A 69,736-nucleotide genomic window follows, 5' to 3' on the forward strand; every position below is an offset into this window, starting at 1 on the left:
CAAGGCCCGGGACAGCTCCAGAGGCTTGTGTTCCCCGGAAGCTGGTGGGCAGCACGGGGAGGGGCAACTGGACAGGGTGCCAAACAGCCAGGCCAGGCCCCGGAAACCTCTGTCCTTCCACTGGGAGCCTTTGGGAAAACCAGGAGACTCGGCCTGCACACTTCTTACAGCGCGGCTGCTCTGCAGAGGTGGGGATAATCCAGTTTGGGTTGATTCTCGGTCACACATCCTTTGAGGGTGTTTTTAAAGAGGAAGTAGGAAAGAGCAGACAATCCCGGGGTGGGGGTGGGGGCGCATCCTCTGAGGTTGCTGAACGTGGCAGGGCTTGTCCGAGCAGGCCGCCACCTGCTGGCTTTCCTGTCTCTGGAAGGTTCCCCCGGCCCTGAGTCCCTGGCTCTGTGACTTCAGAACTGATTCTTGCATAGCTGTTAGCCGGCTTGTGCCAATGTCCTCAAGGAATACAAGCATTGGTGGGGGAAGGAGGTACTGTTGCAGAGTGGGGGAGAGAGAGAGGGAGGGAGGGAGGGAGGGAGGAAGAAGCTTTGCGCTGGTTGGGTAGGGCTGGACACCCGAGAGTCAGCAGGAGGGGAACGTGGGGGTGTGGGGAGTGCAGGGAGGCTGTGGCCTGGCCCTGGTGGTGGCAGCCACACCGCTGGGCGTCGCTCGGGAACACCTGGGCTGCCAAAGAACTGCCCTGTTAGGTGTCCACCAGCCCAGTGGGTTCTCTGGGTTACATCAAGAGGGCTGGAGTCCTTGGGACAGGTCCGAAGTCAGCCTTGGCGAGAGGCTCAGTGCAGCTGCTGCCACGCCTGGCGGCCAGGGCTGTCCTTGGGCGCTCTGAGCTGAGCAGCATCAGTGAGAGGCCACAGCCCCCAGGTCACGTGCAGTGCCGCCGGGTGTTTGCTGGCTGCTGTTGTCGGGGAGGGCCCCTCCCCAAGATGGCCAAGTCAAGGCCACGGGAGCATGTGATGGGGTAGGGGTGCAGCCCCCGCTGGCCGGCCCAGAACCCTCACCTTGGTCCTTTGCCTTCCTCCACCGCTGAGCTACAAAGGCCGGACCCCAGAGGGAGTGCCCAGCCCCAGAACCTGAGGATTCAGACACCTTCCCAGCCTAGCCTGGGAGCCTGGGGCGGGGACACTTGAAGTAGCACCTTGACAGTAGGGACTCCATTTTGGAGCACTTGAGACTCCATTCTGGGAAAGCACACCCCCCCCCCCCCCACTGTGAGACTCTGGTCTGAAACTATGATCTAAAACAGTAGAACAATAACAGTCCACTACATCACACTTGGCAGAGCATAGAAACCCCCTAGCATAATTGTTCAAGCTTGAAAGTAGAAAGGTTGCACCTGCATTAATGATAAAAATGTAATTTGTCTATGTCCTACATATAATTAAAACCAATACCTGGATTAATATCGGGATTATAAGATTGTAACTGGTATTGTCAAGATTATAATTGATACTAGTTTCGCATAGGTTTTAGGTCGGCTTGACCCCGGTAACCATGTATTCCCCCCTGTTCCTAGCAACCATGAATTCCCCTCCTGATTTTGCGGTTTTTGCTTTTATAAACCCTGTTGCTTTGGGCTTCAGAGTCGAGAGTTCTTTAGGGCATGAGCCCACTCTCCACCGCCGGCAAATAAAGGACCATCAAATTTTATCAATGTGTGGAGCTCCTTTGTTTGCACTCGCTCAGGTACAACATTTTGGAGGCCCCAGCGAGATTCGGAGACCACCCCGGGGAAGATCTCGCTCCGATCCTTCCAGGCTGGTGCTCTGGCCATAGAGGAGGCGCCCCTGATGATGTTCCAGGGCCCCGTGTCCTGATCCACCGACCAGGAGGCTCGGCTCGACTTCCTTACCGACTACTTTTTCAGTGTGTGGCGCTCCTCTGTCAGCACTCACTCGGGCACAACATCAGCAGAGAGGGGTGGGCAGGCTGGGGGCGGGAGGTGTACCACAGGCTTGCCACCCGCGGAGCAGAGGCAGACAGCCTGTGCCAGCTCCCGGCCTCCCGGACCGCTCACTGCTTTATTTCCCTCTGATGGCCTCTTCGGGCCCTTTCTGGCGATTTACTCTCTGCTCTGGGCCGGCTGTGTGAGAAACGGTTGGGTCCTGGCCACTGACCCAGCGGTGGGGGGGCTTCCGCGGCCACCTGTTGGCAGAGCGGAAGGGTAACACGGATGGACGCCATTTCCTCCTGGGACCCGGCCCGTGACTCGCGTGCTGTTGGGGGCGGTGTCAGGCTCTGTGGTGAGGGGCTGGCTTCCTCGGGGTGCAGATGGCCCAGACCCGGCACATGTTAGAGGAAGACCACCGAGACCCCTTCCCTGGTTAACATTCCATGGTTCTACAACTGGGTCTAGCGATGCAGGCGGGGGAGCAGGGCTCCTGGCAGGAACCTTCTGGTCCCAGTTTTTCTGCCCGGCACAGCGTCGGCCGGCCCCTTCCTCCGACGGGTGTCACCTTCCTCATTCGGAAAGCCAAGGGGGCCAAAGCGATCTCCTCACTGCTCATCTGCACCGGAGAGGGCTCCAGACACCCCGGCACTCGGTTGCAAAGTGACAGGCGCCCTGCTGTCGAGTGTCACCCCAGCAGGCCTGTTTTCACCGCGATGCTGGCTTTTCAAGTGCAGGCGATGGGACAGGGAAGGTTTGAGTAACGCTTATGAGCCTTTGATATCGTTTTCTTCCCTGGGTTTTTCACGTCCTGATTAAGGGGAAAGCAAAACAGCTGGCAGAGTTGTGCTCCCATTGTTATTCAAATAGGAGAGGAATTGTGTTCAGTGAGATTCTCCGTGTAAACTGTCAATCACCGGCCATCCTCCTGGCTGGGTTGGAGGGGCGTTGACGTTGATGGGGCCCCTTCGCGGGGAGGGCAGGAGGGCGGGGACGCCTGGGCCATGGGGCTGGGAGACACAGGGCTGGCATCAGTCAGGGAGCCGCCGGGGTGAAGGCAGAGGGAAAGGTGTGTGTGGGGGGTATGACCAGGCGGGGGTGGGGGTGGGGGTGGGGGGTGTTGGGTGAGGCTGGGCCTCAGTGTCCCATCTGTAACATAAGAGGCTTGGACAGACAGCCTGTGACCTTCACCCTGTTGTCTCGTGGGCTGACCACCAGGGAGGGAGGAGGAGGGGTGGGAGAGAACGGGGGCGGGGGGTTTCCTGGCTGGCGACACAGCTGTGGAGACTGGGGACAGTCGGCACTCAGCCTTGTCAGCAACCCCATCAGAGCTGAAACACACCTCACTGGGGCAGTTAAGAGCAGGGTGACCATCAGCTCCCTCCTGACCGCAGCCCTGGGAGGCAGGGGGACGACAACCTACCCAGGAGACCTGCTCAGGTAGCTTCAGGTGGCCACTTCATCACAGGTCCCCCAGATCATGTCACAGGACTAGAGTCCTGTGACTCCAGCCCCCTGCAGAAAAACACCAAGGTGTGTGTGTGTGTGCATGTGTGTGTGCGCGCGCATGTGTGTGTGTGCGTGTAACATGAGGGGATGGTGAGAAACAGTACTCTCCCCACTTTCTTCTTTTCTCTTTGTTCTTCTTTGACGGGCATATTGCCAGAGGTTGCAATGGTAGAAAGAAGGAGGGGAGAGCCATGGACAGGGAGTTAGGAGGACACATTTTACAATTTAGCAAGATAAAACTACAGGTCCCTCTTTTTGGTAAAAATCCCAAAGTGCTCCACATTGAAATTTCTTTTTTTTTTTTAATATATTTTTTTTTTCGACAGGCAGAGTGGATAGTGAGAGAGAGAGACAGAGAGAAAGGTCTTCCTTTTTGCCGCTGGTTCACCCTCCAATGGCCGCTGCGGCCGGCGCATCGCGCTGATCCGAAGCCAGGAGCCAGGTGCTTCTCCTGGTCTCCCATGGGGTGCAGGGCCCAAGCACTTGGGCCATCCTCCACTGCCTTCCTGGACCATAGCAGAGAGCTAGCCTGGAAGAGGGGCAACCGGGATAGAATCCGGCGCCCCAACTGGGACTAGAACCCAGTGTGCCAGCACTGCAAGGCGGAGGATTAGCCTGTTAAGCCATGGCGCCAGCCTTGAAATTTCTTCCATTAGGAAGTAATGTTCTTCTTCTTCTTCTTTTTAAAGATGTATTGATTTAATTGAAAGGCAGAGTTAGAGAGTAAGGGACACAGATCTTCCTTCTGCTGGTTCAATCCACCACAATGGCTGGGGCTGGGCCAGGCCGAAGCCAGGAGCCCAGAACTCCATCTTGGCCTCCCACATGGGTGCAGGGGCCGTCTTCAGCTGCTTTCCCAGGTGCACAAGCAGGGAGCTGGATTGGAAGCAGAGCAGCTGGGACTGGGAACTGGTGCTCATTTTGGATGCCGATGCCACTGTTGGAGCTTAGCCCGCTGTGCCACAACTCCGCCCTAGAAATAAGAAATAATGTTCTTCATGGCCAGCCCGAGGCAAGGCTCTGAATCCCCCAGGTGCAATCGTCCTGCTGGAGTGGCTCCCGCGTGTGCACAGCCCAGGTGGCGTTTCTAGACAGGGGCACATCTGGGGCGGCGGCAGGCCCTGTCTCGGGAGAGGACTGCCTTGGCGAAGCCTTGCTCCAGGAACCAGTCCTCAACCAGCCCCACCTCAGGAGGGGCCCACAGCTGGGGTCAGCTCCCTTCCCCAGGCAGCTGTCAGTCTCTGCTAAGACTCTGCTCTGCCATTGGGCGTCTGCGCCTTTTGGCAGCCTGCCTTAGCCTCCCCCGTTCTCATCCGAGACCTGCCGACCAAGGCTGATCCTATCTTTCATCTGTACAGCACCCAGCCACTCCCAAAGGACCTCCACAGATCTTATTTGGCAAGGCTAATTCCGAGTAAGATCAAATAGCCCACTCAGCCTGCAAAATCCACTTCCTGATGATTCTTGAAGGAAGGTTCAAACCTGAGCGATCGATTCCCCAAACCAGCAGAGGGTCTGAGGAAAATCCCTTTAAAACGACTGGAGAATGGCTTTGCAAATATGCCATTTAAGGACAATTGTTTTAAGTAAAATTCAGACACCAAGCCAAATGCTATGGAAATTGAAACTAAGACAGAGGCCTAGAGGCTGTGGCATAGCAGGTTAAGCCGCTGTGGGCACCAGTTTGTGTCCCGGCTGCTCCACTTCCAATCCAGCTCCCTGCTAATGGCCTAGGAAAGCAGTGGCTTCAGCCTGGCCATCGTGACTACTTAGGAAGTGAACCAGTGGGTGGAACACCTGTCTCCCTTTCTCTGTAACTCTTTCAAAGAGAGAGAGGGAGGGAGAGGGAGAGGGAGAGGGAGAGAGAGAGAGAGAGAGAGAGAGAGAGAGAGAGAGAGAGATATGCCCAGTGTAGCCAGGAAGGTCAAGTTCACATGACAAGTCAAAGCAGAGAGAGGTGAAGCCAGCCACACCCCATCCATCATGAGCCAGCTATGCACCTGCCCACACCTGCTCCTTCCTGGACCTCAGCCCCGTGCAAAGCCCTCCCTGCTCCTGGCTGTCTCTGTTGGGAAATGCCTAGGCCTGACCCACTGGCATCCCTGGGCCTTTCTGTACGTGTCGCCACCTACGCTCCTGGAACCCACAATTCCTTCACGCAGCAAGCCCCGAAGGGTCAGCCATGTTGACTCTGGGAGGGATCTGGGTTCTCCTGGAGGCTGGCTGTTGACAAGGATGCTCACCGCTGTCTTGCGCTTTTAACTACGGAGAAATAAAGGAATAAAGGATCAAAGCAGAAGCCCTCAAAACTGATAAGATGCAGAGTGCCGGAAGCTTCCACGAGGCCTGGTGCCTGCTTTACAATGAGCTCTGATTCGTTGCTGGAAGCATCACGGGAGAGTCGCCCCTGTTCTCAGAGCCAAGGGGGCACCAGGCAGAACACAGCCGCCCTGCTCTCCCTCTCTGGGGGCTGGGAGAGGCTCTGGGAGCCGGGGAGGGGGGAACCAAGTGCTCCCTGAGCTGGGCCGCCCCCTGCTCTTGAGCTCACAGCCCCGCTCTCCCCACGCTGCTGTAGCCCCATTCCCACTCACCAGGTGCTTCCAAGGCCGTTCCTGGCTGAGCCCGTGAAGTAATGGAACCAGGGATCTGAAGAATCTGGGAGAAAGTGAGCTTCCCCCTCCCACACCAGCTCCCTGCTTGCACGCGGCTTCCGGCGCACACGGAGCGCTGTTCTGTCCTGGCACCGTGACCACCGCGCTGCCACTGCCCAGTGGTGCTTCCTTGTGGTCCCGTTTGGGTTAGGGGAGGAGGGACTCAAAACCTCTGGGCAGGGCTTCTAATTACAAGGTCCGCGATGAAAACATAGGTTTTGCGTCCACCACGCCACGCCTGCTACTCACTCCAGAGCCCTGTCCCTTCCGCCCAGCCCAATCAGCCGGGCCTTCCACCACCACTCGCCGGCCCGTCCATCCCCGAGCCCTCGGGTCGCGGAGCAGGGAGGCTGCACAACGAGACAGTGAGACAGGATATTTGAACCCCTCCCTCCTTGGTCCCCGCCCCAAGCCTTGGAGTCCGGGGACAGAGGGGTGGGGCGGAGGCGCGGGGGCGGGGCGCCGCCCGGCCCCACCCCCGGGAGCTCGCGAGCGCGCGCGGCCGTTGGGGCCCCCACGGGGCGTCGTGGGTCCGGGCCGCGTGGAGACCGGAAATTAACCGCCCTTCCCAACGGCTCCCTGCGCCTGGCCTCGCGCGTCTTGTCCCTAGCCGGCAGAGCCAGCTGTCCCTCCCTGAGCGCACACATGGGACTGGGTTACCAGAAGGGAGAGGGAGCAGGAGCTGGGGTGCTTTCTGGAGGCCGCAGGGGGAGAGGAGCCGGGTCTGCGGGGTCCGGGCAGCCATTGCAAGGGCTTCTCCTTAACCGGAGGACCTGGGGTGGGGGCTGCTCCCAGGTGTGCAGGGCCTGGGCACTTGGAACGGAAAGCAAGGCATTATGCCGCCACCAAGCAGTTCGTATTGTGAGATGCTGCGGGGGTGGGGCTAAAGCTGCATTAAACTTTTAGTATATTTGAAAGAGACAGTTCTTCTTTCTGCTGGTTCACTCCCCGAAGGCCAGCAGCAGCTTGGTCTGGGCCAGGCGGCCGCTGGGAGCTTCCTTGAAGTTTTCCAGGTTGGTGGTGGAGACCCAAGTCTGGAACCATCACCTGCTAACCCCCCCCCCCCCACGGGGGGGGGTTTGCTCGTTAGCAGGAAGCTGGATCAGTGCCTTTGGGATTCGAGCTTCCCAAGCAGCGTCTTAACCACTGCATCAAACACCCACCCCTAGCTTGTATTTTTAGGTCTGCGCTGTCATCCGACGCTTGGTTCCCATGAAGTCAGCTTGCAGGCGCCCTGAAGAAATGCTGGCATGGAGGGTGTGTGGTAGACAGAGTGTGCACAGCAGAAATCTGTGGCGGCTCAGCACAGAGGGGCCTGCGGGCTGAGAAGTAGGGAAAACGGATGTGGGCTTGGGTCAGCTCCGCCGGGGGCCGGGGGCCGTTACCTAGGACTGCAGGGGGCTTCGTAGGATGACAGGGCAAGGGGGGGACGCTCCGAGAAGACGCCTGGCACCAGGGCTTCCACCAGCTTTTTGCTGTCAGTCTCTCGACCAGGCAAGGCTTTTGTTAGCCAGGCATGGGGGGCTCGGGGCCGGGAGTGGGGCAGCAGGAACGTTTGGGGCTTCGTAGGCTCCCTAGGAAGATACTCAGAGCAGTGTCTGCCATTCACGGTTTAATCCGGAGGGTAATCTTGAGTCTGATCCTGAGTTCTAAAGGTTCTGGGTACCCAGAGGCCTTGGTTTTGCCATCAAAGCTTCTGGAAACACGCGCTTCTGATGCTCCGGCTAGAACCCGAGGGAGAGGAAGGGGGAGCGAGACGATGTCGGAGCAGCAGTGTACAGCCCTCTCGTTCTCTGGCATTCTGGGACGATCAGGGGGATCAGGCCAAGATTCAGATTAGCCTGTAGTTCAAGACTTTACACATACACCGTGTGTGCTTGCGCACGAGGTCGCCAGGGCTGAGGGACCCAGAATGCCTCCTCTCCGGGCCTCCTGCAGCCCCTGGTGTTGGTGCGGCACGGGGTACGGCACTGCACGTACTCACCAGCTCGGGAGGAAGGCCCATGCCATAGGCACATGTATAAGATCCATATCAGCAGGGGGTGGGGTGGAGCTTCGGAGCCAAGGGAAGCCTGGGGATGCCTCCACGGAGATCGAGATCGAACCAACCGAGCTTCAGCTCCCCGCTGCGTGCGCTCTCGGATTAGTTGGACGGAGTTTCTAGGAAGGGGCGAGCCAGCGGGAAGTGACTTTCCCCCTAAACCACAGATTTCTGGGTGGGCACTGGGTTGTAATCCCTCACACCCCCCAAAAGGTACTGTCGTTTACTTCCTAAAAACATGGGTTGTGTTTCTTTTTTTTTTTTTTAATCTCCCTACATATTCATGCCTTGCCTGATCAGCATGGGCCAAGTTCCTACAGGAAAGGGACTGGGGAAGCCCTGGGCCTGCCTGGCTGGCCCAAAGAGACCTGAGCGGTAGAGAAACAGGATTGAGGTGGGGCCGCTGTGTGCGCAGTCTGGAGGCTCCCGGGAACGCGGGGAGTCTCTGCACTGGAAAGGAGGGATGGCTGTTGCCCCTTTGTTGGGGGACTTGAGCTTCTGAGCTCTGGGGCGCTCTGGAGTTGGCCACCGCCCTACAGCCATGTCCTTCCTGCTCTCGTCTGGGTCTTCCTCCACCCCTTGTGGCAGAACCTTTGGTTCCATACGCAGCCCGGGGAGCACAGCCGCCAGCGTCCAGCCAGGGGCCGAGGCAGCCTGGTTTCCCTGGACCGTGGGGACTCCCACGTGCCGTGCGTGAGGGCTTTAGAAGCTGTGAAGGCGGGTCGGGTGGGGTGCAGGCGTCCAGTGCGTGCCTGGACAGTCCCTCGGGTTGGAGAGGTGAGGACGCAGGAGGCTTTCCCCAGCCCCCCACCCACGGCACAGCCCAGGCTCCAATCTGACTGGCTTCATGCTTTGCTCACTGCCAGAGGTCCTAGAATGGAAGCTGTCTCAGGAAAAGAGCAGGATTGGGCCTCCAGCAAAGCACTGGGATATCAGAGAATCCTGGACAGCGGTGCCCTGCCGGTCCCGGTGCTGAGATGGGAGCAGGCACTCTGAGCTCACATGGTGCTCCATAGGTGGCCCGCAATGACTCTCAAAGGCCAGGCCAGGGCCCAGGGAGACTGGGTCACATCTGAGGTCATAGCCATAGTTTCCTCCGCCCCCTCCCCCAGGCACCTCCCCACTCTGTCTAGAAAGAGGACGCTAAGGGGAGGCATAGTAGTAGCTGATGTCTTTTTCTAGGCGCACCCACGTAAACTGGGGCTTGGAGGGTCACCTGCTGACGTGTAGGAGCCCTTGTTTGTGCGACTCTTCTGAATTGGAGCCACCTGCTCCTGCACAGACCCTGTGTGGCCTCGCCCATGAATCCGTTACCGCAACGTTCCTCCTCCCCTTGGTACTTCTCTAATGCGGATCGGTATCCGTCCGGAGATGAGCCTTTGCCACAGACACAGCCCACGTCGTCCGCAGCTCATCCTGGGATGGTGGCACCCCCGGGGGTCCAAACCAAGGCAGACTTGCTCTCAGCTGCCCCGTCCCCCTTGCCTGAAGATGAGCCCTGGGGAGGAGCACGCGCCCAGAAGCTGCCTGGTGCACTGGAGGCCGTGGCCCCGCCCAGGGGTGTGGGAGGGAGATGAGGACTGAGGCAGAGAGGCAGCCACGCCCCGTACTGTCTCTTGCCCCACATCTGTCCTTTGCACCGTCTCCACGCCTTGCTGGGTCCGCTGAGTTCAGAGAGCGACTGTGGGGAGAGGAAGCTGGCCCGTGGCGGATGGGGGAATCCAGACGGCCGAGGCTCCGCCCCTGCCCGGGGCAGTGCTGGGGTCCAGAGTGGCAGGGGCCCCGGGGCTGCCAGGAGCAGGGAAGAGGCCCTTCCTGGGCAGACCTCACCTTCCCCTTCTTCACCCTGATCGCACAGAAAAGCAGGAGGGCGCAAGCCTGGCCTATGCATTCTTGTGGGGAGCGAGCGAGGCCTTTTGCCCATTTGGATCTCCCGCTACCTTAACCCCCAACTCCTCAGCGGTCCCTGGTCCTTGGCAGGTGTGCTCTGGGGTATAGTGACAGGTGTTCCCCATGTTCTCCTGAGAGCCACTGGGGGCAGGCAGGGGCAGGTGGCTCGTTCAGCATGTCGGGGTGACGTCTCAGTCCAGGAATATCTGCAGGGCCCGGCCTGGGCAAGCCTGGCCCACCGCCTGGAGCGGCACGCCAAGTCTCACCCAGGGACCGTTCGCGCAGCCCCAGGACGAGTTGGAGAGGGGAGGACAGATAGCAGGTCTGTCTCTAGATCAAGTTGAGCTTTGTTGGGATGGCTTGGGCTATCAGTGGAAGGAGATGCCTTGGCCGGGGTTGGCAGGGACTGAAGAGCGGGCAGCAAGCTGGGGTGACCTGGAGATCCCTGCACCCCGGGCTGGGGGGCAGCCCAGGCTTCCAGTGGGAGGGAGACCTCCAGCTGGGTTTGTGGCAAATACGTGGACCTGTTAAAGAGCTGGCCCGAGGATCCCTGCTCAACGCTCTTCACACTCCAGCATCTGTTCCCAGTAAATAATTCACAGAGTAGATATTAATTGGGAGGCTTGGGAGGAGGGGGTGGTGGCTTGAACGGTGCACGGAAATGCGTCTTGGCCAAGAAATGCACAAAAAACCCTGCCCGGGAGCGGGGAAAGTGCTGACAGCGCCTGTGATGGGCTGCCCCGCTCACCCTACCTCTGTCCCCAGCAGGCAGGAGCGTGTCAGCTGATGCGTCCCTGCAGCAGCCCGGGGGACAGTGACCGGAACTGCAAGTGGAGGACAGCAGTCCCCTCCGAGCCCACCTGCCACACACCCTCCGCTGCTGCGGACAGCTGTTGGCTGGGGGGGAAGGGGGGGGCTGTGGGCAGACAGCTGTTGGCTGGGGGGGGGGGGGCTGTGGGCAGACAGCTGTTGGCTGGGGTGGGTGGAGGCTGCAGGCAGACAGCTGTTGGCTGGGGTGGGTGGAGGCTGCCACCTGGACTCCTCCCCAGCCCCGGGCCCTCCCCAGGGACACACACACACACACACACACACGTCTGTTGGAAGCCAGAAGTGGGTTGTCAGGGAGGGGAAGCACGCGCCTGCCCCGGGAGCAAGCCCTGTCTGCACTGGCGAGCAGCCGCCCTCTCCCCACAGACTTCAGGCAGCTGGCCTCCTTTTCTCAGCAGTTTCCTTTGGAGTTTCGACTTCTTTAGCAGATCGTCATTGCTTTCAACTTTGGAAGGAGCCGGGTTTGTGGGGCCTCTAGCAAGGGCCCTGGATTTACATTCCTGGGCGGAGTGGCTCTGTGTGCGAGCAGTAGGAGGGGAGCTGTCGCCAGCAGGCCCCGTTGGGCAGAGGTCCAGCTCACAGCACCTTCTGTGGGTGAACAGTTAGCAGTTCCAGACAGCACGGGAGAAGGACTGCCAACCCTCTGCTGTCTGCTCTATGGAATATTAGGAGCATTTCTTAAAGAGAAGCCCCTGGCCTCTGCCTGCGGCGCCGGCACACCGGGTTCTAGTCCTGGTCAGGGTGCCAGAGTCTGTCCCTGTCGCTCCTCTTCCTCCAGCTCTCTGCTGTGGCCCGGGAGTGCAGTGGAGGATGGCCCAAGTCCTTGGGCCCTGCGCCCGCATGGGAGACCAGGAGAAGCACCTGGCTCCTGGCTTTGGATCAGCACAGTGCGCCGGCCACAGCGCGCCGGCCACTGAGGGGGTGAACCAACGGAAAAGGAAGACCTTTCTCTCTCTGTCTCTCTCTCTCATTGTCCACTCTGCCTGTCAAAAAAAAAAAAAAAAAGAGAGAGAGAGAGAGAGAGAGAGAAGCCCCTGGCCTGGCCTCCACCCCTCCATGGGTGCTACCTTCCAGGGGCAAGGCCTTCCTTCAGGCAGGAGAGGGTCCCGGAGGTCCTGCTGGCAAACTGGGGTCCCTGAGCTCCATCTCTCTCCGTACTTTGACCCACGTGGACACAAAGCCAGAAGCCAGCCTGGGCTGGGAAGCCGCCTCCTGGCTGGTGGCCAGAGCCTCCAAGGGAGCTGTGTGTCTTCCCAAGGTGCGAAGAGTCCAGAAATGATAAACACACATTGTTTTATTCATGAATTAACAGAGCATTTAATTCCTGAAAGCTTTGATCTCCTCAAGGGCCTGGCTCCATTCTTTATTTTGGAATCACTTGGTGCTGTTACTGCAATAATCCTTTTCCCTCTGTTCAGAGGTCTTTGAAATGGGATGGGAAACCACGTGGGGGGGTCTCGGGTTGAAAAGTGAAAGAACCACTGCCCCCCCCCCCATCATTCAGAACCAAAATCGTGGAAGAGGGCTGGCGTCCCAAGCAGGCACTTCTCCGCGGAGGTGCGCACCTCCACTCCAAGGTTAAGCTCAGGGACCGGACTCTTGTTGAGAGCTTGGCCTTTGCAGGCAGGGCTTAGCTGCCGGCTGCTGTGGCATGGCAGGGGGCTGGGGGCAGGGGGTTGTTGGCTGCATCGTTGGAGGACTTTGAAGCCCCTGCCCCCATGGGTCTCAGACAGGGGGAGGGCATGGCTAGGAAAAAAAGCTGGGCCCCCGGCATTTCCTATGTTAGTTTTTCTTGGGTTAGGCCTGGGGCACCCAACCCTGGGGTGCTGGAGGCTGTGGAGAGAAGGCCCCCTTGATGTGTTTTGAACTTCAGTGGCAGGGGGGATGTTAAATCTCAGACGTGGAGCACGGGGTATCCATCTGGGGATGGCAGAGCTCAGTACCGCCTCTCTGGGCAACGTGGGTAGATCTTGGCTGGAAGGCCAAGAGATGGCTGGGGCTCGGGACCCTGTATGGCTCCTCTCCCCATGTTCTGTCCAGTTAAGTCAGTTGTCAACAGAAATAACACAAACACCACTTAACAAAAAGATGAACAAACACGGAGCCCGTACAGAATTTCCATGGACGGATTCAGACGGTCATATTACAGAAGGTTTCGACTGCTCCGAGGGCGAACCTCCGGGAGCCTCCGAGGGCGAACCTCCAGGAGTTTGGAGGAAACCAAAGACCTTACGGATGGGAAGAGAACTCTGCAGCAGTCCCTCTTCGTCCCCAGATACAGATTGGACCTCCCCAGGTCCCAGACGAGGAATTGGGACGTCTCCCGTTTCCTCCGGGGTGTGCCCTGCGAGCGCGTCCGCTTGGGCAGTGACCCTCCCCAGATTCAGAATACAGATGCAACGGCGGCCGGTGCTACAGATTCAGACTTAGACACAGTTAAACAACAAACAAATAGACTAACGAACTCACCCAGGCCACTGGAGCAAACCTTCGGGGTCGAGGTTGCTGGGGGGCTTTTGGGGATCACAATCCCGGACGAGCCCCCAAAGTATGTTGTGCCCAGATAGTTAGATCCCCGCAGAGACCCCCAGAGAGTCAATCACACCGAACTGCAAAAGCAAGGTTTATTCGGGAGTACAAGCCGCGACAGGGACCGCATCCAACCTACTGGCACAGCGGAGGAAGGAGTGAGGCCCCGGTCTTTGGGAGAGATTTTAAAGGAAAAAAGGGCTACATCAGCATGGAAGCTTTGGGTAGAGGGAGTTACAGCAGGGGCTTACAGTGTTATGGCCGTGCCAGAGCAGAAAACACACCAAGAGACAGGCTCTTATGCAAAAAGCAAGTAGAGTATTTTATTCACCAGCATGCTGGGGTCGCAGCGTCACGAATGTGAGTGAGCGACCCTAAGTACAATTTACATCAGCTTTTTATAGTTACTTGGGCCTTTCAAGCTAACCCATTTGTTCATAAAGGAGGTAAGGGCGTTTTACAAGCACAAGGTGAGAAGGTATACATATGCAAAGTACAGATAACTTCAGGCAAAGACAAGATTTACAACAGGGTAGGGCGGGGGTCGCTCTCACCATACATTTCCCAAGGCTGAATAAATCCTAAGTTAAACATTTTAGGAACAGACAGGAAGATCAGAGAGGAGGCTGCTCCTGTGTTTCACCTACCAGGTGCCTGTAGAGGTAAACAGGTTCTGGTGGGCCATTTCCCACATTCCGATGTTATCTCTTCCTGCCTTGGCTCCATTATGCCTGGTCAGTAGAAGCAGACCTCGGCCCTCTTTGAGCCAGAAATTAGAAAGCAGGTCAAAGGCTGCTCTAAAAATGAAGGGTAAAATCAAAAAGTAAAACTTACGAAATAGGGAGGGGGGGTCCTACTATCTTTAATATTTCTTCAACAGCACAGAAGCTTTGGGTACAACAGGAAGTTACTTTGTTTAGCAATCTCTACTGTGCTGTTCTTGGTCAGCCGAGCTAGCTGTCCCTGGTGAGCTTTGGTACCTCCGGGATGCCTGAGTGCCTGCTTTTACAAGGACTCGGGTCTGCTATGGGAAACGGAGGCTGCTTTTTTTATTGTTTTAAAATGGAGTCACTTTGGCTCTTCATTGCCACGCAGGATGGTGCCCATGGGAGGCTCGGGGTACCCAGTGCCGACCAGCGTTTGGAGAGTCTTAAGTTAGAAGGCTGACGGGGCAGTGGCCAATGGCCAGGTTAATTAAATGGTCTTGTGTTCTCCGCCGGAATCAGCATCCCTTAGCCTCTATTGAGATGTGCCTAGACTTCTAGAACAAAAGCCACCGGTGGACGAAAACACAGAAACCCTCCCCATGCATCCTGTGAGAAAATGTTGCCCTCCTGCCGTGAGGGCAGAGCTTGGCAGGACAGAAGAACAGACCTGTCAAAACCCAAAAAGCCGCCAGTCCACCTGCCCCTGCCACGGCCCAGACGCTAGCTGCGTTCCTCGGATGGCTCGGAGGAAGGCGGCGAGTGTCCAGCCACGGCCACACATTGCACCTGCCAAGGCCTGGGCCTCCTGTTTTTATCCCATCAGGGTGTCCTAAGAGTACATGGCCTTGCAAAGTAGGCAAGGTCAAGAGCAGGAACCTCACAAAGGGACGTCTCACCTGCCCCACTGCCTGCCCAGCCACCACGAGGCGTCTTGAACCCTCAGCTAAATAGCGCATTTCTGCTTGTCTTCTTGCAGCGTCCAGAAAACCTCTCCCTCTGCTGCCCTGGGGCCCAGCCTTCGGATGGCAGTTTCAGCAGCTGTGAGGGCCACATCCGTCAGCCATGCCCTCTTGCTGTTCAGCACTGCTTGAGGCCGGGCATGGATCTGAGTGATTATTTGATTAATGTCTCTCTCCCCTCAGTGGCTGGCCCGATCTCATCGGGCTCCCCGTCTTCCCAGCCTCTCTGGCACTTACTAGGTACTCAATAAATATTTGTAGGATGCATGAACGGAAGGGCCCGCCTGAGTTCTCCTCTTCCTCACACTCCCCTGGGGAGCCCCCTCCACTGGGAGCTCGCTCGAGTTGCTTGGCTGCCAGCTCTGCCAGGCTAGAGGGGGAGAGGGGCTGGTCTATGCAGGGGTTAGCGACCTGCCTGGGGCGGCCCGCACATGGGCCAGAGAGCGGCTCACTCCCAAAGCAAGGCAGGGGCAGAGGAAGGTGAGCCTGGGCTGGGCTGGGCAGAGGTTTGAGAAAAGAAGGAAGGAGCAGCCCCACGGAGAAGCCTCCCCACCAGTGAGCGGTGCAGAGCTGGAGTGAAGAGGTGGCAGGGCGGTTGCTGTGGGTGACCCGAGGGCGGCTGGCGGGCCTGGGCCCCGGCGTGGCAGAAGCTGGGCACATCACGAGCCGGCGTGCAACGTTTAAATATGAAACGAGGTTCTCCTTTTGAGACTGTCCCCAAGAGCGCTCTGCGGATGACTGTGTGAGGATAAACGTGCAAGGCTAGCCAGGCAGTGCGGCCCCGCAAACGCCTCCAGGATGGCGGGTCGCCGCAGCAGGTGCTGGCGGGGGTTGGGGGGTGGGGAGGGATGCAGTGCGTGGGGTGGGGTGGGGGGAGTCCTGCAGGCCGCGGAGCTGCCCGTGTGCCGGAAGCCTGCTTGCGTCTGTGTGCGCATAAAAATGCATCACATTTGTGAGCAGAGGGGCTCTGGGAGGCTCCATACTCCACCTCCCGTAATAAAAAGGAAAAGGAAGGTGGCGGATGTGGCACTGAGGAAGGCCCCTGCCACCCCCACCCCGAGCTCAGACCCCTCGGGCGGAGTGGACAGGAGGGGAGGCAAGCCTTCGACCACCTGTGAAGACCCTTCCAGAAGTTTCCTGGTGAATGGCGTCTTTGAAAGAGGATGCTGGCTTCAGAGCGAGGTGCGGCGGGCCAGGTTCACGCGTAGTGAGAGGCAGGGCGGGAAGAGCAGAGGCGAGTCCTGAGGAGAGGGACACTTGGCTGGGGCGGCACAAAGGCCGGCTGGTCCCACAGCCCAGTCAGAGAGGCCGCCCCTCCAGGGGGAGGGGCAGGCATGGGGGGGGGTGCAGGGGGCTGCTAAGAGGGCTGGGGGTAGGAATGGGGACGAGGGTTTGAGGGCAGTGGTGAACTCTGCAGGGGGACGAAAGGGCCAGCAGGGGTTAGCCCACCGCGGGGTGGCAGTGGAGGTGGCCCGCTGCGTCGGCGAGCACCCGTTTGTAACGGAACCCACTGGCAGTGTTGCCGTGGGCAGAGCTGAAGTGTGAGTCCGGAGGAGATGGGAAGTCGTGGCCTTCCCTGTCCCCGGGCCTCGCCCAGCCACCCAGTGCCCATGACATGAAGCAGAACAGCTGGGACTGCGCAGGCAGCGGCTGGGGTCAGTGCCTGGCTGGGGTCAGTGCCTGGCTGGGGGCGGTGGGGAGAGGAGGGACTGGGTTCCTTGGGGATTGTTAAAATCATCTAGAATGGGTGGTGTTGTTAAATCAGTGAGTCTCATGCCTGAGCTCTCGATTCATTCATTCAACAAATATTTATTGAGCACCTACTATGTGCCGGGCGTTCTTCAACCCTGCCAGGGGGAGACGAACTGGAAGCCCGCCAGCTTGCTGATAGATGAAGATGGGAAGAAGAGGGAGACAGACGGCCCCGGCCGGCGGGGGCGTGGCAGGGGTGAGCCAGGAGAGAAGGCTTAGGTGGTCAGGAAGATGAGGCAAGAAGCCAGGGCGGGAGGAAGAGCAGCCTCCCTTTCTTTTTGAGTTGTGAGAGGAGCCAGCGGCAGCCCGGGGAGTGGGGCGGGGAGGGTACACGGCTGACAGGAAGGGCAGGGCATGGAAAAGGACAAGCCCCTCCTCAGACACTGAGAGAATCCACCCCAGCCTTCTGGGCCCAGCTCCACATTTTGGCCCCCTTTCCTCCCCAGTGAAAGTGGAAACCAGCAGACAAGAGAGGAGCAGCCGGCCCGAGCCGGGCCCAAGAGGAACTGGGCATGGATGTTTGGGGACAAGAGGAGGAGGAGGGCTGTGATGGGACAACTGCCGGGCCCAGCTGCCCCCACCCTGTCTCAGGGACCCTTCCAGCCCCACTAGTGGCTCTTTCTGTCTCGAGGCCATCTTGAGGCCCAGTGATGCCGAAAAGGCCTGTGGGGATGACAGCTTTCCTGCCACCCCCAACCTTGGCCCTCGCCCAGGCTCCACTCTCCAGGGCCATCCGAGGGCACTCTGTCCCCTCCCCTACGTTGCTGACTTTATCAGTTGAATTGTTCGTCCAGGGAGTGGCGGGCCCCTCCGTGCACAGGTGAAAGGCGCGATGATCCCACACTGGGCTCTTCCCGATTCCAAACAAAGCTGTGAGGCAGCGTGACCTGGAGCCCTTGGCTTTCTCTACAGGCCTTGTAGCAGGTGCACTGCTCTGCCTCGGGGCTGGCCTTTCTGGAATGGCTTGGTGGCGGTCTCTGTCCTCCATGTGCGCTCACCAGCCCAGCAGCAGGCGGCTGTGGGTGTGGGGGGGCTTTCTCCCCTCCCCCCATCCCTTTTCTCAGCCTCTGCAGCTCCTGGAGAGTGCAGTGGAGAGGACGGGCGGGGCAGGAGGGCAGGGGAGGGGAGGGGAGGGTCCCTGCGGTGGGGGGGTTGGGGGGGTGGGCTGAGAAAACCAGTGCTGGCTGCCGCTCTGCTTCCGGGGCGCAGACAGAAGCAGCTGGGCTGTGAGGAATGGAAGTGTGGAGCGACTCCTTGCCTGACCACCTGTCCCCTCCCCGCTCGGTCATGTCTGACTCCCAGGCCTGGGCTTGGCCTCAAGCAGCTGTGCTCTCTGTTGAGACCTGGTCGGTCTAGGGCGGCCTGTTGCTTGGAAACCACTCCGGTTTCTCCCAGACCAGACTTCTTCACCACACTTGGTGGTGGTAGTGGGGAGGGGGGTTGCAGTTCCGGGGTGGCACAGGAGACGCGCCGTCCTCCTGGGCGCCCTGGGGAGCCTCCCTGTCCGTCACTCCCGTGGGCCTCTCTAGGTTCCCCACGCCCCAGACCTCAGATTTATCTCAGCGTGGAAAACTCTGGAGAGAAGTGCTCACTGCCTTCTTCGGGGGCCCTGGCCCCGCGCGGACCAATGACCTCGGCGGACAGAGACACCCGTGGAGGAGTGGATGGATGATACACACAGCTCCGCTCACCCCTCTCCGCAGCCTGCCTGGCGCCTGTCTCCAGGCTACAGAAAGCCCTGGGACCTCTTGTAAGGGGAGGCATGAGCAGAAGAGAGCAGAGCACACGGGCCCAGGTGCGGAAGCGCCCTGCTTTGCGCCAGGGGTCAGGTGAGGCTGCCTTCTGCTCTCAGTGGGTGCCCCCTCCCTTCCTCTGGCCCAGGTGGCCCCTCCTCACCTCGACACCCCGACCTTCTCACTTCCTCCTGCCAGGGCCAAGCCTTCTGCCGCCTCTCCCCCTGCCCCTGCGGCCGCCCAGAGCTGAGTGTTGTTATGCTCACTCACATCCCCCACTTCCTACCCTGAAAAACCAGCACCACACAAGTGAGGCTCCTGCCGGCCCTGGGGGCCCCTCTCCCCCTCACCCGCGCAGGTGCTCGGCTCTGCTCTGCGTTTGAGGCTGCTTCGGGTGACCCGCTTCTCTTCTCCGGGTGAGGTTTTGACACGTGCTCTGTCTTGGATTTCTTCCTCCTCAAAACCCAGCCCCCAGGGCTCCAGAGGACGTGTCTTTGCCCCATCCATGCCACTCTTCCCAGACAGAACGGGGCCCTCTGTGGGGCCGCCCAGAGGCCGTCCCAGACACCACGGAACGGGGTGAGGGGCACGAAGGCACGAGGCTTGACCTCCTGGGCTCCGCTGAGTGTCCGCGAGGACCCGTGGCCGTCCAAGGAGGGAGCTGTTTAAGTCACCCTGTTTCTGCTCCTTGTCACGTTCTTCCCCGGGGCCTGTCCCCCGGCGAGGTCCCTGCACCAGCTGCCCCGTGCTGACCCACTCTCCAAGCTGCTCCGGCCTGCTCTGATCTGAATGGACCACGTGGACGTGCTGCATGTGGGCTGGGAGTTGGTGGACGCTACCGAGAGTGGACAGCGCTGTCCCCTCTTCCTTCAGGAATTCTGATGAACCTCTGGGGCAGCGTCCCCACGTGGTGAGGCGCCACCGTGCTGTGTCTCTGTGTTGGGGAGACAATGGCCTGTACTCAGAACTCCAACCCACTCTTCTTCCCGGCACCTCTGGGGCTTTGGAGTTCGGGGGTGGGGAAGAGTGATTTAGGAAATCTGATTTGGGGGAGACAGGGAGAGCAGAGTCCCCAACACATGGAGATGTTCACAGAAAAGGCTCGAGAGAGAGACTGACCCAGCCAGAACTTCAGGGAAAGCTGTCATTTAAGGGCAGGTGCAGGGAGAGAACCTGTGAGGGGGAATGAAGGGCAGGGCAGGGGCGTGGGGAGGGAGAGGTTCTGGAAACTGCTGGCTTGGAAGCCAAGCGAAGAGGCAGTGCTGTGTGTGGGGATTTGGAAAGGCTGATGGTGAGCTGGGCACGAGCTTCTAGCTGTGGGTGCGTGGAGGGCCCTGGGTGGCTGTGCGATAAAGGCCCTGGAGGGCAAGGGGTTTGAAGGGGGTCTGGCTTGAGGGGCGGGGCGACAGGTGGGCTCGGTCCACACACACACATGGGCGGGTTGCGGGCAGCGGCGGGTGCTCCTGGGTCTCTAGGACTCTCCATGAGGACATTTTCTGAATTTTTGCCTAGAGGTTTGCAGAAGGGCTTCAGAGGGCCAGGCAGCGCTGCGGGGCTGGGGTGGGGGTGGGGGGGAGGGGGGTGGGGGGGAGGGGCTGTGGCACAAGGGCAAGGGCACCAAGGGGTGAGGAACGGTGGGGAGAGAGGCGCCAAACTGTGAAGGGAGGAAGTGAAGCCTGGATGGTGAGGTCCCGAGGGGCATCCGGGGCCTGGCGCTCTCCGTCTAGCGACTCTGTAATGATCATCGTGACTGGGTAACAGAAGAGCCCTGAGGAAGGCCGCCAGAACGCCCATGAACAATGGATAAATAGATTGTGGTATATTCTGCAGTGGGACGCTGCACAGATCCACGGGACAGCATAGATACAGTTCAAAGACGTAACTGTTGAGCAAAAGAAGTCAGACATAAAAGGGCTAGGGCTATATGTTGTCTCTAAGCCTTTATGTGAAGTTCAAAAAGCAGGCAGAAGCAGCCGTGGGCTCCAATTTCGGCCTAGTGATTACTCTTGGGGAGGGAGCTCACAGGACAAGGCTCCGAGGCGTCCCCGGGGAGCTGGGGCCATTCTGTTTGGTGATCTAGTGCCGGTCACACGGCTCTATTCAGCCGCTGAAACACCTCAGCCTGCACGTTTATGACACGTGCATTTTTCTGTGTGTTTAGTCTACTTTCATCCAAAGTTGACATAAAGAAAAAAAAAAAAAAACCAAAAGACATGAAGTGACTTGCCGGCTTTCAAGTCACTTCTGAGATCACCTGTGTCAGACACCAGACCTCCTTCCACTGGCTCGGTGGAAGCGCTGCCCTGTCCCCGCCCCCACCCCCACCCTTCAGATGGCAGAGCGCGTCAGAAACATAAAGGTCATTTGCTGGCCCACAATGCGGCTCAATAGGCTAATTCTCTGCCTGAAGTGTCGACACCCTGGGGCGCCGGATTCTGTCCCGGTTGCTCCTCTTCCAGTCCAGCTCTCTGCTGTGGCCCAGGAGTGCAGTGGAGGATGGCCCAAGTGCTTAGATCCTGCACCTGCATGGGAGACCATGAGAAGCACCTGGCTTCTGGCTTTGGATTGGTGCAGTGCGCCGGCCGCAGTGGCCATTGGGGGATGAACCAACAGAAAAGGAAGACCTTTCTCTCTGTCTCTCTCTCTCACTGTCCACTCTGCCTGTCAAAATAAATAAATAAAAATAAAGGTCATTTCCATGCTGTCACTTGCCAGGCCGTGGGGTCCAGTTTCCACCTGTGGCTGTGCAAATTGGGTAGGGTAACTTCCCCGATGCCCCCGTTCTCTTCGCACCTTGTCCATTTCTTCCTGGCCACTGCCCGCCCCGGGCTGGTCTCCATCGGAAACTGACACAGTCTGAGGCGGCTGGCACTTCCTCCTACTCTGCCTGGCTTCCCACCTCTCTGAGGGCACCCCAGAGCGGAAGCCTGGCTGTGCCGGGTCTGGTGGCAGAGGCCCCGCCCACTCGGCACAGGTGCAGAGGCACTGCTCCCTCCCCCCACTTGGAAGGCAGGATACTGGCTGCCCTGGCTCACCCGCTGCTTTTCCTACCACGCCCAAAGGTGCCAGTGAATTTGTTGTGATGGCCCTGCTGGGGTGGGGCAGGGCAGGGAGAGAAGGGGGGGTTGGGCAAATATTCTTGAGGCCTCGTGATGTCTGGGCTACTCTGGTGAGAATTTCCTGGTTCGGCTGCAGTGTCACACTAACAGTGGTCGTGGAGTCTGTGCCGGCTTAGAAGCTTCCATGGTTCGAAGCACTTGTGCGTCTCTTGTCCGTGCCCAGGGCTTCGCCCAGGTTCTGGTGACTAAGGGTTGAGGCCCGGGTCCCAGATCCAGGGGGCGGTGAGGCTCTGGGCGGGGTGGAGCAGGGGAGAGGGCTGGTTTGAGCAGTGGGTTCAAGGATGCTTCTCCCTCACCTCTGTGGGTCGCCAGCAGACCGGATGGACGTGTGTGTGCCCCACCCTCCTCCTGGCCCCACATGCTCCTTATCTCCTGCCTTTGGTGCTGCCCGCACACTTGCCGCCTGCGGTGGTCGGCGTGGGTTGGCGCCACTGGTCCCTGCCATCCCCTCAGGGGCCTAGTGCTTTTGTTCTCGGGACACCTCTTTTCCCCCATTTCCAAATATTCTTCCAGGCTTCCTGGGGGGCGGGACTGTTCTTTCCATTCTTTTTGGGTTTTCCCTTATTAAGGGACCCGTGTCGCCCCCATTGAGTGCTGGAGGGGAGTGTCCCATCAACTTGAGCAGCCAGAGCCCCAGCCCATGGGGTACCCCGCTGTGGATCTGAAAGTTGCGTCTCTGAGGCCGTTTGTCTCAGCCGGGAGCCGGGAGCCGGGAGCCATGGAGCCCGGAGCCACGGCCCCGAGCGTGCGCAGTGAGAGGGCATCTTCCCCTGAGAGGCCGACAGTAGCAGACAGAAGTAGCACTGAGCACATCAGCCAGAAAAGTGGTGCAACTGGAAAAGAGAAAGTTCTAGAAAGCTTTGGGGACATTGCAGGGCAACCAGTAAATGAGCTGTAGGCATTGGAAACGGGCTCCTAGGACTAGGTCACAAGTGTTTGCCCCTCCCCTCCTGTGGAATATTCTGATCTGTTGTGCTTCCTGTCTCTCGGTTGTCACGGTCCACCTGCCCCCTTCACCCCTTCCGATCCTCCCACACACGGGATGCAACAGCCAGACCCTCCGTCCTGGCTCTCCCGCCTCTGGCCAGGCTCATTGGTTGCCGGCTTGGGTAGGGTAACTTCCCCGATGCCCCCGTTCTCTTCGCACCTTGTCCATTTCTTCCTGGCCACTGCCCGCCCCGGGCTGGTCTCCATCGGAAACTGACACAGTCTGAGGCGGCTGGCACTTCCTCCTACTCTGCCTGGCTTCCCACCTCTCTGAGGGCAGCCCAGAGCGGAAGCCTGGCTGTGCTTTCCGTCTCGGGGTCCTGCCGGGTCTGGTGCCCTGCGCGGGAACTGAAGCTGTGACGCGCTTATGAGGGTGGGCGGCTGAGAAGGCAAGACACACCCTGCACGCAGCGGTGGGAGGGCCAGAGTAGAGCACACTGGGCGCCTGGTGGATTGCCGGGCCACAGAGGAGGGGCTGGGGGTGGACGAAGCAGAAGCAGTCACAGAAGACACCCTCCTGCGGTGGTAGGGGGCAGGAAGGGACTCCCCTCTCTGCTGGTGCCGGGCCAGCGCAGGGAGGCTGGAAGCAGTCAGGGCCCCCGGCAGCAGAGTCTGGGAAGGAGCCGCGCGCCCGCCCGCGCTCCGCCCTCACACCTGCGTGGGAGCCAGGGAAAGAGCAGTCATCGGATGGAAACTTTTCTTCTGCGGCTATTCTCCGCAGCTCTCCGAGCTGTGCCACGCCCGCTCTGGGGGCTTGTCTCTGGCTGCGACTCCAGCTCCTGCCCCCCGCCTTTCACTAACAGTGGAGTCACGGGGGTCCGCCCCTTCCCAGGCAGGCAGAAGGGCTGCGGCAGACCCTGCCTTTCCTTCCTGCAGGCTCCGGATCCAAGCGAGCTGGGCCTCTCCCACGAGCTTGCTGCGCCCTAGCAAACTGTCTTGAAATGTTCTCAGCTCCCAGCTGGTTTGGACTGAAGGGTCAAAGAGAGGCCAAGGCTGCTCGTTCTGCATGGGGCCTGACCACGCCCTTCCCTGAGCCTGGCTCCCCCCCTTCCCCCCCGGGGTCCCAGGGGCTCATTCCAAAACTGCCTCTAAGAGGCTGGGGCCTTTCTGTGGTGTCGAACCACCTGTAGCTTCCCACCTCTCTTTACCATTCTCTGCCTGCTCGCGAGAGCGCCACGCTGCCTGCCTGGTGAGTATTAATGGATACTGAATGAGCCGTGCACCTGCCTGGGTCCAACTGTTGATGACAGGGTGACAGCAGGGCTGTCAGTGGCAATGGGCCATGAAGGGGTCAGACCTAATGTGGGGGACCCTTAAGGGACCAAGGGAATGTAGAGAAGGCTCGGATGACCCAGAGGATAGGGTGAGGGGACCGCAGGGGGACAGGCTCAGGGAAGGGTGTAGACTTGGGAGCGGGGCTGAGGGCACAGACCCAAGAGGCTTCCAGAGCCAGACCCGTCCAAAGCGGGCAGGCTGGGCTTGGGAGTTGCTGCTTTGCCTATGGGGCCGTGCGCACCCACAATTCATCCTTATCCCTGCCAGTCCCTCCCCACCCCCAACAGGGCTGAGGAGGGAAGAGGAGGGCTTGGGGCACAGGAGAGGGAGGAGAAAGGTGGTCCCTTTCCAGGGCCTGGAGCTGGCTGGGACCCACAGTCAGGCTTTGGGAGGGCTGGGGACAGTCTCAGCCCAGGGGTCAGTAACACAGGGGCATTGAGCTGAGCAGCAGGGGACTAAGGGACCACCCTTATGATGCTCTGCCATCTTAGAGAGGGCTGTGGTTGTAGCCAGGCTCTGTGTGTGCTGGTGCCTAACCCTCTTCAGCAGTGTGATGTCAGAACGGCAGGGGTCCTGCTGGAGACCAGACAGACGCTGTGCAGGGATCCCTAGGGAGCAGGCCCCTGTGCCACCACCCGAGAGCCACCCCCCCCCCCGCGGGGGCCTTTGTGGTGCCTCCCTCCTCCCCTTGAGATCTCCCGCTACTGAGTTCCTAGGGCACCTAGGGCAAGAACGCCTGGAGGTTCCTTGAAATGCTTTTTCTTCTGCGCACTGCCTGCAGCTTGCTCAGATGCGCCTCCCCGGAGCGCTCCTCTGGGCCACCGCAGCTCCGCTGCCCCACCCCCAGTCGGTCCGCCACCCTATGCGTCCTGTACCTCGCAGCGTTTACGGTGTCCTGGCTGGCTGTCTCTCTTCCCTGAGTAGCCAGGGGCCGGTCATCCTCAACCACAGCTGTCCCACCCCAGCTTCTAGGACAGAGCCTGCAGCCAGGGAGGCTCAATGAGTATTTGTTGAATGGATGAATGGGTGGATGAGGACAGAAGGAAAAGCGCCAGGTCTCCAGTGGCATCCCAAGACCCTGCCTACCTCAGGGCTGCGGCTGGGAAGAGGCCTGGTGGGGAATGCGCTCTGGGCCCTGACCAGCCCTTCCCCTCCACCAACCTGGGAGTGTGGGAGGTTTGTGGATTCGGATGCCCGGATGCCCTAGAAGCAGGGAGAAGGACCAAAAATGGATGGACCTGCTCTGGAGGCCTGGCAGCGGAGAGGGGCTCGGAGGGTGGGCAGGGAGCTCCCCGGGCCATCCTGATTGGGAGAGGGAGCAGGTGTAGTGCTGTGCACTGAGACCACGGGGTGGGGGGCGGTCACAGTCCTTGGGGGGGAGTGGCAGTCAAGCAGTGTGCAGCCAGCAGGGCAGGGTTCCCTGAGATGCGGTCTGGTCTCTTGGGTAGAGCTCCTCCGGCCCCTCCCCAGTCCTGTTTGCTTTTCTGGTTAACAGCAGCGGCACACCCACACCGTGAGCAGTCAAAGGAAGAGGCGGCTCCTGGAGACCCCGCCCCGGGGCCCACAGCCCCCACCTCCTTGAAGTTCAGGGAAGATCAGCAGGCCGGGGCAGGGGGCCGAGAAGAACTTAGGAAAGTCCCCTTGGAGGTGGAGTCTTAGAACAGGTTGATGGTGGGTCTCTTTCCCGAGAGGCTCCCTCGGCCCCGCGAAGGAGTTAGGGTCGGGGTATCTGGGGCTATATCCTCTGGGCAATGCTAGCACAAGAGCACAAACAAGGGCGGGATGGGCAGGGGGCAGCTTGCACCACCCCACGTCTTCTTTGCCTGCGCAACCTTAGCCCGGGCCCCCACCCTTGGTGGAAGTCTGCCTCCTAGCGCGTGCCCAGAGAGTGAGCATGGCTGAGCATCCCCAGGCCCAGGAAACAGGGTGAGCCGCTCGGGCATGGAGGGGCTCCCGCTCTGCCGACCCCAGCCAGCGAGCCGCCGGGCCCCAAACCTGCCCCCGCAGCGCCTCCAGCTGCCCACTCCGCTCAGTTCCCACTCCCTGCCCCCAACCCCATATCTGTAACAGGGCTCTGTCCCCGTCAGGCCCTGCCCGCCTTCCTGGCCTCGGGCTCGTGCTGGGGGTCCGCATCTGGCTTGGGCCTCGGTCCTTCGGGCTTCCTCTTCCCTTCACAGCTGCAGCCGCCCGCCCTGCCTCTGCGGAGCCCCGCCCTGCCCTCCGCTCTTCGCAGAGGCTGTTGGGAGCTCCACCCCCTGTGTCTTTGTCCTCTTCTAAAAAACAAGAGAAAGAGGAACAAAGATCTTGAGGATGATCCAGAGGTTCCAGAAATCTCGAGGGAGATCTGGAGGCATTGGTCTCCGGCCCCCCAGGCAGGTCGGTGGTGGGGGGAGAGGCTTCCCCCTGGCTGAATTCTTCCTGGGCCTTCAGCACTGATTCACTTTGGATTCTCTTGAGTCTCCTGAGGGTCTCCTGAGATCTACTCTGCCCTGAGTGTTACATGTAGTTCACAAGCTGCAGGAGGTCAGTGGGGACCCCCTGGGGGCCCCACACAGGCCAGACGGAGCAGAGCAGCAGGACCCCAAGGACAGGGGCCCAACTGCCCCAGATGATGGGAGCTGGAGCTGCGCAGGGCAGGGCCAGGGCCCGGGTCCATGTATCAGCCAATCTGCCTCTCCGAGAGGGAGGAGAAAACTTCGAGACACGCCCTTCTCCTGCTTCAGTGGGTGGGGGAGGGGCATCGGGACGGGTGTGTCCTCCTTGGCCCTGCGGACGCTGTGGTCTGCAGATGCCATTGGATGAGAGCAAAGTGACCACCCCCCACCCACCCCCGTCAGAAGGGGGTGAAACATTTCCAGGAATGGCATTTTTGTCAGGATCGGAGCTTAGGGGTTTCTGACTTGTGACCTCATTGCTGTCCTGCTCTCCAGGGGCGCACAGGCTTAGGAGCAAGTTAAGGTAAGGGGATAGGGTGGGTGGGTGGCGGGTCATGGCTAATGAAGACAGAAACCTGCCTGTGACCCTCGGGGCCCGGACAGCGGAAAGGGTGCAGGAGCACCACGGGAAACCTGGGCACCCTCTCTAGCTGACCGGGGCGGCAGAGAGAGGGCAAGAAGTGCTCCCCAGGAGACTGCCTCCGGGGTGGGAGGGAGACGGAAGGGCTGTTCCCGGCTGAAGAGCTTGCAGCTCGGAGGAGCTGGTGGCAGGGTTTGGAATGGATCCAGGACCCTCTGGGTGGCAGCCTGGCCTTGAACGTGGCCTCTGTGGGTGACTTGTATTCCGTTAGCCTCAACTCCTTGGGCAGAGAATATTCAGAAGTGCAGGGATCGCTGTGGGTCGGGGTGACAGCTTTGTCACCTCCATGGACTGGGGTGGCGTCAGGCTCAGGGTGAGCCCACCAGTTTCCATGTCAGAAAGTGATCTGGGAATGAAGGGGGACCCGCCACAGATGGGAGCCAGCCGCAGCCGGGGCCTGGGAGAGACTGTCCGTTGTTATCAGGTGCACTCCGAAGCCTTCCTGGGCATTTGTAAGCTCCAGAACAGCTGCTTTGCAAGTTGAACAGAGCCCTTGACCCAGTGGTGGCCACGGTGCCCGTGGATGCAGCACTCTGGGCTGCAAGGGGAGCCCTCCAAGGTGCTCACGGGGTCATTGGTGTTGAGAGACGAAGAACGAGGCGCTGAGACTGAGCCCGCGAACACAGCCGGCACCTGACAGTCCTGGGGTTGAGGCTCTGCTGCACATCTGGGCGCAGGCTCCTGGCCCCCTGCCCCAGGTCCGTATGAACCCTGGAGGCTGGGGCAGGGCAGGGCTTCCTCAGCGGTGGGGGTCTCCATGGCAGCTCCAGTGGGGGCTGGAGATCAGGCAGCATAGGAACCCTCCCTTGGGCAGGCTGGGGGCTCAGGGACCCTGTACTCAGAATGGGGATTAAAATGCAAAGTCCCTCGGCCCAGGCTGCTCCTGGGACGAGCTCTCTGAGCAGGGATGGTGGCACCGGTGTGGGGGCAGACACGCTTCAGGTCCCCCGGGCAGCCAGGACATCCAGGAGTGTGGGAGTGGCCTCCCCAGGGGTCTCGCCTGGTAGGCCAAGGCCGACAGCTGTCCGGGCTAAGGTGCCGCATAGCAAGCCTGGCCATCTTAGCAGATGACCTCCACCCAGATCCCAAGGCCCTGGAAAGGGACAGAAGGCCCGGCGGGCGCCTCGGTGTCCCTCTCGGCGGCCAGGCCTTCCCTCTGTGCGGCCACTGCGGGCAGCTGGGGGAGCTGCCGTGCTGGGCAGTGCAGGGGGTTTCAGAGTGCGTGGGTGTGGGGGGAGGTGAATCCCAGTCTGCAGGGGCAGCAAGCAGGGAAAGTTCTGGGAGGAGCAGGCGTCGGAGCTCTGATACGTAAAGGAGAGACAGGAACCAGCCAGGCACAGGGCCCAGGCTGAGTGAGGCGCGAGGCGCTCCAGAGCGGGTGGAGGCAGGCTCTGGAGAAAGGCCTCAGCCTGTGGGCGCCCGAGGAGAGGCCGCTGCTGCTACAATGACGGGGAGGGTGGAGGCCTGGGCTCGGGAGATGGAGCTGGCAGCAGAGCCGCCTCGGGGCTCAGCCAGAGGAAGGGAGCAAGAGGCAGCGACGTGGTGTGCGCTGCGGGCCGGGCACAGAGGCAGGCAGCTGTTGGTGCACAGGATGCGGTCCCGTGGGAGAGCTGGGGAGTCTCCTGAGGGAGCCAGGGAAGAGGGCGGGTACCCAGTCCAAAAGCTGGGAAGAGGCCAGCGGAAGACCCAGCGCCTCCTGGTCATCCACACGCTCAGAGGCCGTCCAGCACCGGTGCCCAGGAGACAGGCGAGGGCCGGGGGAGCCCCTGCTTCCCCTCGGGCCACCCTCCAGCGCCAGCCTTGGCTGGATGTCCCCGGCCCCCTGCCTCGCAGTCACAAGCGGAGTGGTTCCCTGCGGGCTGCCGAGCTGGTCAGGCCCACCAGCGCCCGCACCCACCACAGTCCTCTCCTCCCCAGGGGAGAGGTCGGTCACCGCCCACGTTGCTGGGCCAGGCGCAAGGTGAACCCCGGTGCCCCTGGTCCTGTGACGTAAGTGTCCGTCATCAGAGGGGCTGCTCTCAACCTGCACAAGGAGCTCTCGACGGGCCGTAGAGTCGGCAGAAGAGGTGGACAGAGCTGCTGGAGTCCAGCACTCAAGTCCCAGTGCCAAGTAGGGAGGGCGGGGCCAAGGCTGAACCCTGCTTCCGGGTAGCTGTTGCCCCTGCTTGCGCTGCTCTGAGAACCTCTAGGTCTCTTCAAATACATTTCTTTTCCTCTGAAACCGACCACGGCGGGATTTATCACGAGCCTCGCAGGCTAAGGTGGACTTGGGGAGGACTGGAGTGGGCGGGGCCTCCTGGGAAGCCCGGGAGAGAAAACAGGTGCAGTGGGCGGAAGCCAGTAGGCTTGAGGGGACAGGGAGCGGCTGTTTTAATTTCCTCATCCTTACAGTCAGGATAGCAACCACTCATTCCTTTCTGCATTCATTCATTGAACGAGTATTTGTGACACATGTTCCTGCGCCCTGGGCATGGGAACACAGCGTGAAGAAGTCGCCTGCCGGGACCCAAGGCTCTGCTCAGACGACAGGGGACAAGGTAACCAATTCAGGTTAGCGCGAGGGCTGTGGGCGCGGTGCAGGACACACAGCCCGAGGACGATGCCCCAGAGCTGCAGGAGGAGGCTGGCGGCCCCTTTCCTCGTGCGGGAAGGGCAGGCCTCCGAGGGCAGAGCAGAGCCGGAGTGGAGCCAGAGGAAGACGGAGCCATGGTGGGAGCGCAAGTGCCTGCCTGGCTGCCCCGGTGACGGTGACGGTGGGGTGCTGGGAGGCTGGGGGGAGGTGGCAGTTCCATGCAGAACGGAGAAGCCACAGGAAGCAAGTGCTGGTGGCAGGGGGACCAGCAGGGACGAACGGGGTGGCAGGAATGGAGGGAGGCCAGTAGCTGTCTTTTTCTTCCCAAACCAGGAGGTGTGGTCTCTGCCCAGAGGGCTGGGAGGAGGAGGAGGAGGAGGAGGAGGAGGAGGAGGAGAAGGAGGGATTGCCTAGGCTCCACCCATGGAGGAGAGGCCTGCAGGGGCTGTGGGGTGATGGGCATGGCCCTGTGGCTGTGAGGGGGTGGGGGAGGCAGGCCCAGCAGCCTAGGCAGGGTCAGGAGCCCCGTGGTGAGTGAGAGCAGGCCTAGGCCTGGAGGTGGCCCTGGGCCATTTTTGGCGGAGCAGGGGGCCCCAGCGGCAGCACTCCGGGCATCGCCAGAGCCCGGCCTTGGCCTTGGCCTTGCTGCATGGGGGGCAGCGAGAGCCTCTCCAGAAGCCTTGGAAAAGGAAGTAAATTTGTTTACGGTGCCATAAAGTGAGATTGTCATTTAAATATTTTATGAGTAACTGGGACATTTCACAAAGCAGTCATGTTATGCTGGGGGAGAGGAGACGGAAGAGTAATTAGCATTGATTTTAGCTCCTCCTGCTTGCCCTCGCCCCTCTGTGGGCAGCTGTAGCCGCCTCCTGCTCCCCGCCTCCGCACGCACAGTGCTCAGCTGCTGTGCGTGGGACAGCTACTGGGAATGCGCTTTGCCCAGTGGCAACCTGTCCCTGGCTCCGGCCTCTGGGCCCAGCAATGGAGGCCAAGCCTGGGTGGTGTTCCTGCTGAGCCTGGAGCAGTGGGGCAGGGGGACAGTCACCCAGCAGAGCCCCTTCCTACCAGCGCCTCATCCACCAAGGTCCAGAACGCTAGAATGGGCTGCTGGGGAGGTGCCCATGACTCCCGCCCCGCACTGCCGGTCAGACTGTTGGCCTCTCTGCACACCCTGCCGAGCCCACGTGGCCTCTGCTCTGAGCCTCAGCAGGGCTCCGAAGGCCCTGGCTCTTGGCTCGCATCGCTCTCCCATCTCCCTTCTCCCCCTCCTCCCCTCCCTGCCCCACCCCCCCCCCCCCAGCACCACCCTGGAGGCAGGGCGCCACACCTCAGTTAAGCCCGCTTCTCCAGCTTCAGGACCCGGCCAGGTAGGGTCCCCGGTCACCCCACCCCTCCTCCCAGGCCTCGCCTTTCAGCCCGGGGAAATGTTGAGAGAGCTGCCTGGAGGAAATTATAAAGAGGAAGGCAAAGACACAGAGGGAGGGGCTGCTGGGCACAGGGCCCAGCCCACAGGTGGCAGCCGTGGCATCCTGCCTTCTCCCCTCTCCCAGACCTGTCTGGAGGCTGCGCTCAGCTTCGGGGCTTCCAGTGCAAGGGACAGAGCCACGGCAGGGCAGCCTGCACCGCCCCGGACACAGCCTGGTGCGTCCCCTGCCTTGGGGTGCTGCCTGTGGCCCAAGAAGGTTCTTCTGTGTGCCCAGGTATACGGAAGAGCCAGAACAGCTGCTGGGGGGCTGGCGGCTGGCAGCAGCCACCCACAATGCCGAGCCCTTCCACCCGGCCACCGCCGTACAGCCCCTGCTTGGTCCCTCCAAGGCCATCCCCCTTCCTTTCTTAGTAACCAAACTCTGCTTTCTCATCGGCAATTAAAGACACGGCACAACCGCGCCGTCTGCCAGGGCCACACAAACAATTGCTCCTCAGTGACTGTGAGCCATGGGGTGAAAATGGCAGAAGCCAGGGGGCTACTGAGAGCCAGCCTGGTCCCCACATTGGTGAGAGACACTAATATACTTCTTGAGCCACTGTCAGGTTTGCACAAGAAAGCCCGTCCTGACAAGACAGCCCTGAGACCCCTGTCTCCCACCCTGATGATGTGGGGACAGCAGAGGAGGGCAGAAGGTGCTAGAAGAATCTGGAAAGGAAAAGGGCTCCAAGGAAGGGGACAGTGGAGGTGGGAGGCTGAGGAGCGAGGGCGCCAGGGCCCTCCCTCACCCGCTCGGCCCGAGCCCAATCCCCTTCCCTGACCAGGAAGCTAGTGTTGGGGTGGGGGTGGGGGTAGGGCTCTCTGAGGCGAGCGGGGACCTGCAGGCTGGCCAAGACAACAGGTACCAAGGCGCACAGGGCCCCCGCCCCATTCCTGAGCCCCTGCTGTCCGCGTGGCTTCCTCTCTGTCCCCACCGAACTCAGTGCAGTCCGCACCTGGCGCCTGCTTGCCCACTGCTGGGACGCGCTTAACAGCACCCCCTGGCGGTGGGAGGCACTCCCGCGGCGGCCGTGGCCCCATCGTGCACTCCCGGAACACTGAGTGGAGGAGGCAGCCCCTGCACACCACCGCCGGCCCACCACAGCTTGTTGGCCTTCCCCACTGGCCCTTGGTTTGGCCCTGTCTGGGAAGGGCGACTGTGGCGCTGGGTACAGAAGGCCCCTGACCACCCCCATCACACACACACCCCCACACACACCCCGCGGGCACCTGTTCCTCACCTGCAGGTCCCCTCCTTCTCCACCTCCTCCTCACAGTCCTCAGCCAGGCTCCTCCTCACAGCCCCACAGCCCCGCCCACTCCCAGGCCCCTGGGCTGCACTGGGCGAGGCCCTGCACGCCCGGACCCTGCTGCAGCCGCCCCTGCCTCTGCAGTTTGCTGTCGGCACTCCTGGCGGCTCCCTGCTGGCCCTCCCAACTGCATCCTCAGGAAAGGGAGGGCAGCCCTCAGCCTCCCGCCGGGCTCTGGGCTCTCCGCTGGCCCCAGCGTCCTGACACCCTCTGCTCCTCCTCCTCCAGGCAGCAGGCGGTGGGGGCGGCCAGGCCGGCCATCTGCGGGGCAGCCTGTGGCACGGAGTCTTTATGGCCTCCGGTAGGAGGGGATCTGGGCCCCAACTCCCAGGCACCAAGGTGCCAACCCCGCAGGGGGCTTGCTTAATGACCTTGGTGAGCTGTAATTACACCCCAGGGCCTGCTCTTAATAACCACGTATTCTCCCTGTCAATGTGCCTTAATTGAAAATGAGTAGGCGATACAAGTTGCTGTGAAGTTGGCTGGCAAGCCCTTAACGTGATATTAATTGTAGTAATTAGTAGTCACTTTGTGTTGGAGTCATCTATAAATAGGGGGTCCATTAGTTTAGCAAAAGAGCATGATTTAAAATGCAAATAAAAGCCCAATTAGACAGATAAATCACTCGTCTTTCCCAGCAAGTTATCATCTTCCAGTAGGAGGGCAGCCACTCTGGGATGCATGGGTCAGTTCAGGTGCTCTGACCCCTACGCCACCTGAGTGGCCCATCTGGAACGCTGTCCCTTTAAATAGGCCGGCCCTGCTCCCTCAGGAGGCTGTCACTTTCCCAGCAACCCCACAGACTCTTTCCTTATTGGCATAACTGACATCAAACCCCCAATTAGCTCCTCCCACTGTCCACTGATTGGTTCCCTCTGGTGACCCAAGAACACTTTTTAAAGGAACAGTAGCACAGTGCACATCTAGGCCCTAGGAAGATGGGGCATAGAAGGGCCCCCACTTTAAATGTGGCTCTTCCCAGTCCCAGTCCCAGTTCCAGTGTTGTTCCCTGCTGGAACGGCGTCCTCGTGCCCGCTGGCTCTCCCCACGCATGCGCACACTGTCACAGGCTGAGGAAGGAGGCGGCGGCGGCAGCGCCGGGAGGCCCAGCGTCAAGGCCAGAGTGGGGAGCCGGGCTCAGCCTTCAGGAGCCCGCCTGCTCCCCCCAGGCCCGCTCCAAGCCTCACCAGCGGGGAGACGGAGAGCTGCCCCAGAAGACCTGTGCGGAAACCTTGCTCCGGAGTTGGTGGAGCCCGGATCGTAGCCCCGGCATCACCGTCACCATCGCCGCCGCCACCACCCGCGCCTCTGAGGAGGCAGGCACTGCTCTGCCGTGGCCGGCCGGGCTGGCCCTCCTCCGCCGGCCTCCCGCCCCTCCTCCGCCCCCCTCCTCCGGCCCTCCTCCTCCGCCCTCCTGCCGCCCTCCTCCGGCCTCCTCCGGCCTCCTCCGACCTCCTGCCGCCCTCCTCCGCCCTCCTCCGGCCTCCTCCGGCCTCCTCCTCCGCCCTCCTGCCGCCCTCCTCCGCCCTCCTCCGCCCTCCTCCGGCCTCCTCCGGCCTCCCGCCCCTCCTCCGCCCTCCTCCGGCCTCCTCCTCCGCCCTCCTGCCGCCCTCCTCCGGCCTCCTCCGCCCTCCTCCGCCCTCCTGCCGCCCTCCTCCGCCCTCCTCCGGCCTCCTCCGCCTTCCTCCGCCCTCCTCCGGCCTCCTCCGCCCTCCTCCGCCCTCCTCTGGCCCTCCTCTGGCCCTCCTCTGGCCCTCCTGCCGCCCTCCTCCGCCCTCCTCTGGCCCTCCTCCGCCCTCCTCCGCCCTCCTGCCGCCCTCCTCCGCCCTCCTCGGCCCTCCTCCGCCCTCCTCCGCCCTCCTCTGGCCCTCCTCCGCCCTCCTGCCGCCCTCCTGCCGCCCTCCTCCGCCCTCCTCCGGCCTCCTCCGCCCTCCTCCGCCCTCCTCCGCCCTCCTCCGCCCTCCTCCGGCCTCCTCTGGCCCTCCTCCGCCCTCCTCCGCCCTCCTCCGCCCTCCTCCGCCCTCCTCCGGCCTCCTCTGGCCCTCTCCGCCCTCCTCCGCCCTCCTCCGGCCTCCTCCGGCCCTCTCCGCCCTCCTCCGCCCTCCTCCGGCCCTCCTCCAGCCTCCTCCAGTGCTTGTTCCCGGGCGAGCAGCGGTGTGCAGCCCGGGCCATGACACGGGTGAGCGCCGGCCTCTGAGAGTCAATGCTGGATACAGGGCAGCCCTTGCTATGTTTAATGTCCCATTTGACAAAATAAAACATTGGCCACCCTGTGTTGGTCCCAGAAGTATTTTTGGGAAATTCTGCCAGGGTGTGAAATCCAAATGTCTGGAGCTGCCGAGCTGAAAGGACTGAAACAGACGCGAGGTGAGTCAGAGTGTGCAGGAGTGTGCGTGTGTGTGATGTGACTATGAGAGTGTGAGCGTGTGTGTGACTAAGTGTGAGCGTGTGTGTGATGTGACTGAGAGTGAGTGTGAGCGTGTGTGTGACTAAGTGTGAGCGTGTGTGTGATGTGACTGAGAGTGTGTGTGTGAGTGTGGCAGAGTGAGTGTGTGACTAAGTGTGAGCGTGTGTGATGTGACTATGCAAGTGTGTGTGAGTGTGACAGAGTGTGTGACTAAGTGTGAGCGTGTGTGTGATGTGAGTGTGACAGAGTGTGTGACTAAGTGTGAGCGTGTGTGCAATGTGACCATGAGAGTGTGAGCGTGTGTGTGACAGTGTATGACTAAGTGTGAGCGTGTGTGTTATGTGACTATGAGAGTGTGAGTGTGACAGAGTGTGTGACTAAGTGTGAGCGTGTGTGATGTGACTATGTGAGTGTGTGTGAGTGTGACAGTGTGTGACTAAGTGTGAGCGTGTGTGCAATGTGACCATGAGAGTGTGAGTGTGAGTGTGTGTGTGACAGTGTATGACTAAGTGTGAGCGTGTGTGTGATGTGACTATGAGAGTGGGAGTGTGACAGAGTGTGTGACTAAGTGTGAGCGTGTGTGTGATGTGACTATGAGAGTGTGAGTGTGTGAGCGTGTGTGACAGAGTGTGTGACTAAGTGTGAGTGTGTATGTGATGTGACTATGAGACTGCATGAGTGTGTGAGTTGAGCGTGTGTGTGACAGAGTGAGCGTGTGTGTGACTACGAGAGTGTGTGAGCGTGACTGTGTGTATTTGTGTGTTTTAGTGGAAGAGTGTGAGAAAGTGGTGTGGGCATGTGTGAGTGTGACTGTGTGTGATTTCTGTATATGAGTGTGAGCGTGTGACTGAGTGTGAGTGTGACTGTGAGCATGTGAGTGTGTATTAGCATGTGAGAGTGTGTGAGAAATGGTGTATGCATGTGGGCACGTGTGTGTGTGTGCGAGTGCATGAGTGTGACTATGAAGGTGTGTGTGTGAATGTGTGTGGAGTGTGAGGTTGTGAATGTGTGTATGAGTGTGTGAGGGTGTGTGTATGAATGTATGGGTGTGTATGTGAGTGTGAATGTATGAGTGTGAACATCTGAAGGTGAGGGTGTGAGTGTGAATGAGTGTGAGAGTGTGAATGTGTATGTGGGTGTGTGAGGGTGAGTGTGAGTGTGTGTGAAACAGGACTCGTGGAAGATCTCTCTGAGTAGCACAAGAAGATAGCTCGCTCATGGAGGAGACAGGAGGCCCCGATGCTGTCCTACCCCACGACCCAGGTTACAGATGACGAAGCTGAGGCTCAGACAGGGGTCCAGGGGACCTGAGGAGCCCAGGCCATCACCCAGGAGCCCCCCACCACATTCCCCAGGGCACAGCAGGAGATGGGGGCCCAGGCGGGTGCGGGCGGAGAACACAGCCCTGTCGACCCTCCCCGCTCCTGGATAAAAATGGAGAACCCCTTCCTGGGAGCACCCAGCCCGACTGGCCCCACTTCCTGGGAGCACCCAGCCCGACTGGCCCCTGCTTCCTGCCGGCGTGCAGCGGGCCCCAGCCCTGCCACAGGGCCTCGTGCCCCGGCACGGAGGGGAGGGCGCTGCCGGAGCGAGTCTCCTGGGTTCTCTTCCTCCGCTTAGTATAGAAATAAAAAGCTGGGAAACAATTTGTAAAGAGGCAGAAACTTTTGATTGGCAAGCGATGGAGAAAGCGAGTGGTCCAAGAGGAGACCAGGCAGAGTGTCCCGCGGGCCACTGGCCTTGAGGACGTGTCCTGCTTATTTTTTTTTTTTTTAAAGATTTTTATTTGAGAGGTAGCGTTACAGACAATGAGAGGGAGAGACACAGAGAGAGGTCTTCTATCTGCTGGTTCAATAACCAGGTGGCCGCAACAGCAGAGCTGTGCCAATCTGAAGCCAGGAGCCAGGAGTTTCTTGCAGGTCTCTCACGTGGGTGCAGGGGCCCAAGGACTTGGGCCATCTTCCACTGCTTTCCCAGGCCATAGCAGAGAGCTGGATAGGAAGTGGAGCAGCTGGGACTAGAACCGGCGCCCATATGGGATGCTGGCGCCTCAGGCAGGCGGTGGATTAACCTACCGTGCTATGGCGCTAGCCCGTGTCCTGGGTTTTTAAGGCATTATTACTATTTGCTCATTGGGTTACCCTATTGGGGGTGCCCATTGGACAGGGGCTTCACATACATACTGATTGGCTTGGGGCTCAAGGAGATACCGGGGTCTCCTGGAGGCTGTCCGTCTCCTTAGGGCTCAGCCCCCCTCTGCTGGCTCTGGGTGGAAGACTGTAACTAACTTGAAGGCAGGGTCTAGCCAGGGTCTCCTGGAGCCGGTCTGACTCTCCCCAGGGCTCAGCTTTCCCCGGCCAGCTATGGGTGAAAGCTTGCCCCCACCCTGAGGGTGTGGTTTAAAGCCGCAAGGTCACACAGGCAGCACCAGACACAGGGAGGTTCTGGCTTAAGAGACAAGCGGAGCAGAACCGGGGGTCCAGATCCCCCTCCACAGACGGTACCAGGGCACCAGGCTAGCCCCAGGCGGAAGAACTAAACGGGGGGGGGGTGGGTGGGGGGAAGGGGGGCCCTATCATCTAGCCACAAAAACTGGCCCAGGAAGCAGCCAAGGCCCAACGGTAAGAAAACTCACAGGGGAAACCGTCATGGCCTCAGCTTTGGCAATGGATCCTTAGGTAAGACACTCAACGCAAGAGAGCAACCGAAGGAAAAATAAATTGGACTTCATGAAAATGAAAAGCGCGTGTGCTTCAAAGGACACTATCAAAAAAGTGAACAGACAATCTGCAGGATAGATGAAAATATTTGCAAATGATGTATCTGATAAAGGGCTTGTATCTGGGATAAAGAACTCTTGCAACTCAGGAATTAAAAGGCATTACCAAAAAAAAAACCTATTAAAAATGAGCACAGGATCTAAGCCAACGTTTCTCCCTGGGGGATTTACAAATGGGCAATAAGCACATGAAAAGGTGGTTGACATCATTAGCCCTCGGGGAAGCAAATCAAAACCACAGGGAGCTCCCCTCCCCCCAACAGGGCAGGACAGCTGGCCCCAAAGGTGACACAGCCAACGTTGAGGAGGGGGAGGGGAAGCGTGTGGGGAGACCCAGCCACCCCCACCCCACACTGCTGGTGGGGGCGGAACCCTACGCAGCCCCCAGAAGTAGCGCACACTATTAAACACAACCCAGCAGTCAGGTGACACCAAAACCTGCATCCAGGGACCAGCACTGTGGTGTGTGGGTAAAGCCACCACCTGCAGTGCCAGCATCCCATATGGGCACCAGTTCGAGTCTCGGCTGCTCCACTTCTGATCCAACTCTCTGCTATGGCCTGGGAAAGCAGTAGAAGATGGCTCAAGTGCTTGGGCCCCTGCACCCACGTGGGAGACCCGGAAGAAGCTCCTGGCTCCTGGCTTCAGATTGGCCTAGCTCCAGCTGTTGCAGCCATTTGGGGAATGAACCAGTGGATGGAAGACCTCTCTCTCTCTCTGTAACTCTGCCTTTCAAATAAATAAATTAAAAAAATAAAAAGATTTCTAAAAAAAATTTTAAAAAAACCAAAGCATGTGTCCACGCACAACTTAGCCGTGAGCGTTTACAGCAGCATCACTCGGCCTGGCCCGGAGATGGACAGCAGCTGAGGGCCCACTGAGGCTGGGGACACTCACGCCTGGGGCTTGGGGGGCGTGGCCTGCTGGATCACAGGATAAGTTCAGGTTCAACTTTGAAAAAACAAAATGGGCACAGTGTTTTGCAAAGTCTTGGCATCTGACATCCTCGAAGGCAGTGACACTGAAGCTGAGACCTCACAGAGGAGCAGGGCGGAGCCAGCCAGGCAGTGAGCAATGAGCCGCCGGGAGAGGTTCCAGGCCAGGCAGTGCGGCCACAGGCCTGAGGCCCAGGAAGCCTAGAAGCAGAGCCAGCCCTCTGTAACCCTGCAAAGGAAAATCGGGAAGATTCCATCAGCGTGAGGCCCTGAGACAAGGAGAGCAGAGCTCGGGCTGGGACCCCACCTGGCCCCGGAGGGAGGCTGCTGACCCCAGCCAGCTCCAAGCCACGCTCAGCCTCCAGGATCCAGGGCGTGGGTTCTTCCTCTCCCTCCCTTCTTTCCTTTCTTCCCTCAGACAGAAAGAGAGAGGCTGACAGAGAGGGCTTGCACCTGCTTGTTCACTCCCCAGGTGCGCACGGTGGCCGGGACTGGGCAGGAGCGCGGAGCTCCATCCGGGTCTCCCAGGAGCAGAGGCTTCTGCATCTTCCAGGCGCATCAGCAGGGAGCTGCAGCAGGAGTGGAGCAGTCGGGACTCGAACCAGCGCCTCTATGGGATGGCGGTATCACGCCACAGCACCGGCCCCGGGGTGTGGGAATCCTAACCACCAGGCTAAACTTTGCCCAGTGCAAGTGTCTTCCCCTTGCAGAGCCCCAGCCTCCTTAGCAGTACAACATGACAGCTGGCCTTGTCGCAGGGAGAGGGTGTGGGAGGGCAGGAGCGACAGGCGAGTGCAGCCCCAGTGGCCAGCAGGGGCCAAGAGGGCCAGGTGAGGATGGGGGCGGGGTGGGGCCCGTGTCCCAGGGGGCTGTCACTTCCTTCCAGAAACTGCGGGAGCTGGCCAGGGCTGGGGCCCAGCGGACTGTGGGGACTGTGGAGAGCGGGTTCAAGCCGGGACGTGTAGAGGAGGAAGCAGGTATGCAATCAATCTAGGCCAGGTTACGAAAGCCCAGTGGGGGCAGAGGGCGAGGGAAGAGCAGGTGCCCGGGGAGTGCTGGCTCGGACTCTGCAGCCCGAAGGCGGGGAGTGGCTCTGTGAGATGAGCACCCCTAAGGGCCTCTCCTGAGCCAGCTCCTGCCTTGCTCCCACCTTGCCCTCTGCCTCCTTCCCCGTGGCTGGGGGCCTCTTATCCCCAGATAAGATAAGGAAGTCCCTGTCCAGCAGAGTCTGCCAGTGTGCCCCCGCGCCCCGGCTCCTCCGTGAACTCCCCCGGGGACGCTGGGCACACCCATGCGGAGTACCGTGGCCCAAGTTTGTGTGTAGCTGGATGCGGTCCCGTGGCTAGCTCTGGCTAAGGGTGAATGAGTGAAAGTGTCATTTCCAAGGACTCTCATTAAAGGGGGAGGTGTGACCTTCACTGTTCCTCCTTTGTGGCAGTTGGAAAGCAGATGTAATGGCTGGAGCTCCAGCTGTGATCTTGGATCAGGGAGGAGGGCATGACCTTGGGAATGGAAGCCACTCCCAATGGAACAGGATGGAAGGAGCCCTCCCCCTTGCACCCCACAGTGCCCAGCTCCAAGGGGCACCCCTCCCCCTCCCCCTGCTTTCCATGGCGTGTCCCAGGAGGGGTCAGATGTAGATACAAGGTCAAAGCCCACGTCCAAAGGCAGAGATGGCCCAGGGCATGCCAGCGGGAGGCATGGCTTGCTGACAGCCAGGTTGTCACCGGGTCAGGAGCTCGAGGGGCGGCTGGGGCAGGGGCACCAGTCTGGGAGTCGGGCTGTTTTCCCTCACACCTCGGAGGCCAAATGTGTGGGGTCTCCTCTCCCCGGAGGCCAATCCTCCCCCTCCAGACCCCAACTGGGCTCCCAGGGCTCCAGTCACTTCTGGTGCTAGCATCCAGGGTTAGCTCGGGCCCCACAGGCCAAGGGCTCAGTCCCCAGCACTGTCCTCTCCTCTTTGGACCTAGGGATGAGTCCCAGGTCACCCCTGCCCTTCTGACCGATGGCCACAACCTAGGCTCCCGCACCCCTGCCTGGGTTCAGCTCTGTGCTGAAGGCCTTGCCTTCTTCTGTCCCTGGTTTGCAGTACAGGGACAACTTGGGCCAGCCCACGGGGGGCTGTGCAGTGCCCTCACGCCCTCTGGACATGCCCCCCAGGCCCTCCCCAGCAGCCTCCTCCAAGTCTCCCATGTGGGTACAGGGCCCCAAAGACTTGGTCCTTCTTCCACTGCTTTCCCAGGCCACAGCAGAGAGCTGGAGCGGAAGTGGAGCAGCTGGGACTCGAACCGGAGCCCATATGGGATGCCGGCACTGCAGAAGGCAGTTTCACCCTCTACGCCAACCCCTCACTGAGGGTTTTATGGGGACTTTGTCTTGTAAGCCTGGCTCAATCTCCGGCCCCTCCCTTCTGCAGATGTGGGAGAGGGCTCAGAGAGCCCGCGCCCCATTCCAGCCCCGCTCTTCTCTGTCTCATCTCGTGCTCGGGATGGCAGTCAGCGGAGCTCCAGGCTGCGCCGTCTTTAGGGTCCCCGCGGCTTGGATTCCCTTCCCTGCCGCGCCCAACTTCCCTCCAGCTGCATGGTACCCACTTCCAGACCCCGCCCAGCACGGTAGGGAAGAGCCACGTGGAGGGGGTGGGGTGGCACGGCATGGCTCCCCTGTCCTCAACACACCTCTCCCATGCCAGGAGGCCTCCATGGAGGGTGTGGGGACACCTGTGGCCCCACAGGCAAAGAGCTCTGGGCCAGGAGTCAGGAGCCCCGAGTGCCCACCTGCCCCGTGACAAGCAGTAGGTCCCTGGCACCCTCCGAACAGAATGGAGACAGAGTGAGATTCACACAGCTCACCACTGCAGGTGCTCCCGCCAGACCCCCCCCCCCAACCCCTCCATGCTCTCCCACTGTCACAGGCAAAGCTGGGGGCCAGGCAGAGGCCAGAAAGTGCCTAACCCCCAGAGGTTCATCTCAGCCCCCTGCCTGGGTTCCAGAATCCCTGTCTGAGCAAGGGCCCAGTCTTCCATGCAGGGCCGGGTGGCTGCAGGGTGGCTGCAGGTGGGAGCAGCGGGGCGGTCACCTTGCCTGGAATGTGTGGAATGTGAACACCCGTGAGGAGCGCAGCAGGGCTGAGCAGCAATCTGCCTTATTACCGAGGTGGGTACCAGCTGGAGCACAGGGCCCCAGGGCTGGAGGGGGCTGAGGCTGCCGCCTGCCCGGCAGCCAGGAGGACGGCGGGCAGCAGGTGGGCAGCGGACTCCTCCCCACTCTCAGCCCTGCACACCTGCCCGGACCCTGTCCCCTCGCCCCTCCCCGACCCCGCCTCTTCCTCCAGGAGGCCCGCTCAGGAGTGACCTCTGCTGGTGTCCATTCGGGCTGTGCTTGTAACACACGCGTGCTGTCCCCTCGAGAGTTAACAGCTGCGATGATCCGCCACGTGGAGAGGCCGAGGGCCCTGGCTCGGATATGAACACGCTAAGGATCCCCGGCTGCCTCCTGTCTGTGGCCACGGTCCAGCAGCCCGGCACCCCCACCCCTACACGCCCCAGGGGACCCCCTTGGTCTCCTCCCGCACCTGCTTCTGCTCCCATGAGTCCTCGCACTTGCTGTGTGCTCACCACGGCCACAGCCGGGTTCCCCACGCGTCACACACGTGTGAACATAGCTCATGACCCCCACTACCAAGGCCCCGGTTTGTGGAGCGGACACTGAGGCTCAGGAACCTGGGCTCCAGGCAAGGGACCTGGTGTTGAGAGGGCGCCAGCGGCGGTCTCCTAGGAGGAGGCTGGGACAGAGCGTACTTCCGAAAACAAATGCCCGGGCGGACGGGAGGTAGGGGAGACAGTTCGCAGAGCCCAAAGCCAAGAGATGGAGACTGAGGCCGGGTGTGGGGAGAGGCCAGGACAACTTCTCAAGCCAGTGTGGGTAGGAGCGGGTGGGTCCACGCGTGACAGTGTGCAGATGTGCTGGGGAAGGGGCTCCTGGACTCGATGCACGGGTGCACCTGCGTGTGTGTGCGCGTTTGCCCTGAGCCCACCTAGGCGCTGGCCATAGCCCGGCCCCCTCCCTGCCCTGGACTCCCAGGATGCAGTGTGTTGGGGAAGCAGAGGGGCTGACCCCATGGGCCGAGGGCGCCCTGAGAATCAGCCTGCACGGGGGAGGAGGCATAATTTTGTCCGCCTTCCCGCCGCTTAATTATTTAAGCCATCGCCGGGACAGGGTTATGAAGCTGAGATGAACCGCTGGTCCCATGGCTGGGAGCAATACATATTTCTCCCTCCTTTTGCCTCTTTTGTTCACCAAATTGAATCAATTTATTAAAGTTGCTCTCAATCGATTTGTTCTGATTCCCCCGGCAGCGAAGAAGAGAAATGAGACCTCAGGCCCCAGGGCCAAGTTTCACTCACAAAAACCAACCCTCACCAGCCACAGGGGTCTGGCCAGTCCAGCACCTGCCACCCTCCCCCCTAGCCCCCAGGGATGGGGTGGGGCACACCCACGGCCCAGCCACACTCTTCGGTGAAGCCACACACTTCACAGTGAAGCTAAATTCCAGCCTGCGTGCAGGTGTCTGCTGGGCGAGCCCCTCACGCCCCAGAAAGGTGCTTGCCCGGGGGAGCCCGAAACGGGGCACAGCGGCTGCCACGCCCCAACACCGCCGATCGTCCGAGTCCTGCCATGAACAGGCACACTCATGAGGCTTCCTGGGTCTCAGGCACGGGGCACAGCCGCTCACCGGTGTAGACCCTGATGCTCTCCAGGGGTGGAGACGCTGAGGCTGAAGAGGCCGCGGGCCTTGCCCACGGCGGCACGGGCAGGCAGCGGTTATGGCTCAGAACGGGCAAACCACCCAACCTCATCCTCACTCCGCGGCTGAAAGCCGAAATGCTCACTTCCTACTACCCTGGCTGCTGGGAGCGGCCCCGAGACGGCCTCCAGGGCGGAGGAGAGGGCCTTGGAACAGGCATTCCGTCCTTTCTTTTTTTTTAAGATTTTTTTTTTTTATTTGAAAAGCAGAGTTACAGAGAGAGAGAGAGAGAAAGAGATGTTCTATCCTCTGGTTCACTCCCCAAATGACTGAAACGGCTGGGGCTGGGCCAGGCCAAATCCAGGAGCCAGGAGCTTCTTCCAGATCTCCCAAGTGGGTGCAGGGGCCCAAGCACTTGGGTCATCTTCCACTGCTTTCCCAGGCCATAGCAGAGAGCTGGAGCGGAAGTGGAGCAGCTGTGACTCGAACCGGTGCCCATATGGGATGCTGGCTTCCCAGGCGGCTGCTTAACCTGCCCCGCCACAGGGCCTGCCCCGGCATTCCTTTCTAAACAAAAGGACAGAGTCTAGTGAGGGAAAAGCAGTCCTTTGCCCCTCTTTCTCATTCCTTTCTGGTTGCCCTTCTCCCTTCCTCTTGTTTAAGGGAAATACAGATGTGACGACCAGAGGCACAGCAGCTACCCTGTGACCTTGAGGAAGATAGCCATAAACTCGGTGGAGCAGGAAAACAGGAGGACCTGAAGCCCCCAGGGACCCCTCTGCAGGTTTGTACCAGCTCAGGACTGCGTTCCCCCAGGCGGCTCGCTGCCTCTGACCCTCCCCAGTGGTCAGGCACAGATGCGGGGCAGCTGGCCCGAGCCTGCTCATGGCAATCTCAGCCTGCCCCTCACTGAGTTTGCAGAGGCTCTTCATGACATATCCTCGTTTCTCAGGCTGTGTCACAGTCACTGTAGGCTTCCATCAGACCAGAGAGGGAGGTGCAGACTTCTCATACAGCCCGGCCCTCACACGACGCCGCTCAGGGTCCCCAGCCCAGGAGTAGATGGCTGGCTGACAACCCCACCCCCCATACACTCACATCACTGCCACCAAGTCCTTGGCTCACGTCGGGGTTCGCTCTTGGTGCCACACATCCGATGGGCTTGGACCAACGTCTGTGTGAGCATCACCCAGGACGCTCCCTTGCCCCCAGGGTCTTCTGTGCCCTGCCCCTTCCGCGCTTCCCCAACCGCAGCTCTTGGAAACCACTCATCTTCTTTCTCTTTGTGTAATTGGAGAAAGAAAGAGAGAAAACACTGTCATCCACTGCCTTCTCCCCAGATGCCTGCAGCAGCAGGGCTGGGGCTGGGGCCGGGGCGGGGCCGGGGCCGGGGCCGGGGCTGGGGCTGGGGCTGGGGCCGGGGCCGGGGCTGGCACCGGGGCTGGTGGCTGGGGCCAGGGCCGGGGCCGGGGCCGGGGCTGGCACCGGGGCTGGCGGCTGAGGCCGGGGCCGGGGCTGGAGCTGGCGCCGGGGCCGGGGCTGGCGGCTGGGGCCGGGGCTGGGGCTGGCACCGGGGCTGGCGGCTGAGGCCGGGGCCGGGGCTGGTGGCAGCCCGGAGCTGGGAGCTCAGTCCAGGTCTCCCACGTGCTTGGCTGGGACCGGTTGCTTCCGTCGCCACTGCTGCCTGCCGGGCCTGCACGGGTGGGAAGCTGGAGCTGGCAACCGCACCCAGGAGCCCCAGCGTGGGAAGTGAGCGTGTTAAGTGCCGGGCTAAACGCCCACCCGGCTTGCCAGTGTCTCTTGTCTGCACGGTTTTACCTTTTCAGAATATTGCGGAGTTGGACTCACACACCCGCAGCCTTTCTGATGGATTCTTTCGCAGAGTGACGTGCATCTCATCTAAGCCCCCCCCCCCCCCCCCCCCCCGCGTCCTGACGGCTGCACAGCTCACTCCCCATAGTGCAGAGTCATCGTGCGGGCTGGATGGAGGGCAGCTGTTCATCCCTTCACCTGCAGAGGGGTGTCTCGGTCGGTCGCAGCCGAGTTTTTGCAGTCACGCATAAGGCTGCTGTAGCTGAGCAGCCCGTGTGGGTTGCCGTGTGGACCCAGCTTTCCGCTCCTTTCCGTGAATGCCCAGGAAGGCAGCTGCGAACGGCAGGGCAAGCGTGGGTGTGGCTCATCACGGGCCGCCAGAGACCCAGATCAGTTCGCGCTCCCACAGGCAGTGGACGAGAGTGCCCGCGGCCCCGCATCCATACCCTCTCCTGGGTCCCCTCTCCCCTCTGCCGTCACAGAACTGGGCAGCCGCCCGAGTGCACCTTGCTGGCATTAGAGTGGACGCCTGCCCCCGAGCCCAGCTGGCTGGCTCCTCTGGAGGCCTGTGGAGGACGGGATGGTGCCCGGCCCAGATCCCCAGCTGCTGAAGGTGCTGAGACGCTCGGCACCGTCCAGCTGTCGGCACCGTCCAGCTGTCAGCCCCGTCAAGGCTCAGAGGAAGACTTGCTGCATGCTGTGCACTGTGCCGTTTCCAGACCATTCCTTCAAGGAGGGCGAACAGGGCCCCTGCTCTCAGCCAGCGCACAGTGGAATCACGGGGAGGGCACTTCCCCCAGGCTTGGAGCCTTCCAAGGGGCGGGTCCCCTCATCTAAAACCGGCCGGAGAGCAGAGCCCTCCAGGAAGAGGAACAGAACCCGGCAAGGCTCACGGTTGGAAGACAATGGCGTGTGCGACGCACCTGCTGGCTGTGTCTGTCCAGCATCTCCTCCTGGCCCTGTGCTGCTTCCAGCCGGGGACCGATCACTGGGCCATCAAAGAGCGAGGCCCTTGACGAAGCCCAGTGCACGCAGGGCCTCTCGGGGAGACACACGGGGTTGGAAGGTGGTAAGTACCAAGGCGTCCTGTGGCCGGGAGAGGTGGGCCAGGCTGCTCTGGTCCCCGGGGGCTGCTGTGTCCTTGTCCATCTGAGAACCGTCCTCCTGCCCACTCGTGACCTGCCCGCTGCCTTCAATAGTTCTCCCGTTCTCATTAGCTTTTCAAAGTCCAATGTTGGTGCTTGCAACCAAATAAATCCTGATTCAGGCCAAACCCTTGGGGATGCGTGAGCTGCTTGGAATTGGCTATTGCAACTCCAGGGGGGTGAAAATCAGTAGGTCCCTGGCTCCTGTGACTGGCTGGGAAAGCGGCTGCCGACGGCATGGTGAACAGCTAATCATGTGGTAGCCTCGGGTCCCCTGGGACTGCACACTGGAAGCCAGCTGCAAAGGCTGAGGGGTGCTGGGACCAGAGGCTGGAGGATTGTTCCTGGCCCTGGCTAATTCAAAGCAGGACAATGACAGACGCAAATCAGAATGTTCGCCTCGAGGCACAGAATAAAATCCAGGGCCATTGAATGACCCCGCCAGTGGGAGCCGGGACTTGGAAGCTGATCTTGAAGTCCTGGACTGCAGGGTCCGTGGCATTCACAGCCCCTCCGCATCCCTGGAGAGAAAGGGAGGGGGCGGCTCAGGAAGTGTCGGGGTCCTGTGGGGACAGCAGTGTAGGCAGAGCCCCCCCCCACCTTGCGCCCCCACTGCGCCGCCTTGGGGCTCCCTCGTGACCCACCTCTGGCTGTTCCCCCCCCAAATCATCCACTATCCGGACTCAACGTGGTCCAGATCATAAAATACAGACCGAGGAGGGGGGTGGGTAGAAGAGAAGGGAGACACCCAGGAAGAACCCCCCGCCGGCATTTGCCGATTGCGGTCCTGGGGTGTGAGGGACATGGGGGGAGGGGTGTGGCGGGGTGTGAGGGGGGAGAGGGTGGACTGGGCTGCGGCTCGGGAAAATCTGCTTTCAGGGCATTTTCCGCGGCAGCTGGCAGAAGCTGTGACATGGTGCCGAAGTCACTAACACAAAACCCCGGCCAAATGATGATCCACGCTAATTGGCAAAAAGGGACCAGAAAACCCTTGGCATGACTGAAGGGATGAAGTCAAAAGCAGCTAGAGACAGGCACGCTGGGTGGCTCTGGGGGCCCAGGGCAGCTCCAGGGGCACCCCTCCTTGGCGGGAGGACCCTGAGCGCTTATCTTCAAAAATGCATAGCACCTCAGCTGTCGCAGTGTGAGGACAGGGACTGGTGGTGGCGCTGGGAACAGGAAACGCCTGTGGAGGAAAGTGGGGGGAGGGAGCTGGGCGGGGCAGAGCCCCCCAGGGGGTGCACGGGCCTGACCGTGGGTAAGGACAGCGGGAAGGTAGGCGGGCGTCTGGGCTGGGAGAATCTTCTTCCGACAGGGGCCCTTGGAGCGACAAGTGCCCGTCAGAGGGCCCTGGTGCCCCTCCCAGAGCCCAAGCAGGGCAAATGTGGTGTGGGCGCAAACACAGGGCCTCAGAGAGCAGCTGCTGGGGCCCTGGTCAGGGGCGCGTGCTGCAGCAGGCTGCAGAGAGGCCATGGCCACGACCACACGCAAGACACCACTTCCAGATCCTGCGGCGGGCTCAGCCCTCGCTCTGTCCGGGCGGCTGCAGTGGGACTGCCAGTTTTAGAGTCACTGTGTGAGATGGTGCGTTGCGCACGGCTTAGCCCTCGGAGCAGGGGCAGCAGCGCGGGGGGCGGAGGGAGCTGATCCAGGCGTCCCCCAGGAGGAAGGTGTGAGCAGCTGCTGAAGCCTTGCCTGGTTGCAGAACCCAAACCCTCCAGGTGTGGTGAGTGGCGAGCTGCACCTGAGCACCTATGACTGGGAGGGTCTCCCTAGCCTGGACTGGGTTTGGGCGTTAGCGGTTGATCAACACCACACAGTTGTGGGATGCGTCTGCCGCCAGCTTCCCCCAGGTCACCTGCTGCCCTCAGCCTGGGTTACGGGCACAGGAGAGATGGACGATTAGACAGTCCCCTGGGGCAACGCGCGCCCCCCAGGGCCCGTGAGCCAGGCTGGGTTTCCCCCGAGTTCACCCTCCAGGAGGTCAGGGGCTTTCTTCCGCCTCCAGCGGCTACTTCTCAAGTCCCCGAGAGGAAACAGGGATCCTTGTCCAGGGCGGAAAACGCCCACCAGCCCCCTGACCTAAAGAGGAAGGCCTGCCGGGACAAGAGGGGCCAGGAGATCGCCATTTGCACTCCTGCTACCCACAAACACAGCAAACCAGACCCAGCCCTGCAGCCCCAAGGGACTGCCACACAGTGTCACCACCAAGCCCCCAAACGGTGCCCCTGTGACCACGTCCCCGCTCCATCCCACAGGCCAGAAGACTGGGAGCCAGCTCAGCCCACAACGGCACCTTGTCAACTTCATGGCTGGAGACTCCATTTGCAGCTACCCTTCCCGCGGCGTCTCCCTGGTAGAGAAATTAATTCAGTCCTGGCACTTGCTACGCAGTTGCTGATCTGGATCAGGGAATGCACTCTGACAAGCAGGAAGCACCGGAAGCAGTCAGCTCACACCCCCAGGGGCTGCACCTACAATGTTGGGGGGGGGCAGGAATGCTGACTCTGGCTCCTCCCACAGCCTGGGCCACCTCCCCAGCCCACAGGGCACCCCCTGTCAGTGGCCTTGCCCTCCAGATGGATGTTCCCCTATTTATGGCGAGGACCCAGTGGTCCCATCGTAAGCTGAAAACATTGTAAGTGAGAAACACAGGCCATCCGGCTCACCTCCTGAGCGCCGGGCCGTGAACCTGCCCAGAAGGCCTGAACTTGGGCAGGCTCCCCAGACACGAAGGCTATCTCAGAGCAGAGAGGCAGGCAGCTCATCGGCATGCACAGGTGGGCATTCTGCAGACATGCCGAGACGCAGAAGCACAAAGGCACAGCAGCCCAGCAGAGTGCCGCTAGGACCCCCGGCTGCCGGGAGCTGCGGCCCCCTGCTCACAGGGTCCATCGCCAGCCCCAGGGAACCAGTCACAACCCAAGACCAAAGCACGGTTTCTGCAGAAGCTGTGGCACTTGCAGAGCACTGTGAGGCTGACACACCGCAGAGCCGACCGCTGTGAGTCAGGCTCTGGGTGTGCTGAGAGCAAGACGCCGCCCGGGGCTGCGAGAACCAGGTCCCGAGTACCCCAGGGGTGATGGGCATGGGGATGTGACTCAGGGCCTGGCACCTCGGCGAGGATCCTGCTGGCCCAGGGCCCGAGACACGTCGGCACCTTCTCGCAACATGAAGGAGAATTTTAAAGGGAGGCGCGATACTTGGTGGATTTCTTTGGATTTTGGAAACAGCCTTTGAAGACCAGTTCTTGCAAGCAGCCTGAAAAGCCGCGCCCCACCAGGGCAGCTCGGGACGGGGCTCAGCGGGGCGCGGGGGCAGATTCCCAGGGGTCTCTGTAGAGTTCTCTAGGGAGGGGCGTCTCCTCTGAGGATGTGGGTTTCTGCTGCTCCTCCCACACTGTCTTCCGCTTCAGGACCTGTTCTCCTGTTCCCCGAGGTTGTGGCCTCCAATGATCTCAGCAGAGACCAGCCTGCCAGCAAGCGATGTGCAGCTGGTAAGTCCGGGAAAACAGGGCTTAACAGAGGGGTTTACCACTCACAGAGCGTTTATTTAGAAAGATTTATTTGAGAGGCAGAGCTACAGAGAGAGGGGGAGAGAGAAAACTTCCATCCAATGGTTCGCTCTCCCAAATGGCTGCAAAAGCCAGGGCTGGGCCAGGCTGAAGTCAGGAGCCAGGAGCTTCCTCTGGGTCTCCCATGAAGGTGCAGGGGCCCAAGCACTTGGCCCATCCACCACTGCTTTCCCAGGCGCATTAGTAGGGACCTGGATTGTAAGTGGAGCAGCAGGGACTCAAATCAGCACCTGTGTGGAATGCTGGCACTACAGAGAGGGAGGGGTTTAACCTGCTGTGCCACAGCACCAGTCCCAGCTCATATAACTAAAAAACATAAAATTAGGGGCCGGCCCTGTAGCGTAGGGAGTAAAGTCGCCACCTGTGGCGCTGGCATCCCATACTGGCACAGATTTGAGTCCCGGCTGCTTCACTTCCAATCCAGCTCTCTGCTTTGGCCTGGGAAAGCAGTAGAAGATGGCCCAAGTCCTTGGGCCCCTGCACCCACATGGGAGACCCAGAGGAAGCTCCTGGCTCCTGGCTTCGGATCGGCGCAGCTCCGGCTGTTTTTGGGGAGTGAACCAGTGGATGGAAGACTTCCTCTCTGCCTCTCTGTAACACTGCCTTTCACATATAAATAAATAAATAAATTTTTTAAAAAATACAAAGCTAGCTGCTTCATATAAGGTTGGATCCAGCAACCTAGTGACATCACCCTGTGTGTCCCTGCTGCAATTCCCGGCGTCAGCATTACCCCAACGCTGCCCCTTCTCCCCACCACTGACCGCTCTCAGCAATCCTGAGCCACTGGCCGGGCGCTCTGCTCTGCTGTGATGCCTGGAAGAGGAAAGCGGCACCCTTCCCAGAACCACCCAGCACCACGTTCCTTGCTTCTCATTGGCCTGAACTGGGTCATGTGCTTATCTGTGGCTGAAGGCCTGTGGCTAGGGGGCTTCACTGATTGGCTATAGATACCCAGACCCCACCCCCAGGCTGCAGGGAGCCAATCCTATCGAAACCACGTGACCAAGGGTAGGGGGTGGCCCTCGAAGGAAACGTGAGGCAGGGGTGTATTGTAAAGTGGGCGGGGCTGGACGCTGGGCTCTGCACACCGAGGAGGGTGGGGGGAAGCTGGTGATTACAGACTTGTGGCCCCACATTTTACAAACTCTTAGACTCCAACCACACCTATGGGACCCGCCCTCCCAGAGACCTCTGCTGCGGGTGAGAAGGGGAGGGGAGCAGTGGCCAGCCGGTCGGGGCCGAAGAGCAAACACTCTCATGGCTACAGGGCCCGGCTTGTCCCCCAAGCCCTGGTGGGGTGGGCACAGAGGGACCACCGACCCCCCACTAACCAACTGGGTGCTGACCGCTCTGCACCCCGTCTGTCCTTAAAACAGGGTGCTGCTTTTCTGACACCACGTGATGGTGAAAATGTTTTCAATGTTTTCACGCCCAAACCCCTTGATTAAATACACGTTCTACACAGAGTGTCGGCCCCGCACCCCACTTCCAGGACCCACACTGGCCGCGACAGTGCCTGGCAGCGGTGCACACGAGGAGTCCACGGCTGGGCTGACACCTGCTCCAGGTCTGGGGTCTGGGCCGGGCCAGCGAGCGAGAGTCAGAGCCGCAGCTTTGGCCCGGGGCAGCAGCAGCCAGCTGGATTGGATGTGCTCCCAGCAGGGGAAGCCTTTATTTCGCCCTCCAGTTATTTTTCCCGGCTCCAGTGTTCAGTGCCAGATGCCCTGAGGTGCCCGGGCGGCTGCCAGGAAGCTGTCCTCGGAGACCCCTGACCCGCGGGGTAGGGAACTAGACCTGGCTTCCATCTCAGTTAGGAAGCCCGACGCTGGGCTCCAGTGGGCTCCAGTGGGCGGCCATCACTTCACACGGACTTCCTCTCCTTGTTCCGAAGCTGCGTTTTTCTGTCGGTGAGAAATCGCCTGTCATGGCAAAGGATGCACAGTAACTTTTCTCTTTAAAAATGTGAAAATATTTCTCCAGTCACCGGGCAGGGTTCATAGGAGTCACAGGAAGGGAGGGGCTTCACTGGGCTCCGCCCCGCCCTGCACCCCTGCTCAGGACCCTGCTCTGCGTTTGCTGTGGCCTCCCAGCAAGGCAGCTGCTATCCCCAGGGGCGGCCTCCGGGTCCTCACATTCCCCCACCTGTCATGAGGGTGTCGGTCATTCCGTCTCACCATGAGCTGTCCAGTGTGGGGCCCAGGGAGCTTGGGCCAGTCCGCTCCTCAGTCCCAGGACCCACCCACTCAGGGACTCCAGGGTGGCGGCCGCATTTCCACCGCCCTCTGCAGGGGGCTGGCCCCGTGGCTGCTCCTGCTCCCCGCCCTAGCTCCTACCAGTCCCTCCAGGCATCGGCACCCTGCTGCTGCAGGGTCAGAACCGCAGACAGCGTCCACCTGGACAGCACACCAGGGAGAGACTGCGAGGGCGCTGCCACTGGACAGGGCAATGGTGGGAACTGAAGGAAGACCAATCAGGGGGGTGTAGGGGGCTGCTGGGAGGAGGGAGCAGGACCGTGAGGGGCCAGTGGGCTACAGCTGAGTCGGGGCAGATGGGCTGGGCTTTGGATGTGTGGCGTGTGGGGTGAATGAGGGCTCTCCAAGCAGACATGCCCGGATGCAAGCTGGCAGAGGGGGCAGGTGCACGCTGCCACGGGAGGTCAGGGCTGCTCCGGGTTTGCTGGCTGGGGCAGCCCGTTGTGGATGTTAATGTATTCCTTCCAGGAGCTCGTTCCTTTGGGATTTAAATGTCTCCATCTCAGGGTTGCTGTTCCCTGAATCCAAATACCCATGGCGGCCTGACTCCCTGAGCCCTAGTATTCATCAAGTGCTGAGTCCTAAGCTCTGTGCTCAAAGTGGCTGACATAGAATCTGATGGGGGCGGGGAGGTCACTGGCTCAAGTCCCAGGAAGCCGAGAGCCTGGAACACTGTGGGACATGGACAAGCAGCCAGGGCTGTCTCACCTCTCCTCTGGGCTGGCTTCGCTCACAGGCGGGCTCCCACAGACAGCAGCCCGCCACCCCACCCCCGAGACCATGGATTGATGAATTTGTGAAGCTGAGGTCAGGTGTGCACCTGCAGCCCAGAGCCTCGTGTGATGTAGGCAGGTAGATGGGATAAACTGATTAGATTTGTGAGCTGGAAGACCACGCCTTCACCACGCCCCTGTGTGATTTCATGCCTCTACCTGCCAATCAAACTAATTAACCACTCCCCTTTGGAAGTGGATCAAAGGCCTGGAACACAGTGGACCAGACCCATTGTCCTCTTTCCCTTCTTCTCCCTTGTTTTCCCTCGCTGCCTGTGATAAGCTGCTAGAAGCTACTCATAAGCAAGCGCTTGCTGCACGTGGCTCCTGGCCTGCTTTCTGCTTGGTACGGATTCCAACTTAATTTCCAGACTTGCCTTTCTCCTTTAGATAGAGCCCTCACTCCCCTCTGCATTTCTCTCGCTGAATAAAAGCTTAAAAACTTACCATGTCGTCTGGCCCGTTTGAGCCAGTATTCGGAATTCTTCTCTGAATTCATGGCAAGAGCCCACACCCTTATTGATACGGGAAACACTAATAAGCAAATCGGTTCACATGGACCGAGAAGTGGACTGTGGCCCTCGGCGGGGCCAGGAGGCAGGAGCTTGTCTCTGCAGGGCATTCGCCGGGAGGATGGGTGGCTGCCAGCCTTCCGTGCCCAGAGCCAAAGCAGTGAGGCCTCGTCCCAGGGGCCCCTCCAGAGGTGCACCTGTGTGGGGGCCTTTGCGTAGAGAGAGATGGAGGGGCCTGGCCCCATCAGGAGAACAGTGGGCGCCTGGAGCCAGCTCAGGACGACATGAGGTGGAGGAGAGCGCACAGGAGGATGTGACCCTGTGGGAGGGCCTTGTTCTCTGCACAGCAGGGGCCACCCTTGCTCTCTCCAGCTCAAGCTACCTTGCCCCCTGCACCTGGCCCGGTGCTGAGCACACTGGTAGCCTGGTAGCCCACCTGGCGGTCCGCCTCGCTCGAGAGCCCCACCCCGGAGCTGAGCAGGGTCTCTGAAGAACAGGGACACGGGGACGGGCCAGCAGAAGGCCCTCACGCTGCCCACTCAGGCAGCCCACCCCCAGCTCCACCGCAGCCCCTGCCCAGGCCAGGGCTCCCAAGGCAGGTAGGCCAGCCCTGCTTCCCTGCATAGTCCTGGCCAGAGGGGCTGGAGGCGCTGGGCAGACAGGCTTCCACCCAACCAGCCTCCTGGAGGCATAGCTGGGAGCACTGGAGGAAGAGCACCCTGAATGTTAATGCAGAAGCTACTCCCGCCCCCACACTGGCTGGCTGTGTAAGGTAGGAAGACATGTTTCTCGCAACCATGAGTGGCATCTGAGTTCTGACCTGTGGAACCCACGTAAAAGCTTCTGGGAGTTTGCTTAAAGATAGCTGGCACACACCCTTTAGACCTCATCAGCCATCTTCCTTTCTGCTGGTGGAATGAGGAGGCGATGGCTGGATCTGTGGCAGGCATCCCGGACCATGAGCTGACCCAGGCATGGAGGTCATGCATGGCCCAAACCACAAAAGATCCCGGGTCCCTGAAGGCCACAAGGAGCTGAGCTGCTGAGGCACCCCTGGGCCACTTCCCCTGGACTTCGACATGGGCGGAAAATGGGTCTTAATCTGTGAAAGTCATTGACAGTTGTGCCTCCATTACTCCCAGTCACATCTAATCTATTGAATTCATGCTGTGATCCTGTGACTGTCACAGTGGGGGTAGTGGGGACCCAGGGGCTTTGCTGGGACAGGGGCATTGGAGCTCCGAAACCTGCAGCCCTCAGAGATCCTGTGCCCTCCCCTGCTCCTGGCATCACACAAAGACCACCCCCTGAGGACCCTGAAGAGGAGAGGAGAGGAGAGGAGAGGAGAGGAGAGGAGAGGAGAAGAGAGGAGAGGAGAGGAGAGGAGGGGCCTCCCTGCACCACTGCAGCTACACCCTGCGGGCTGGGGACGCGGAGGAGGGAGGCTCGGCCCTGCATCGCATCACTGATGACGGGCGAGGAGCAGCAGCGTGGGGGTGTGCACTGGGCACTGGAGGAGAGCTGGAGAGTTGAGTGTGAAAGGGCTAGCAGGGTTCTGCCGGACGGAGGGGAGCAGCCCGCAGTGGGAGGGGCACAGCTGGATGAGGCCGGGAGCACCCTTGGGAAGCCCCAGGGTCCCAGCTGGGCACGGCCAGGAGCACGCTCAGGAACCCCCAGGGTCCCAGCTGGGCACGGCCAGGAGCATGCTCAGGAACCCCCAGGGTCCTGGCTGGCCGGGGCTGCCTGGTATGGGAAGAGGCGGAGCAGGGCTGGGGGGACAGCCGGGCCAGGCTTCCATCCAGGAATCAGTGGGGGTCCCCGGGGCTCTCTGGAAGGGGAATCACAGGTCAGACTTGGACCTCGTCTCACAGACAAGGACATTGGAGGCGACAGGCCAGGGGCCCAGCCTGCATTCACCAGCTGTTCCCAGGGCACAGGTGCCTGGCAGGTGCAGAGCTCCAGGCCGCTGGATGCCACCCCCCCCATGCCGCCCCCAGGGGCAAAGCCTCTCCTCCCTCCTTCCCACATACCTGCCCCAGCCTGGGACAGGTGGGCGGGCCTGCTGGGGCTGTGGGGGGCCGCCTGCGGGGCTGGGGCCCAGGTGGACAGCACAGACCTCCTAGAGGGCTATGTCGTGGCCCAGGCCCCGCCCTCACCTGTGGACAACGGCGGTGGGCAGTGAGCTCAGCCACCACGGGCTAACCCCTCTGACTGGGACCCGAGAGCATCTGCCCAGGGAGACCCCCACCTCTCACCTCTGCCATCCTGCCCAGGCTCAGACCAGCCGAGGGGCTCCAGGGGACGGCCCCGTGCTGTTCTCGTTCCATCTCCACCACTGCTCGATTACCCCTGTCCCCGTGAAAGGAACACCCACGCTCGCTCACGTGCTGGGACTTGGGGACGGTGTGAGAGTCTTCTCTCCCGCAGCCCTGTCCCGGACCTCCCCCTGCTGCCGGAGAGGCTGACGGGAGCGCAGCACCTGCACACAATAGGTGTTCAAGAAACACCAGCGGAATGGGAATGAGTGCAGGAGGTGAGTGTGTGTGTGTGTGCACCCGTGTGTGCGTGCAATGGCCCCAGGGCGCCCGGCCCCTTCCATCTGGCCCACTGAGGGCCGGGGGGCGGGGGTAAGGGCCGCCTGCTCACCTGCTCCACTTGTGTGGCAGGTGTTGGCAGTCTGTCTGCCGGCGGGAATGAAGGGGGTGCTCATTCCTTCTCACGTCATTGAATCCACCAGCCCCTCACAGCCTCAGGGCCGGCAGAGGGGTGATTAAAAGACATCCAGCACTGCGGTTATTGCCAATTAGCAGGCTGCAATATAAACAATTAATAAAGCCGCAGTGGGCGCCGGAGGGAGGGATTCAACCCCCCCACTCAGCTGCCGGCGGGGCGGGCCTGTCCTGGCAGAGGCTGGTTAGGGCTAAGGGAGGCCCGGGCGGTGGGCATGAAGCCAGCCTCAGAACTGGGGAGGTGGGGGCTGCCAGGCAAGCTTTGCTGGCACCAATGGGGATGCGCCCAGGGACACCTGCTGGTGCGCTCGCTCCAAGCAGCCCCTTGGGCCAGGCAGTGGCCTAGCCTGCGGGGTCTCCCCACTGCCCAGATTTTCTTTCTTTCTTTCTTTTTTTTTTTTTTTTTATAATTTATTTGACAGGTAGAGTTAGTGAGAGAGACAGAGAGAAAGATTTTCCTTCCGTTGGTTCACTCCCCAAATGGCCGCCACGGCCGGTGCAGCGCCGATCCAAAACCAGGAGCCAGGTGCTTCTTCGGGTCTCCCGTGTGGGTGCAGGAGCCCAAGCACTTGGGCCATCCTCTACTGCCCTACCGGGCCAGAGCAGAAAGCTGGACTGGAAGAGGAGCAACTGGGACTAGAACTTGGCACCCATATGGGATGCCGGCGCCGCAGGCGGAGGATTAACCAAGTGAACCACAGCGCCAGCCCCATCCACTGCCCAGATTTATCCCTAGGATAAACCATGTGGTCCTCTTGCCTTGGCCAGGCTGCCCTTGGCAGCCACCGGGGGCCTGGACAGAGCCTTCTGGGGGACATGGGCCCTCTGCATGTTAAGGGCAGCTTCCAAAAGACATCGGCCTGCACCCACTGCGCTGGATGTGGGCAAGCTGGTCCCGTGGGTCTTCCACACAGGCTCAGCAGGGGACCTCAGGGGGACGCAGGTGCAGGTGAGAAACAGCTCGCCTGGAGGAGCTAAGGAACGAAGGGCGCCCAAGCCCTCGCCCAAGCCCAGGCACCAAGGGCAGGCAGGTGCCTGGCCAAGGGCCCCACCCTTGAGCTGGAAAGGGCTAGGCAGTGAGGTTCGAGTTTGCCGACCACACGGGCTGCGTCACACTCCTGCCGCCGCCGCCACGTGCCACCTGCAAACCGCGGCGCGTGGCCGCCCTCCAGTGCGGCTTTATTTATGGCTGCTGGAATTTGAATTTCAGATACTTTCACACGTCACAAAACATTGTTCTTATTTTGATGCTTTCTCACCCATTTTAAAATGTAAAACCTGTTCTCAGCTCCGGGCCGTGCTGTGACACGCCTCACGCCTCCTGGCGCACCCGGTGTGGGGTCTCCCAGGCGCTCAGCGTCTTCCTGCAGCTGCTGAGTGTGCCTCAGTGACCTTTCACCCCCACCCCGGGGAGAGGCCGGGGTGAAGGTGAAGTTGATCACCAGCAGCCACCTAACGAAGCTTGCGTGGAAACCCCAAGGGGCAGGGTTCTGAGCGCGTCCAGATGGCTGGGCAGGGAGGTTCCCGGGGCTGGTTCCACGCCTTCGTGCGTGCCTGCATCCCTGTGGGGCTGAGGGCGAGCCGAGGGTCTGTGAACAGCAGAATTTAACAGGACTGTGGAGCAGCAGCCAAGATCCGGCTTGAGACGCCCACGTCCCATACACTGCAGGGCCTGGGTTCAAGTCCTGGCTCTGCTGCTGATCCAACGTCCTGCTAATGTGTGCCCTGGGAGGCAGCAGGTGATGGCCCAGGTGCTTGGGCCCCTGCCACCCACATGGGAGACCCGGATGGAGTTCCTGTCTCACCTGCCCCTTCAGCCCTCAGTGGTCCTGCTGGCCACGCCTCTAAAACACACCCCAGAGCTGACCTTGTCCCTTCAGAGGAGCCGGGGGCGGGCAGTCGCCGCCTCACTGGTCATCCTAGCATGAGTCCTGCATCTCAGCACAGCCGTACATTCTGCAAACTCGCGCCAGCGCCCTCCCTGCTCTGGCCCCCTCCCTCCCTTCCTGCTCGGTGCCCCGGTTCCTCACCTCGAGTCACGGTCCGTTTTCTGCCGCTGTGACCAAATGCCCAAGCTGGGTGACACATGAAGAGGGTTCTGTGTGGCCCGTGGCTTGGGGGCCTGCGTCGGCTCAGCTCCTGTTGAGGGTCTCGCAGCTGCAACATCACGTGCTGGAGGGCGCGCGACCGTAACAAAGCCACTCGTGATCACCGGATCGCCCAGGACTCGCCAACTGAGTAGCGGGCTCCGTGCTTCCTGAGGGCGCCGCCCCGTGACCCATCTGCTCCCGACGCTGCTGTGCTGGGGACCAAGTCCCAGTGGTGACAGCGCAGCGCCCGGCCTCCGGGAGCAGGGAGTCCACCACTAAAGCCATCTCCAGCTTCACTGCTGACCTCCAGCGCTCCCTCTGGTCCCCGTGGGGGCAGCACACCCGGGCCGCGGTCACAGGGCGGGCGCTGTCACTGGAGCAGGCGCAGACTGCAGCGGGAAAGCTGAGATGGCCCGACTTCAAAATGACGGCGGCTTTATTGGACCTGCGGCTCCGGCTCCTTACTGAGTCACCGGCACAGGGGCCCCGAGGCCTCCAGCGCATGGTTTTCTGAACATTCGCGTAACCACATGTTTATAGCATTGGTTGCCTTCGAATCTTATCCATTTTATTTTGTGAACTTAAAAATGTTGTTCTGAGAAGGGGGTCCACAAGCTCCCCCTGGGGTGCCAGAGGGGTCCCTGGCCCAGCGGCAATGAGGGCCCCGCCATGGAGTGGAAAATCTGTGCAGGGAGGCCCAGCTGCAGGAGCTGGGGGAGGGGAGGGAGGGGGGAGGAGGGGGAGAAGTGGGAGGGGGAGGAGGGGGAGAAGTGGGAGGGGGGAGGAAGGAGGGGAGGGGGAGGGGGGAGGGGAGAAGGGGAGGGGAGGGGTGGGGGAGGGAGGAGGAGGAAAGGAACAGGGGGAGGAGGAGGGAAGGGGAGGGGGAGGGAAGGGGGAGGTGTGGGGTGAGAGGGGGAGGGAGGAGGGGAATGGGGGAGGGGGAAGGAGGGAGGAGGAGGGAAAGGGTGGGAGAGGGAACAGGGGGAGGAAGGGGAGGGGAACGAGTGAGGAGGGGGAAGGAGTAGGGAAGGGGGAAGACGCAGGGTCTTTACGGGATGGGTCCCCATGGGAGATCCTTGGGTCATGGGGGACCCTGCCCTTGGAAGGGGTCACGGGCGTTCTTGTGAGATCCCCCGGTAGTTCTCTCCTGTGCCCCTGTGGGTTCCGCTGCTGAGATGTGGTCCCTGCTCCCTCACGTATGCCTGCCATCCCTGCCAGCCACCAGGATGGGATACAGCCAAGGGGGCCCTCAGCAGGCCTGAGCCGGAGCCAGGGCCATGGCCTGAACCTCCGGAGCTGGGAGCTAAATTAATTTAGCCTCTTTGCTTCCTGGGCAGCCTGTCTCGCGCGTTTTGTTAGAGTGACACGAAGCTACGACTGTGGGCCTCACTGGAGACAGAAAGGGGCACTGACCGACCGCCGAGGTGACCTGGGAACCAGGCAGAGGGTGCAGCCGGGATTCTAATCCTGGCCCTGCGGGGAGGACCCCAAATCATGAGTCTGGAGGCATTTGTGGGGGCGGCAATGCCAGCAAAGCAGCTGGGACAAACCCCTGGGAGGGGACCTGGAGGTCTGGCACAAACGGGGCCCCCTGCCCGCAGCCCGAGTTTCTCTGCCTCTCCCCAGCCCAGGAGCCAGCTTCCTCCCCCTCCTGCCCAGGGCGTCCCGCCTGGGCGTCTGTTCCCTGTGGTGCCTCTGGCCAGAGCACCTGCTCCCAGCCTGCTGCCCATCACAATGCACCCAGCAGACGACAGCCACTCGTGGAGCAGCCTCTGGAAGCAGCGCACGGCGAAGCCAGGGGCTGCCCGGCTGGCCGCACCCCAGGGCTGTGCTCCTACACTTGACCTCCCTGGGGCTGATGGAAACACAGGTGTGTCCCTGGCGGAGCAGGGGTACTGAGCTGGGGGCCCCACTCTGCTGGGGAAACACCTGTTGCTTTGGGGTGGCGTCTCCAACCCCAGGGACCTACCCCCTGGACCCAGGTGGGTGCAGCCCCCACGTCCTCACGGACCCCCAGCCCTGGCACACAGGAGCATGGGTCTGAGCCCTGTCCTTTGGGGGGACCAGGCAGACGTTACCATTTGTAGGGGGGATTCGGGCCCTGAGGGCCAAGGTGAGGCAGCCCCAGGCCTCTTGCTGTTCACTGGCTGTGTGCTCCAGCTGCAGTCCATGGTGCCAGTCCACTGTCTGCTCACCCAGACCCGCGGGCTGTGCAGTTCCACGCCATGGCCAGCGAGGAGGCCGTTGGAATGGGGACTCTGCAGGGACACCAGCCTGCACTCACTGCGCCCCGCCTGTGACCCTGTGACAAGTCAGGAGCAGCACGCACACACGCACACACGTGCACCCACGGCGCCGCAGGGGCGCCTTGAAGGAGCTGCAAGCTAGGAGAGGCTGCGGACGCGAGCGGAGGTGAGGTTACCAACTCAGGAGACAGAGCCCTAGCCAGGAAAACAAGCCCGCAGGGGCCACCGCAAGCCAGAGGGCTGAGCTAACAGTGCGGGAGAAGGCGGAAGCTGGCAGTAGGCTGCTCAGGTGGCCACGGTGGGCGCATCTGCAGCACAGGAGCCGAGCCAGCAGGGGAGGGGGCTTCCAGGGAGCCAGCGATGACGCTGGGCCATGGATCAGCCGCACTGACCATCCCCGCCTGACCACAGCTTCCCTCCCAAACGTCTCAGTCCCTCCTGACTTACAAAGCCCCGGGGCCAGGCTGACCAAGTGGCCCGGGCATCGCTGGGCAGGCCCCTTTCTGAGGGCTCTGGGCGCTGCTGGGGAGCTGTGTGTATGCAGGTGCTGATGCATGCGTGTGCCCACACGTGTATTAAGTGTGCGGTGTGTGCTCGTGTGTGTGCCCATGTGTATATTAAGTATGCAGTGTGTGCTTGTGTGTGCCCATGCGTGTATTAAGTATGCGGTGTGTGCTCGTGTGTGTGCCCACGCGTGTACCTGCACGGATGGGTATGTGCTTGCATCTCTTGCTGGTTAGTGTTTGTACATGTGTGTGTGCAGTGGAATGAACAGGTGCACGTACACACATGCTCACGTGTGTGTGTATAAGTTGCAGAGAGCAGTAATAACAGGCGGGGGGAGGATCCTCGCTCTTCCCATCCCCGCCCCCACAAACTGGCTGGGTGAGGAACAGGAAGCCCAAGGAGCCTTCTTCTCCCAAAGGTGCCACAAACCAGGGAGACCAGGAGGGAGGAAGAGAACCTTATTTAAATGCAAATGACTGAAATACAACTTTCTTTATTAAAATGCAAATTGCACTTCAGTCTCTGACACCTCCCAAGTACCAAAGCCACAGAGCACACTGGAATCAAAGCAGGGAATACCCAGGTACCCAGGACGGTGAGGGCCCTGCTGGCCAGGCTGGGAACAAGTGGCTGGCACAGGATGGGCCCAGCTGGGCTGGGGTCCCTGGACCAGGAGCTTGTCCAGCCTCCAGGGCTGCTGGGAGCTGGGCAGCCCCCGGGGCCCACGTGGATGGGAAGTATGGGGGACCAGGCTGGGACATCACGGGGCCTCTCCAGCAGGCTGGGGTCCACACGCGCACAATTTCCTATTGGGGCTGGGCTGCCGGTCAGTAGGAGCCCAGAACCACTGGTCTGGCTGCCAGTGTGGTTCAAGCAGTCGCCTCTGGACCTGGCAGAGCGCTGAGGGTCTCTGAGCCCAGGCCCTCCTCCCTCGGCCACTCTCCTTGCCTGCCGGGGGCCTCAGTGCGGCTGCAGGTGGTAACAGGGAGCCGGGGTCGCAAAGGGGCCTCTGCCCAGTTCCCCAGGCTTAGCAATTACACTGAGCCAAGCCCTTGGAAAAAAGGGGGTCTGTCTTCACACATTCACACCTTACGCCTTCTAATGCATCTGCCCACCTGCAGGGGGCACCCTTTCCCTAACGTGCACACAGCCACCTAGGGGCTGGGGGCCCCTGAGAACCCTGGCTCTTCTGCGCCATACCTCCCTCTCCAGCCTTACCCCCCCAACACACACACACTTCCTGGTCCCCCAGGTCTCCACTTCACCCTCGCCACCCCTCCCTTTTCCCTGTCTCTGTCATCACCCCACCCTCCATGAACCCCTTCTGGCTCATCCCCCCAGAATCAGGCACTGGCAGCCCAGGGCAGAGCTGCACATGCCGCGTGCCGGGGGAGGGCCCGCCTCCCATCTGCCGAGCTCCTAATATAGGCAGTGGCGGCGGCGGCGGCAGGGAGGCGGCGGGGGGAGCAGAAGGCAGCCTGGGGCTGGAGGGCGACAGGGCTGCCTTTCCCCCCATATAAATAGTCCCGTCTGTCACCCCGGGGCTGGGGGGCTTCCTGGGGCGCCTCTGATGTCATCAGCATCCCAGCAGAAGTGTTGTGGCCAGTGAGGGCCTGGGGTGCAGGCTGAGGAGGTGGGGCGCTGGGGGACACACCAGCATGCAGACCCCACACCCCTGGCCGGGCACCCTGAACCCCCTGCCACAGGACCCTGCCATGGGTCTCGCTGAGCCCAGGGGCTGCACTGGCCATGGGGGCCGCCTGAGGGACCCTCACTGAGCTCCCCAGCTCTCCACAGACGAGCAGCAATGCAGACTTTGGGGGAGACGCAGATGGCTCCTGGCTCTGGCCACACAGGCCCCTCCCCCACCCCACCTTGCTTCCCTAGCTGTGGCAAGGAGGCCAGTGTGGCCGTGAGCCGGCCGGAGGTCCCTTCCAGTGTCCTCGGAGCGGGGAACCAGGGCAGCAGCACAGGCTGCTCCCTGGAGTCACTTCTGAGCCTGGCGTTTGGACCGAGGGACCCTTGCAGGGCATGGGTGGCCAGGGTTCGGGCCTTGGGGCCACCTGTCTCTTTCACTCACACAGGAGCCAGGCCCTGAGTGGTGGGAAGGTCTTGGGGAAGCAGCCCTGCCACCCAGCAGCAAGCACTGTGGCTATCCAGGCTCCGGCCTCCACTTGGCCAGCTCTAGTGCTGCGGGAGCCCCTGTGCCCAGGCCTGCTGCACGCCCAGGGCACGAGGCAGCAGGAGGGGCTTAGTGGTGGAGCAGACCCTGTCGTCACCGCTCCGTACGGCTGGGCAAGCTGCTCGCAGCACGAGGACATCTGGCCAGGGTGGCAGCCCGTGTTCTTTCCACAAAGCTGTGTGTCTGGCACGGCTGGGACCCAGGGTGGGGGGTGCGAGCTGTGGTCTATGGGGAAGCACAGAATCGGCCCTGCTCACGTGCCCCCACCCCCCACCATTGGCCTCTCTGTCTTGAAAGTGTGGAAAGACACAGGGAAGAAACTCCCCCGTGGTTTCGCAGCCTGGGGGAGGCTGAGCTGCGCTCACCCCCTCCCTACGCTGCTTCAGGCTGCATGCACAGGGCCTGCAGAAGTTCATGGCAAAGGCGTCTAAGAAAAAAGCTTGCATGATATTTTGCACAAAATTGAAATTATCTTCTCTTTAAAGATGTGTGTATTTATTCATTTGAAAGGAGGTCTTCCATCCGCTGGTTCACTCCCCCAAATGGCTGAAACGGCCGGGGCTGGGCCAGGCCAAAGCCAGGAGCCAGGAACTCCACCTGGGGCTCCCAAATGGGTGGTCCCAAGCACTTGGGCTGTCTTCCACAGCTTTCTCCAGGCACGTTAGCAGGGAGCTGGATCAGAAGCAGAGCAGCTGGGACTTGAACCAGCGCACACATGGGATGCTGACATTGCAGGTGATTTAACTTGCATCATAGCACTTGCCCCTAAACTTCTATTTTTTTAAGATTTTATTTATTTATTTGAGAGGTAGAATTACAGGCAGAGAGAAGGGAAGACAGGAAGGTTTTCCTTCTGTTGGCTCACTTCCCAAATGGCCACAACAGCCGGAGCTGTGCCGATCTGAAGCCAGGAGCCAGGAGCTTCTTCTGGGTCTCCCACGTGGGTGCAGGGGCCCAAGCACTTGGGCCATCTTCTACTGCTTTCCCAGGCCACAGCAGAGAGCTGGATTGGAAGAGGAGCAGCTGGGACTCGAACCGGCGCCCATATGGGATGCCAGCACTGCAGGTGGATTAATGCACTGTGCCACAGCGCCAGCCCACCCCTAAACTTTCAATTCTATTTCCCCATGTACTGTGTAAAGCACCCTTGCACTTATCACTTGCCCGATGTAACTGCCGTTTCCTGGGCTGTCCCTGAGCGCCCCCCCTTCACTGCTGGCCCCGGGCCCGTCCTCGCACAGGCTTCCCGCCTGCCTCGCCAGGCCTGGAACGTCGCAGCCCAAACACCAGTGCTCCCGGTAATGACTCAGCCTCCATAACGAGTCCAAACAGCTGGCTGACAAAGGGCACGTTCGCTCCCCCAAGAGCTCCTTCTGCACAGATATGTTCTTAATATTCAATTAGTATTTATCCACCACGAACAACAATTACGCCATTGACTCTCAATGAAGTGCCTGCTTAATTAATTAACGCGGTCTTTAACATGCTGGCAGTATTTCTCCACGGGTGCCATGGTTAAAATAATAGCTCAATGACGCCAGCAGGAGCCGGGGGCTGGCGGCGCTGCCTTGGGTTTCCCCGGGTGCCAGATGTGAGTCTGGAGCTGCGCGTGTGCTGCACAAGCCATCTTCTGGGTGTGCATACGCACGCACACACATGCATGCCACACATGTTCACACACACACACCACATGTGCGTGCACACGCATGCCACACGCATGCACACACACGTGGATTTCTACCAAGCTGTATAACCACTCCCAGCCATTCTCTTGCTCAGCTAGGGGCTGGGTCACATGATCACCGAGCTTCCCTGAGTCCTGGAGGCACAGGTCCTGTGAGTGACACTCATCTCCCTGATCTTAGTTGCTACGCCCAGGGACTCTCACCTGGGCCATCCTCCGGGAACACCTCCATGGGTCCCGTGCAGACCGTGCTCCGTACCCCTCTTGGCCCTACACCCACCTTCCAGCCCCCACCCCTGTCCCAGGCCTCCTTTCTTCCCGTGCCTGCTCCCCTGCACCCAGGTCTGATTCTGTTTCTGACCTCACCCTCTCCCAGCTCCCCTTGTTTGCAGACTGCAGGCCCCTGCAGCCCCTCTCTTTGCCTTCCCCAGAGCCCGTGGAGGGCATGCGGTGTGGACAGCCCCTGCAGTGGAGACAGTCAAGCCACCTGAGGCCGCCCACCTGCAAGCCACTTGGCCACCCCACCTCAGTTTCCCCCTTCTAGAATGGGGATGACCAGGTGGGAGTGCTCAGAGCCCCACTTGCAGTCGCCAGCGCAGGCTGAATGGCCGTCACAGACCCAATGCCATGGCTCAAACTCAGGTTTCAGCCAGAAATGGGGGAGGGGGCCGGGGGGGGCGGCTCTTTCTGTCTTGTTGCTCTGCCCTCCCCAGGGGCCTTGCACTTGTCCTGCTCCTGGCTGGGTCCCCTGGCCGAGGGTACAATGAGGAGGAAGCTCAGGTAGTAGGGACCTGCATGGCTCCTGCTCATTAGCTGCAAGGGAGGTCCGGAGACATGCTGGGGCCCCGCCCACAGGGAGGAGCAGGAGGAGGCCCCACCTCAAGCCTCCGAGCCTGGTTGGGGGGATCACGGGGCTATCACATGTGAATCCCAGGGCACTGCATGCTGGGAACACCCTGTGAGCCAGCACTACGAGGTTACTTAGAGAAAATGTGAAAAGTGGAATTAAAAGATAAGCTTGGGTGCAAAAAACTTTGAAATAATAGGTATGAAAAATGTGTATTATAAAAAAACCCCTGTGGATTCGGATGCTGTGGTATAAATGTACGAGGCGGCAGCCACCTTGTGACCGTGAGGGGAACCATGGTTGTGTGGAACTGCATAGGGAAGCCCTGGACCTGGGAAGCCCCTGGGACTGCGCCTGCACCTGTGGCCAGCCATGCTGGCGATAAACAAACAGGAACCATGGAAACGCCTGTTGCTCAGCCACCTCGCGCGGGCTTTTCTGTTCCTTACAGCCAGAAGCATGCTGGCTGACACGCAGGGGGAGAATGGGCGTCCTCAGTGCAGGGCCGGAGTGGAAGGCTGGACAAAGCAGGACTGGGGGGCTGCGCAGACCCTAGGGGGTCCCGGAGCACGGAGCAGGGGTGCTGTGTTGGTCCCAAGGGTACTGGCGTGGGCACGGTCAGTGGCCAGCGTCTGCAGAGCCTGGGCAGTCTGGGACCCCCCAGCCCCCGTCCACACCAGCTACCTCCCAGCACGGCTTGGCTCAGGCCTGCTGCACTGGACAGGGACACGGGCAGGTCAGCCTCTCTGCACCGCTGGGTCCCTCTGTGTCTCGGTGCCACCGCCAGGCCACTTGTGCAGGCAGACGCGCCCTTCGCTGTATCGGCTGTGAGGCTCCGTGGCACGGCCACTGCCCGTGTACACCGACTCGGCACCAGCCGGCACGATGTGGCATCTCACAGCTGCAGCCCCCAGCACGCCCAGGGCTCTGCAGGGCCAGCTCAGCCTCCTTCTCACGCCAGGGACGGACAGAGGCTGTCGCCTACAGGGACCTGGGTGAGGACCCTTTGGACAGCCGTTCCCTGAGTCAGCCCACATGCAAAAGGTAAGGGACACCCCCTTTCTTCTCGCCAGATCAGATGGCGCTAGCACAGACCCAGCTGCTCCAGTCGGCTCTGTCTACACGGCCAAGCCTCCGAATAATTCCCCCACCTGCCTGGGTCACGTGCAGGAAGGGTGTGTGGGCTCTGAGCAGCACCCTCCATCTCCCAGAGTCCTGTTGAGAGGTGGGGGTGGGGGCTTCCCCTATCCCCTGGGGCTGAGGAGGGGGCTTGCTCACTTCCGGCCACCTGGGAGCAAGGCCGCCCCCCTCCCTCCAGTGGGAGTCTTCCTGCTGCCGCCTCCTCAGAGCACCCCCTTTTCCGGGACCAGGCCCATCCCCTCCCTCCCAGCCCCGCCATGTGGGAGGGAGGACTGGGCCTTCAGGAGATGGCCGTGGGGGGAGTGAGCTGTGCAACCCCAGCCCAGGGGCGCCCCAGCTGCTCACTCCAGCTGGTGGGGGGGGCCAGTGGACCCCCCACCTTGCCTCAGCTCTCACCCTCCCTTCTGCCACCCGCAGACTCTGGGCACCCAAGCTGCCCCCTTCGCCTTGGGACCTCGCGCTTGGCTTAATGTCCCGCTGCTGCCGTCCTGAATTTGTAACCGCTTTTCACAAGGGGTGCACGGCTTTTCACCCCGGCAGCCTGGCTGGGGCGCCTGTTCCCATGATCACAGACCCTGGCCCCTGTGTCCTCCGCGTGGGCCCGCAGGTGCCGCTCTCAGGGGCACGCCTGGCAGGAGCCCCAGGCACCTCCTCGCCCTGGGCCCCCCTGACTGCAGTAGCTCCCGACCCGACTCCAGCTTCCAGCGCACCAGCTCTGGGACCTCTCTGACCCACACTGTATCGTGGCCCTCACCTGTTTGTAACACCAGGGGCAAAGCACTCCTCCTTGTGTATTCAGAAACCCTGGCCAGCCGGCCCGCCCTGGCCCCTGAATCCCCACCCTGCCCCCAGTCCCGCAGAGAACCTGTTTGGAGCTCTGCTCTGCAGCCCTTATCCCGGGCCTTGTCATTCTCTAGGAAAGCGCCTGGGTACAGCTCAGGGACAGCAGGGGCGCACCGGCCCCTGGGGGCACCGAGGTCAGCGTCTGTGGACTGCATTCAGGAGCAGGCGCTGGGAGAGCAGACCCGGCCCTATGGTGGTGGCCGCAGCACGCACAGCACGCTGCCCTGCAGGGCGCAGACCACGAGCTTGGGAGCCAGTAAGTGCAGGAGAACCAACCCAAGTGGCTGGAGACGGATGACAGGGTGTGTCCCCCAACGGCCACTTGCCCTGTAATCAACAGGTCCGTCCCACCTCGCCCTCCACCCTCTGCCCCTTGGCCCGGCGCCCCCTCCTCCCCAGAACAAGGGGCGCTCTCTGGCCTCGCTCCTTCCATGGCCTCCTTGGCGTCACCTGGGGTTGCCTTGCAGATAAACTTCTTCCCAAGTTAAACCTGGAGTTTAACTTGCACCAACTCTGCTTCTGGGGGCCCTGAGGAGGCGGGGCCACTCCTGCAGCCCAGGTCAGGCTTGCCCCCCCCGCAGCAGAATCCAGCCCCGGCTCACTCCTCCATGCCCAGTGACTCCTCCTCTGCTGTGGGGACAGAGAAACAGCGGGCCCAGGGCTCCCACCGGGAAACGAAGCATCCTTCAGCCCAGCTTCCCTTCCGGCTTCCAGCACTACCTTCCTCCTCTCTCAAGTGTGTTTGGCACCAAGGATGGCTCCCTCCGCCCTCAAACCCTCTGCTGGGTTCCCTCCCAGGCCCTGGGGGCACCGCCTCCAGCCTCCCCTGCCCCTCCCCTCCTCCGACTGCTACTGTGCGGGGCGGGGCTGCTCTCCCCTCATGGCGCACCCCCTTCTGGGGGCTGCTCTCCTGCGGCCTCAGGACGTCCACGGCTGGTGTCCACCCCGGACCCCTCCTGCAAGCAAACCCTCAGATATGCGCCCACCCACCTGTCACCCCACTGCACTGCACAGCCCAGCCCACCCCTGAGCGCCCCATCTCGGCAAGGGGCCAGTCTCCACCCAACAAGGTCCTGGGTCACACACCACCGCGGGGTGCTCCTCAACCCCTCTCTCTTACCCCAGAACCTAATCTACATCAAACACCCAAGATTTTTCTTTAAAGATTTGTCTATTTATTTATTTATTTGAAAGTCAGAGCTACAGAGAGGTAGAAACAGAGAGAGAGAGAGATATTCCATCCACTGGTTCACTCCCCAGAAGGCCACAACAGCCAGGGCTGGGCCAGGCAGAAGCCAGGAGCCAGGAGCTTCTTCCAGGTCTCTCACAAGGGTGCAGGGGCGCAAGCACTTGGGCTATGCTCCGCTGCTTTTCTCAGGCCATAGCAGAGAGCTGGATCGGAAGTGGAGCAGCTGGGACATGAACCAGCACCCAATGGGACGCCGGCGTCACAGGCAGCAGCTTTACCCACTACGCCGCAGCGCCTCCTAAGTCATCTCTGGACCTGTCCACGTATCTCTTGGCTGCCAAGCCCAGGCCCGGGCACCTTCACGCAAAAAAGCACCTTAATGAGAGTTACCAGACAAAACGTAAGATGCTGAACCAAAACTGAATGTCGGACAAATTTTATTTAGTGGAAGTATGTGCCAAATATCACACAACCATTCATGATTTTTCTGAAATTCAAATCCAGCTGGGCTTCTATTTTTTGAAAAAGATTTACTTATTTATTTGAAAGGCAGAGTTACCTAGAGAAAGGAGAGGCAGAGAGAGAGAGAGGGAGAGAGAGAGGTCTTTCATCCACTGGTTCACTCCCCAGTTGGCCGCAATGGCCAGAGCTGGGCCAACCCAAATCCAGGAGCCAGGAGCTTCTTCCAGGTCTCCCACATGGGTGCAGGGGCCCAAGAACTTGGGCCATCCTCTACTGCTTTCCCAGGCCATAGCAGAGAGTTGGATCGGAAGTGGAGCAAGTGGGACTTGAACCAGCATCCATATGGGATGCTGTCACTGGAGGCGGCAGCTTTATATGCTACACCACAGCACCAGCCCTGGACGTCTTTTTTTCTATTGTTCTTTTCTAGTTAAAATTCTATGAAATCACGTCTGACATTGTGGCACAGCAAGTTAAGCCACCACCATCCCAACACTAGCATCCCATATGGGCATCAGTTCGAATCCTGGCTGCTCCACTTCTGATCCGGCTCCCTGCTAATGCTCCTGGGGAGGCAGCC

The sequence above is a fragment of the Lepus europaeus genome, chromosome 3 (genome assembly GCF_033115175.1).
Source record: "Lepus europaeus isolate LE1 chromosome 3, mLepTim1.pri, whole genome shotgun sequence".
In the NCBI taxonomy this organism is placed as follows: domain Eukaryota; kingdom Metazoa; phylum Chordata; class Mammalia; order Lagomorpha; family Leporidae; genus Lepus; species Lepus europaeus.